General features: G+C 46.6%; 1 protein-coding gene across 4 annotated transcripts; it reads right to left on the bottom strand.

The window, feature by feature from the left end:
* Nucleotides 1-30,933: 30,933 nt before the first annotated feature.
* On the bottom strand, nucleotides 30,934-66,847 carry LOC132388505 (NACHT, LRR and PYD domains-containing protein 3-like). 4 transcript variants are annotated; one of them, XM_059960872.1, is made up of 11 exons: nucleotides 66,782-66,804; nucleotides 65,978-66,045; nucleotides 53,693-53,861; nucleotides 50,115-50,206; nucleotides 48,351-48,517; nucleotides 45,551-45,722; nucleotides 45,387-45,452; nucleotides 39,392-41,147; nucleotides 32,160-32,330; nucleotides 31,837-32,004; nucleotides 30,934-31,673 (listed from the first exon to the last, which is right to left on the bottom strand). In XM_059960872.1, exons 4-11 carry the CDS (start codon nucleotides 50,122-50,124, stop codon nucleotides 31,586-31,588), a joined length of 2,598 nt encoding a protein of 865 aa, XP_059816855.1. In that variant the 5' UTR covers nucleotides 50,125-50,206; nucleotides 53,693-53,861; nucleotides 65,978-66,045; nucleotides 66,782-66,804; the 3' UTR covers nucleotides 30,934-31,585. The 4 variants fall into 4 exon arrangements, with proteins under 4 accessions (XP_059816855.1, XP_059816856.1, XP_059816857.1 ...); XM_059960873.1 differs by lacking the exon at nucleotides 65,978-66,045 and having other exon boundaries at nucleotides 66,782-66,847; XM_059960874.1 differs by lacking the exon at nucleotides 65,978-66,045 and having other exon boundaries at nucleotides 53,693-53,857; nucleotides 66,782-66,847.
* Between the last annotated feature and the right edge of the window lie 5,242 nt (nucleotides 66,848-72,089).

Genomic DNA, 72,089 nt, shown 5'->3' with positions numbered 1-72,089 from the left:
TTTCCCACCACTTGGTGCATCCATGGATACGCATCTGGAGCCGGGGAGTGGTGAGTTCGTTGCCACGGGCCGTTGTGGAGGCCGGTGTGTTTATAGTTCAGTCAGTGGAAAATGGATTCCTGCGTGTCCAGGGCGTCAACGGACAGAGGAGCCGGCAGGACTCTGGGGCTGAGAGGGAAAGTGGATCAGTCATGATGAAAAGGCAAAGCAGACTCGTTGAGCCAAATGGATTAATTCTGTCCCGCTGTTTTATTGTCCTATGGATGCTGAGCCCCCACTCTGATGTGTTTTCTTCAGTCAAAATTCAGTCAGGACCACTGTGGTACATGACAATCTCTGAGTGTGTGTGTGTGTGTGTGTGTGTGTGTGTGTGTGTGTGTGTGTGTGTGTGTGTGTGTGTGTGTGTGAGTGTGCGTGTGTGCGCGCGCGCGTGTGTGTGTGTGTGTGTGTGTGTGTGTGTGAGTGTGCGTGTGTGCGCGTGTGTGTGTGTGTGTGTGTGTGTGTTTGTTTGTGAGAGAGAGATAGAGAGAGTAGGTCGGAGAGAGAGTGAGTAGGTCAGAGAAAGTGTGAGACAGGCAGAGAGAGAAATGGGTCAGTGTATGTCAGACGGCGATGGGATTGTGTGTGTGCGAATGAGAGTATGCGGACAAATTGTACGTAAGAGAGGTATGGGACTTGGACAGGATGAAGGCGGGCTAAACTCAGATTGTGAGCCGCACAAATGGGAGGTATGCTTACAAATATTTTGACTTTCTCCCTTTCCCAGTGTAGAGAGTCTTCCTGCTTCAAAACATCCACCATTGTTCTTGTCCCTAAAAAGACCAAGGTAAAATGTTTGAACTACGGCGTCCTGTCGCACTCAGCTCAATAATAAGCAAGTTCTTTGAGATGTTGTTCATCGACTACATCAGCAGCATGATCCCACCCACACTGGACACCCTACAATCAACCTACAGGCACAACCGATCAAAATCTGATACAGCTCTACCCACCGTCATTACACATCTGGAGAAAAGAAATGCTTATGTAAGAATGTTGTTCTTGGGTTACAGTTCGGCAATCAACACCATAATTCCCTCCAGGCTTGACGAGATGCTCAGTGACCTCCGCCTTCACCCTGCCTTGTGTCAGATGGCCGGCAGGTGGTAAGAGTGGGCTCTTTCACGTCTGCCCCTCTGACCCTCAGCATGAGCCCCTCAGGGCTGTGTACTAAGCCCCTTCCTTCATTCTCTGTACACCCATGACATGTCGCCACTAACAGCTCCCATCTGCTAATTAAATTTGCTGACGATAGTACAATGTTTGTCCTTGTCACAGATCATAATGAGGCAGCCTACAGAGAAGTCTTCACCCTGACACAGTGGTGTCAAGTAAACAACTACTCCCTCAATGTCGCAAAAACAAAGGAGATGGTTGTGGACTACTGGAGCAACCAATGCCTCTGGGTTTGAGAAGGTAAACAACTTTCAGCTTCTAGGCATCCACATCACAGAAGATCTCACATGATCAGTATAGACCGGCTGTGGAGTGAGAAAGGTACGACAGCGCCTCTTTCACCTCAGACGGTTGATAAACGTTGTCACGGCTCTCCAAATCCTGAGGACGTTTTACAAGGTCACAATTGAAAGAATCCTGACTGGCTGCAGCACTACCTGGTATGGGATCTGTACCTCCCTCAATCACAGGACTCTGTAGACAGTGGTGCGGACAGCCCAGCACATCTGTAGATGTGAACTTCCCACTATTCAGGACATTTACAGAGATAAATGTGTAAAAATAGCCCGAAGGATCATTGGGGACCCGATTCACCCCAACCACACACTGTTCCATTTGCCACCGTCCGGGAAACGGTACCGCAGCCAGGACCAACAGGCCAGGGACAGCTTCTTCCACCAGGCCATCAGACTGATCAATTCCGAATCAGAATCAGGTTCATTATCACTGGCATGTGTTGTGAAATTTGATAACTTTGCAGCAGCAGTTCAATGCAATACATAATATAAAAGATGAAACAAATAATAAAATAATAATAATAATACATAAGTAATTCAATTACAGTATACGTTGATTGGATAGAATAAAAGTCTTGCAAAAAGCAGATATAATATATATTTAGAAAGTGAGGTAGTGTTCAAGTCTTCAATATCCATTTAAGAATCCGATGGCAGAGGGGTAGAAGCTGTTTCTGAATCGCTGAGTGTGGGCCTTCAGGCTTCTGTACCTCCTACCTGATGGTGACAATGTGAAAAGGGCATGCCTTGGGTGCTGGAGGCTTCTGAGACACCGCTCCTTGAAGAATTCCTGGGTACTTGGTAGGCTAGTACCCAAGATCGAGCCGACTAAATTTACAGCTTCTGCAGCTTCTTTCGGTCCTGTGCAGTAAAGGACGTTAACTCTGAACTGATTTTGTTCTGGGACAATCTGAACAGAGCAATTCAATGTGGACACAAGGAACTTCAGGTAATACACTGGTAAATCTGAGAGCATTCACAGACAAGTAGATATTTGTTATGCAAAGGACGTTAACTTTGAACTGATTTTGCTCTGGGACAATATAAACAGAGCAATTAAATGTGGACACAAGGAACCTCAGGTTAAGACCATTCGCGGATGAGTAGCTGCTTGTTGTGCAAAATGCCAAACCTACGAAAGAAGCAATTTACAATGTCATAAAGCTCCGACTACCCCGCGTCATCAATGGTTTGGATGAGTCCGAGTTGAAAGACTGAAATACACAAGGCCAGGTTGGGCAGAGACATGAAACAATGTTGGTTGTATCCCTGTACAATGACTAGTAAGAAAGTGACCCAGGTGTGTCAGGTGACTTTGAGCCAATGGGATGGAGATCCATCAGTTTAATTGAAAAGGAAGATGGCAAGAGTAGGGCTGATAAGTCTCCAGAAACCGGAGACCAACCATCGCGATAAGGAAGACCCCACGGACGGGTGGAGATCAGGACCACGAGGAACGCCTGGTCAGCGCAGGCGCCTTTTCCGTGTGATAGTTTCTCTCTTCATAGACTGTTCATGGAGGGTCAGGGATTCCGGCAGGGTGCACACAGGGAGATAGCTTGTGAAGCCCGTGATTTTTAGTAGAAGCAATAGAAGTTACGTGTCGGCAAATACAGATTCTCTGTGCCTCACTGATCGTTATTACAAGGGAATATTCTTGTAACAACACCGATCACGTGGAGAGCTGGAAAGATAATTCTGAAAGTACAGTTGTGTGTGTGTGTGTGTGTGTGTGTGTGTGTGTGTGTGTGTGTGTGTGTGTGACTGTGTGTGTAGAGAATTAATATGTTTCTGTTCAAGGCTGTGTGTATATTTGTGTGAACGAGTGTGTCCATGTGTACCTCTCTTAATTTGTATGAATGGGGGAGGGAGATACACCAGCAGCCATTCCACGTCATAAACACAAGGATCCACACACCTGACTGTCCGTTTTGGTTGATTGTCTCTGCCTGCTCCTGTCCGGCTCAACTCGTGTCCGTAAACTGTGAACACGAGAAAATCTGCAGATGCCGGAATTTCAAGCAAGACACACAAAATACTGGTGGAACGCAGCAGGCCAGGCAGCATCTATCGGGAGTAAAGTCGACGTTTCGAGCCGAGATCCTTTGCCAGGACTAACTGAACGAAAAGATAGTAAGAGTTTTGAAAGAGGAGGTGGAGGGGGAAATCGGAAATGATAGGAGAAGACGGGGGGTGGGTGGGGATGAAGCTAAGAGTTGGAAAGGTGATTTGCAAAAGGACTCCAGAGCTGGAGAAGGGAAAGTGTCACGGGACGGGAGGCCTCGGGTGAAGGAAAGGTGGTGGGTAGCACCAGATGGAGATGGGAACAAGCAAAGTGTGATTCTGAGAGGGGCAGAGAGAGATAAAAAAGGAGGGGTGAGGTAATAAATAAATAATTAAGGGATGGTGTAAGAAGGGGAGGAGGTGCTTCAATGCAGGATAGAGAAATCAATGTTCATGCCATCAGGTTGGAAGCTACTCAGCCGGTATATAAGGTGTTTTTCCTCCAAACTGAGTGTGGCTTCATCTTGACAGTAGAGGAGGCCATGGATAGACATATCAGAATGGGAATTGGGAGTTGAATTAAAACGTGAGACCACTGAGAGATGCTGTTTTTTTTTCTGGCTGACAGAGCGAATGTGTTCAGCGAAACGGTCTCCCAATCTGCGTCGGGTCTCACGAATATATAAAAGGAAGCACCGAGAGCACCGGACGCAGTATACCACACAGGCCGACTCACAGGTGAAATGTCGCCCACCTGGTATGTGAACTGCGACTTCATTTTATCTCCCTCGGTCCAGTGCAATCCCGTTCACATCTATGACTCTTCACATGGTGTTGATTTCTTGAACAAATTAAAATCCCTGGACACGTCGCTTCGCTGGGCATGACACCCCAGTACCGAAACACTTCAACTACCACTCTTACCAACCAAGGTTTTAACGAGCTCCGCTTCCTTCCTGACAATAGACTCAACCGGTTCCCCACCAGCTCCCGTTATTCAGTCACAGAACACGACAATAAAGAAACAGACGCTTTTGCTCCTTTCCTTCGTACCAAGCCCCATGACAGCACTTGGGTCATACCCCAACAAGACCCCTCTTAAACATGTGTTTATCCAGACTTCTCTTCAATACAGTGAAACCCACATCCAACACTTCCACAGAGCTCTCGGCGCGCTCTCGCGCCGCCTTCAGAGTGTCCAATTTCCCCGCAGGTTGAAATGATACGCTTTTACACTAAACATGTAACCTTCTGTTCGCATCTCACCCACCCTCAGCAGAAACAAAAAGCCTGCCAAGATTTACCCTCTCAAAAGCACTCAGATTAGGTGATACTGTACAATTTCGCAAGTTCCAATCGCATAACCTATTTCAATAATATTCTGCCTGACGAGTGTTCCCTTTACAGCAGATATTTACAGTGGCAGAACGCTGTAAATATTGTGACTCCTTTTATGGTTCTGACGCTTATATTGGTTCCACCCGATTCGCACAGATAGTCAAAAAGCTTCTGAGAAGAGAGAACCCGGACGCCGATGGTGAATATTGTGAGAGTTAACACGTGGACGGGCAGGGATGGTGGGGAGACGGATCAACCGTTGGGAGATGGGATCAGTTCAGTCTGGCGTTATGGTTCACCTAGGCACCTTGGGCCGAAGGGCCTGTTCCTGTGTTTATCTTTCTCAGTTCTATGCAGCGGTCAGACAAATAGAAGGGAGCAAGACATCCTTTCTCAGAGCAAACATTTCTCTCAATAGTGATGAGAGTAGACATGTTTCAAACCCAGAACAAACTTTGGTATACTTCACCCGAACGCAGACAAGCTGAGCACGGTTTCTGGTAATCGGCAGTGAGATCTGAGCACGGCTACTGGTGATCGGGAGTGATATCTGAAGATGGTAACTAGTAATCGGGTGTGAGATCTGAGACTGGTTACTGGTAATCGGGAGTGAGATCTGAGCACGATTAATGGTAATCGGGAGTGAGATCTGAGCACGGCTACTGGTAATCGGGAGTGAGATCTGTGGATGGTTACTGGTAATCGGGGGTGAGATATGAAGATGGTTACTGGTATTCAGGTTTGAGTTCTCTGGATGGTTACTGGTAATTGGGAGTGAGATCTGTGGATAGTTACTGTAAAACTCAGTCGGTCTTCTGAACTGTCGACCAACAGTCGCACCGACGTAACATGAGTTGGAGAGATGAGACTGATGGTGTTTGGAAAATTATCCCCTTTACCGGAAGAATGCCAGTCGGTATTTGCCATGCTGAGTACCATCATAATTTCCATTGTTAGCAGCTTCACAATTAATTACCTAAATTAACCACAGTGATGCACCGCGGGGGTTACACTTGTGTGATGTAATCGGGTCGAAAATAATTAAGTCATCTTTATTTTTAAATGTGTTGAACTCGGTCCCTGGGGAGTCGCAAAATGGTATTAAAACCCCAGCCATGTGCTGCCGCAGCACCTCATTCCGGGAGACCGCCTGTGGTACACGGGGACAAACCAGCGGCCAGAGAGGATGTCTGCATTGTTTGATCGGTACTTGCTTGTGTATAAAGTATTGAACGTGTTCATTGCCGTCATCGGAGTTCCTGGTGAGTGAGCGGAGTACATAATGTTTGTTTGTTCTGTCTGTTAACTGGTGTGAACCTGTTTACGGGACTTTAACGGGCTTCCCACTTGTGGATCGTTGCAGAACCTTCGGTCAGTGATATGGAGTCTGCCAAATCAACATTCTGATTTTTCATATTTAATGATAAACGAAAGTAAACCTCGATATCTCCGCTAACTCACGTGATCAACTCGAATGTTGTTCTTGCATGTGATGGAATTTTATGCAGAGTGGAGTCAGAGCAGGCGACAGGCAGCTCTCCGGGAATGTGTGACAGGGAGAGTTATACCTTGCGGTGTTGAGTGTTTCCGAGTTGCTAAGCAAATTGAATCCTTGACCCTTCAATGAGACCCTGTCCATCGCTGTCCCAGGGCTGGGAGCCGGTAAATCTCCGGGAAGGTGTGACAAGGAAGTTTTGGTGACACCCTGTACAGAATTGCTGGGAACAGGTAGGTCCCCGGGAAGGATGTGACAGGGATTTTTTTAAACTCCATGTCGTCCAGTGTTGACACAGTGCTGGGAATAGGGGGCTCCCGAGGAGGATGTGTTGTGGAGGGCTTTAATTGCACCTTTTCCAGACCGGTCCCAGTATTTTCGCCAGACGGCTCTACGGAAAGCAGTGACTGGGCGAAGTGTGGTCAAAGTTTGCCCTGAGCTGTACCAGTGCTGGGGATAGGCCGCTCTCAGCGAAGGCGTGACGGGAAGATTTTGAGTGGAAGCGCCTTCCATAGTTGCCCCGGGCTTGGGTCCGGCAGCTCCCCAGAGAGATGTGACTGGGAGTGGTTACCTAGTCCCGTGTTTCACGTTTCCCCTGGAGCCTGTCACATTCCGAACCAGTGTCTGCTGGTCAGTAGTTGGGTCTGAGCATATGACTATGTGTCCACGGATCTGCTGACCTGTGTTAACGAATTGAACTGCGTAGTGGAACTAATCCATTAATGGGGCCACAGCGCATCTAATCACTAATCTGTTACGACAACCACTTTGAACCATACCGGTGTTTCCTCCAGATATTTGAGGATTTGCTTGCATCTCGATACTTTCCGACCCGGTACAACGCTGAGATTCCAGAGGCCTGGTTAGTCACGGCCAAATTAGTTAAAAAGGTCGCATCATCGACTGGAATCGGGGTTAGTTCCGATCGGTGTTGTTCACGAGGATTACCGCACATCGTCTGATCTCCACTCTGAAGATAATGCGACCCGTGTAGTTTGTTAGACAAGCTGCCTTCCGCCGATTCTGGCACTCCTGATCTTTGGCTGAAACCGATCTCACGTTCATCCCAAAACAATATGTTCAATAATGACCAACGTATGTTCTTCTCTCTCCCCATCCCCTCCCTCTCCCCACTCTCTCCCTCTCTACCTCTCTCTCCGCTCCTCTCTCTCGCTCTCTCCCACTCTCTGCAGTGAACTTAGTGGCGATTATGATCCTGTCCCGGGGAAAGTGCGGCCTCTCTACCTGCACAAATAGATACCTGGTGGCCATGGCAGCGGCGGATCTACTGACCGTTGTAATCGAGGTCATTTTTCGTCAAATCGTATATAATTACCTTCCGTGGACTTTTCTGAGCATTACCCCTGTGTGCAGCGTTATCGAAGTACTGAGGCACACAGCCACGTACTGTTCTGTCTGGTTCACCGTCACCTTCACTTTTGATCGATTTGTCGCCATCTGCTGTCAGAAGCTGAAAACAAAATATTGCACCGGGAAAACTGCGGCTGTGGTTCTCACAACAACCGGCGTGCTGTCCTTTCTGAAAAACGTTCCCCGCTACTTCCTTTGGGAACCCAGAGAGATAATCAACAATGTACCGTGGTTCTGTGAACTCATGGAGTATACTTTTACCTACCCCTGGTGGGTAGGATACGATTGGCTCTGTACGATTTTAAATCCGTTCATCCCTTTCGTTGTGATTCTGCTGCTCAACGCTCTGACGGTCAGGCATATTGTTGTGGCCAGTCGGGTCCGTAGGGGGCTGAAGGGTCAGAGCAACGGGGAGAACAGCAGGGACCCGGAGATGGAGAGCCGGAGGAGGTCTGTGGTTTTACTCTTCACCCTCTCCGGCAGCTTCATCCTCCTGTGGATAACATGGGTATTAAATTTCATGTATTATGAGATCAAAGGATTAGGATTCAACTTCAATGAAGCCGATTGGATCTTTCACCACGTTGCAGCTTGCCTGAAGAATTTCAGCTGTTGCACAAATACATTTATTTATGCGGTGACTCAGTCGAAATTCAGAGAGCAGGTGATCAGCGCGGTGAAATATCCGTTCACCTTGGTGTGTCAGTTGACTAATAAAGCCACTCTCTGAGAGTTACCGCTCGGCGGCCACAGCGTCTGTAGCCCGGGTATTCCTGACATTCACCGCTTGATTTCACAACCGTTATTCCCGGGTGGATTGTCTGGGATCAGCGCACAGTCACTGTAAACTCGTAGGATTTTGGTGAATAACACGTTGCCGAGTCGTTTCTAGTGTTCGGAAAAGCCGCAGACTTTTACTTCCATTACGAAGAAACCGAAAACCATTGTGGTAATTCCGGTTCAGCAGGGGACCAGGCACTTTTCCTCACCGTGTTGTCCTGAACCAACGGAAGTGGTGATTTCCATTGAACTTTACAGCACAGAAACAGCCTCTTCGGCCCTTCTTGGCTATGCTGAACCATTTTTCTGCCTAGTCCCATTGACCTACACCTGGCTCTTATCCCTCCAAACCCATCTCATCCAAGTTTTTCTTAAATGTCAAAAGTGATCCCGCATTCACCTCATATTTATTGGCTTATTCAAAACGTCTCTTAAAAACCTCTAATACAGTTGCCTCTGCCGCCATACCGGGCAGCGTATTCTGAGTAAAAAAGCTTTAACCCTCACATCGCCTTTGAACCTATCCCCTCTCACCTTCCCGGCATGCTCTCTGGTATCAAAGAGTTCTACCCTGGGATAAAGATCCGCCTTTCTGCTCCATCTTTGCATCCCGTAATCTTATAAACTTCTATCAGGGCTCGCTGCTCCAAAGGAAACAACATGTTTGACCAACTTCCAAAGATAGCACACGTCCTCTAAACCAGGCGGCATGCTGGCAAACCTCGTCCGCTCCGTCGGCAAAGCCTCAGCGTCGTTTCTATGGTGGGCTGAGCAAAAGGTCTGCAATCATCCCCCATAATCTTAATCGTGCATGATCTCACTACTGTTTTCACCCACTTTGTCCAGGTGTCTGTCGCACAAGCAAGTAGAGACGCAACAAGTCTCTAACACCTTCCCCGTCTGTTTTGGCTCCATCCGTAGCTGACTATTGTGATCGCTACGATTCTCGTCCTTTGCATTCACTTTCATCTGCATGTGACTCTCGAATCTCCGGGGAATGTCCTTTAACCCGTGAGCCCGGAAAAGATCAAGCCTTCTTTAGCTCTAATTTCTCCCTTAATTGTTTCATGCATTCCCTATACGTCTAAAGCAGAGATGTCGAACTCAATTGCACATGGGGCCAAAACTCAAAGCACACTTTAGGTCGCGGGCCGAACAGGATAAACATTTATTGAACACACTAAAACTAAACATTTTTGGACATAAATATGAATAAAAACAGACAGGAATATTATTCCAGAAAATATAAACTAAAACTTTAAATAATTTAAATATTTTGCTCTCCATAAAAATATCTCCTGTCAGTATTATACAAGTTAGAAATATAAGCATGCTGCAAAAAACCCTGAAAATATAAATAAAATGTGTTCTTTTCAGCAAAAGTTAAAACAACAACAAATCAAAACACTCAATTTCTTTGCTCTTATGCCGTTTTGTCATAGCTGGATGCTTGGCATCTTTTCTTGGCAGTAGGTTCGTTTCGGTTTGGTGTGAGGCTCTGTGTTGTGGAGATTCTCAGGATGGACTGCAGGTGTTCATCAGTGAGACGACTCCTGTGTGATGTTTTGCTAATCTCGATCACTGAGAAAAGCTTCTCACACAGAATAGCGTTGTATACAGCAACAGACGCTTGACGCGGGAATGTTCCCGGGTAGCCTAGCGGCAGCTTTTGCCCTGCATTATGGGGTCTGTAGTTTGTGTGTTATCAGCGCTTCATATCGCTGGGCCATTAATAATTAAAATAGTAGATCTATCTAAAATGATCTCGCGGGCCGGATATGGCTCGCGGGCCTTGTGTTTGACACCTATGTTCTAAAGTGACTCATTTGCTCACAACTGGCCATGCTTCCCCTTACTTCTTCTTAACCAGGGCCTTACCATCCCTGGAAAATCAGAATTCGTCAAACCCTTTTATTCTAACAGGAACATAACGTACTTTGTACTTTGATTGTTTCACTCTTGAAGTTTTCCCGAGTAAACATCCAAACACAATCCACAAACACGAGGAAATCTGCAGATGCTGGAAATTCAAGCAGCACACACAAAAAAAGCTGTTGGAACACAGCAGGCCAGACAGCATCTATAAGGACAAGTACTGTAGACGTTTCGGGCCGAGACCCTTTGACAGGACCAACTGAAAGAAAAGATAGTAAGAGATTTGAAAGAAGTAGGGGGAGGGGGAAATCCGAAATGATAGGAGAAATCAGGAGGGGATAGGTGAAGCTAAGAGCTCGAAAGGTGATTGTCAAAAGGGATACAGAGCTGGAGAAGGGAAAGGATCATGGACGGGAGGTCTAGAGAGAAAGAAAGAGGGAGAGGAGCACCAGAGGGAGGTGGAGAACAGGCAAAGAGTGTTTGTGAGAGGGGCAGAGAGAGAGCGAAAAAGAAAGGGGGATAAATAAATCAGGGATGGGATAAGCAGCGGAGGAGGGGCACTAACGGAAATTAGAGAAATCAATGTTCATACCCTCAGGTTGGAGGCTACCCAGACAGAATTTAACGCTAACCCAATCCACACTGGCCTGACCTCTTCTGATTTCAGTGAGGTTTTTGACAAAGTACCGCATGGAAGGCTCATCGAGAAATATTAGTTAGGGGATTGTAATTTAAAAAAAAAAACACCAGTAGGTAAATAAAACGCCATAAGGGGAAATATAAAATATGAAGGAAAGCTAACCAGCAATAACTTGGAGTACTGCGCTCAGTTCTAGTCGCATCACTAGAGGAAGGATGTAGAGGCCATAGAAAGGGTGCCGAGGAGATTCACAAGGATGTTCCCTGGGTTGTGGAGCATGCCTTATGAGAACAGGTTTAGTGAAGTTCGCCTTTTCTCCTTGGAGCGAAAGACGATGAGAGGTGACCTGATAGTGGTGCATATGATGATGAGAGGCATTGTCAGAGGCTTGTCCCCAGGGCTGAAATGGCTGCCACAAGAGGACACAGGTTTAAGGTGCTCGGGGGTAGGTACGGAGGAGATGTCAGGGGTAAGTTTTTTTACTCAGAGAGTGGTGAGTGCGTGGAATGGGTTGTTGGCAATGATGGTGCTGGAGGCGGATACGATAGGGTCTTTTAAGAAACTTTTGGATAGGTACATGGAGCTTTGGAAAATAGAGGGCTATAGGTAAGCCTAGTAATTTCTACGATAGTGACGTGTGCGGGCCCAAGGGTCTGTATTGTGCTGTAGGTTTTCTTTGTTTCTATGTTTTTTTAACAATATTGAGGAGGATACCAAAAGGTTTTTCAGATATATGTAACGCCCTCGATAAGACACAAGTTTTACTACTAATGCTGTAGGGTATTTCATTTTGTAGTTTTTGTTTGTAGAAAGGTGTGTTCAGCTGACAGTGTTTGGGTTTCAGTTAAAGATAAGGGGGCTATGATGTTCAACTTGGGAATGGTGAGTCAGCCAAACAAGATGGTGGAATGGGAGAAGCGGCGAGAGAAAGCTGGGAGGAAAACGATTTGTTAGAGACACTGGTAAAGCTAGGGGTCTTTTGGCGGGAGCTGGAGAGAGGAGGAGATTGGGAGAACCTCGTGGGAGGGTTATCTCGAAGTTTAAGATGCAAAGGATCCACAGTGAGTTGGCCATTTGCATTCAGAATTGAATCCTCGTTGAGAACAATGTATAGCAGTCGATGGAATTTATTCCAGCTGAAGTTCCAGAAGGAGAGGTGCTTCACATCGATCCGTACTGGGACGAGAGGGAACCTGTCCAGCGTGTGAAGTGCTACAGTTTGGGAGGCCAAACGCAAAGGGACAAGTTGCGCTTGAACAATGTTGTTGAGCCGATAAATTTTGGTGTCCAAGTCCATACGTCCGTCAATGTGGCTGCAAAGTTTGAATGGGTGGCAACAGAAAGCTTATGACATGCTCGCTCGCATCAGTTGAGGAACTGAGTTCAAGCGTCGCAATGTTATAAGACCATAAGAGCATAAGATATCAGAGCGGAATTTGGCCAGTTAGCTCATCGAGTTTGTTCCGCTATTTCATCGTGGCTGATCCAATTTTCCTCTCAGCCCCAATCTCCGGTCTTCTCTCCGTATCCCTTCTTGCCCTGATCAGTTGAAATCAATCAGCTTCTGCCTTAAATATACATAAAGACGGCCTGAACAGCAGTCTTAGGTAACAAATTACACAGATTCACCATTCTCTGAGGCAGGCGGTTCCTCGCCGTCTCAGTTCTAGCAGGACGCCCCTCTATGCTAAGAGTGTGCGCTTGGTTCTGAGACTCTGCCACCATTGGAAGCATCCACTCCGTCCACTCTATATAGCAGATTCACACCTCATTCTTCTCAATTCCAGTGAATTCAGGCCATCAAACCCTCTTCATACGACAAGCCATTCAATCCGGGAATAATTTAAGCGAACCTCTCTAATTTCATCATCTCATTTCTAAGATAATGAGTCTAAAACTGTTCGCAATGCTGCACGTGAGGCTTCACCTATGTTTTATTAAGAGTCAACTGTAACATTTGCAGCGCCCAATAGGTGGCTCTGTCACCTCAAAGAAAATTGATGACGCCGTTCTAGGGGACGGTCTTCGCCCTATTTACTGGGAGGAACTCAAGTGGATCACGTGATGCACCTGAGACTGACTGAGTGGTGTTTAATGCTGGTGCCTGCTCTACCAGTTGCTCAGTCTTGATACTCACACTGCCGGTTAGAATCAACTATCAGCGTCAGTCTCTTTGCTGAGCCGGTTTGTAAAGCGACTTACCCAGGGTAAAGCCCCTGGAGACATTCTGCTTGTTTTGTAGACTGACTTGCCCGATTTCTTCCTGAAGCCTTGGATCGTATGAAGCAGTTTAAGTGCAGCCTCGTGTTATATTCTCTGTGAACCCGTTGCGCGTGTATTGTAGTTTGTATCCGAACAAGTGAATGTGCGAACACCAACACTGTCACTGTCTCTGCAGTTATACTCATATACTCATCTTGACATCAGTATTATCTGATTGCCTTCGTATTCAATTGACCGATATGAATGCTGACGTTGTTTTTGCTTTCTTCACCTCGGACTCCAACCGCAAATTAAGTGTTAAGACATCCTGGACAAGAACTCCCACGTCTCCATCGTCTGAAGTTTTAGGATCTTCTCTGCCTTTAGACAATAACCAATCCTTTCATTTCTTCTACCAAAGTACATGGCCACACACTTCCCGACACTGTATTCCAGCTGTCAATCCTTCGCCCATTCTCCAAATCTGAGTGAAATTCTGAACCCTTTCTGCTTCCTCCAACCTGCCCTCCGCTCCATTTGTCTTCATAACATCTGCAATGTTTTCAACAAAGCCATCAATTCCAGCATCCAAATCATTGACATATAACGTCGGAGCTGATGCACAAACGGGAAGGAGACAAAGAATTACCTATAACTTTGCTTTTCCTTAGCGTTCTCTGACTGGAGCCGCGAGGATCTGAAGCCTCAAGATCACCACCGTGACTCTGCCGACAGACGAAGGTCGAGTCTGCAGCACACTTGTAGGCGGATGCATGTTAAATGTCTACCGAGGCCGTGTCTGGAAACCGAACCCAGTCTGGTCCCCCGCTGTTGGAAAGATGCTGCTGCAGAGAAGTTTCAGAGGTTTACCAGGGTGCTGCTTGCATTAGCGGGCGTGTCTCATCAGGAGAGGGTGGACAACGTGGGTTGTGTCCTATGGGTTGGCGGAGGCTGGGTGGAGAGCTGATTGAAGCTTATCAGCGTATGAGGGGCCTAGGTAAATTAGACGGCCGGTACTGTCTCTTTCCGGTGTGGAAACTTCTGATCCCGGATGACTAAAATGATAACGGCTGATTTCAAAGTAGATGTGCGGGTGATCTTTTCTTTCACACGGGGAGCGCTTGGGTGCCGGCAACCTACAAGCTGCAATGGCGGTGGAGGCAATTATAGTAAAGGACTTCCAGATGTTCTCAGAAAGGGATATGCAGGAACAGGGCGGATATGGACACCTGCAGGCGGTAGGAATTGGTTTACTGGGGCATCTTATCACCAATTTAATTCCTGTGCTCTTCTGGTCCATGTTCCTGGTTCTGAAATATCCTGTCTTCGGTACATCCAACTGGCAGCTCGTCCCATATATGTACCACCCTCTGGGTAAAAAGGTTGCCCCTCGGGTATGCTTTAGATCTTTAAATTGGGTACAGTTAAGCTTCTCACTTTTAGCGTACGGTATCTCTTGTGGCTTTGATGCCCCAATTCCAGAGAAAATACAGCGCACATGCACCAGAACATTGTCCGTCACATTCAGGAAGGTATCACAGCCTATAAGGTTAGACAAAGCCTAACGGATTGACATTAGACTGGTCGGATGATGAGAAAGGTTATTGGGTGATTATTCTGTGAAAAGTAAAGGCAAGCACAGCATCAGTAATGTTACAGTCAGTGGGAATCAGCAGAACGCTGTGTAACAAATGCAGTTACGGAACGGAGCGGGACCTCTTCACTGAGTTACTGTGGGACAACGAAAGGACCCTCCTGGAGCGATGCTCTCCGCGGGCGAGGGGAGCGCTGACGTCACTCCCTCGGGGGGGGGGGGGGGTGTTCTGTTGTGGAATATGAATGAAGGAGCTTCATGATCCAGCTGCTCAGTCTGGTGGCACCGGAGCGGAACATCAACCCTTGTTTGTTCATTGGCTGTAAGTAACGTCATTCATTGCACAACCCGCCTACCCGTGATGGAGAATTCGTGTTTCCTATAAATTAGCAGGGTATCGTGGTCCGAGTCACACGCTGATGTGAACTGCACAACGGGAGATAATTCAAGCAATCGAACATGAGTCGACCGGCGATCCTACAGGTGAAAGACGTTTGTTACCCTGTTCCAGCGGTGTTTGGTTTACCCGGTAAGTCGTATTAATACAGTGTGTAACAGCTATCGGCCTTCGGCAGGACACTGTTATTTTTTATGAAGTATGTTCCGAAGATGCGCCGCAATGTGTCCATTATACAAGATGCTCAATAGGCGCTGTATCGTTCCGTGTCCACACGGCCGGTGAGGAGACTTTCCTCTGGACACAGGAGGCCGTCTCCTCATGTCCTGTGCAAAGGGAACGGAGGGATGCCATCGCTGAAATAGCAGTAGTGTTTCGCTCAGGAGGTAATGTATTTTTCATCGTGGCTGTCGGAGAATAAAAGTGTACTACAACACAAAAAGTGGCCATTCGGCCCGCCATGGCGACCTGAACCTCTGTTATCCTATCTACCGGCACCTGACTGATATTCCTCTACCTCCCTCTCACCTTGGCCCTTTACAAGTTTATCTTACGTGATACAATAGATCCCGCACCGTCCGCTCCGCGGGAAGCTGTTTCCACACTCGCAGCAAACTCTGAGTAAATAACCTCTCTCAGATTACCCCCGAAGTATTTCAGCTTTCACGCTAATCCTATTGTCGTTCAAAATAATTTCAAACAATCTGAGAGGAAAAGGCTGAAATACATTCACACCAATTATACCCCTAATGGATACAAAGATTGCTTATTCCCGTCTGAATCCTTGTAAATATTTTGAACTCTGTCACGAATTTTGATATACTTCCCGTACTGAGATAAGTAGAATTGTAAACAATACTACGGATTCGGCTTTAATTACGTATTGTACAAATTCAACTCAATAACTCAACCCCAGTGCTCAAAGTCCTGATTTGTGATGGCCGATGTGCAAAATGATCTCTGTGCCGCCCGGTTTACCTAGTGTTTTACTGTAAATGAATGACGGGTCTGTATTTACAGCTCCGTTTCTTTTATGCGGAGCACCTCACAGCCTACCATTCACCATGCAATGGTAACCTGGTTTATCCTCCTGCAGGGCGGCACATTACCCAGGCTCCCAGTACATTACACGTGCTGTTTCTCAGCCCGTTTCCAGCTGGTGAAGATCACACTGTGAAGTGCCTTTCCGTCCTGCCTATGCTCACTCTCAGACCACCGGACTAAACAGAAATACATCCGAACGTATTTCAGAAATAAGTTTTAAGATTCCCCTGTCTTCCTCCTTTAGTGATGTATTTATCTGTTGGTGTTTCTTTCTGTTGCAGCTAATTTGTTAACAATTATCATTCTGTCCCGGGGAAAATGCGGTCTTTCCAAATGCATCTCTTCCTACATGACGATGATGGCTGTGTCAGATCTATCGGTCATTCTCATCAATGTCCTTGTCTATGAGATTTTAATATTCCGCCTGTCCAGTTCACTTCTGCATTATACGGAAGTCCTTAAAGCCACGATCTACGTGCTGGCGGTCACTCTGGAACTATCACGGTGGTACACGGTGGCCTTCACCTGTGATCGATATGTTGCCATATGTTGTCAGAAGTTTAAAACAAAATACTGCAGAGTGAAGACAGCCAGAATCCTGGCAGCAGTAATACTGGCGGGGCTTTGCTTGGAGAATATACCCTTCTTGTTTGCATTTCAGCCTCAACGAATAATTGGAAATATTTCGTGGGGTATTCGCTCGAAATTGGACATCTTCAACTCTCCAATGTTCGTCGCGTTCAGCAGATTCAAATCCTTTCAAAACCTGTGCGCATCTGGTTTAATACATTTATGTAATGGGATGACAGGTAGGCATATCTTGGTGACCAGCCGATCCCGGAGGAGCTTCCGAACCCATAAGAGTAAGATTGAACGTGACCCGGAGATGGAAAACAGGAAAAAGAGCATCATATTACTGTTCTATGTATCGGGCAGCTTCATGCTATTTTGTCTGCCGTCGGCAGTGACCGATATGATCGCCAGCCTAACCATGTATTTTGATCGCGACTATTACTCTGCCCGATATATCGCTGCTCAAACCGGGACTCTGCTCACGATCGTGAGTTCCTGTACAAACACGTGTATTTATGCAGCGACACAAACTAAATTCAGGGCAGAGTTGAAAACGTTGATACTGTCTCGTTGGCCGCTTATCCGGAAATTGATCAAGAGAAATGTCAGATCACCTAAGGCTTTCTCCCATGAGTAGAACTCAGTTCCAGCTCGCACACGTCTTACAACAGGCAACATTTTGTAAAAGATCCGCGCTTTTAGTTCGATAATAAGATAAAGATTCTCATTTAAGACATCCCGATGCTGGTAACTGAAAGTGTCTCATTTGTATCTGATAAGAATTAGCTCAAGGTAAAAATAAAATGTATGAATGTGTGGAATGGGCCGGATGGAACACAGTATTGAATTAGACAAGCGTCATTTCAATGTTAAAGAAACCAGACTATTTGCACCCAACATTGGATCTCTGTAAAGCAGCAGAGATAACACCCTTATTCCATATTTCCAGATCTGCCAAACTGTATCATGTGAAACAGCGAAAAAGAGGGACAAAAACTTTTCAAATACCGCACAGCCGCCTCCAAAACCCTCAGCAGGAATTGAGTATAGAAAATATTCTTTCTCAATAGTTGGAAGAGGAATACAGATTTTGGAAAGAAGTTGCATAGCCTTTCAAAAGATCCTGTGTTATTTTAGCTTATTTCGTGATCGGCAGTGCTACTCAGCTGTACCAGAACCTCCTCAATTGACCAGCCACCCCTCGGCAATAGAAGGCGATCTTCTACTCCCGATCCTGTAGACATTATATTCGATGTTACCCCGCGATATGCCTGGTTACGGAAATCAGCCCTTACAGAAGTCAGAGATCAACGCCTAAATATTTGAGTACCTTCTGTGAAAACTAATAATTAAGCACACTTTTCAAACTGATTTTATTAAATCATGTACAGATGACCCACATTCGCTTTCTAATTAAATCTGAATATGGTTCATATTTCAGGGAGGCGATACTATCACAAACGCTCCACAGCACGCCCAGCAAACCCATCCCCAAAATGGCGGGATTCCGTGAAAACTGGTTTATTCAGGTTATTAACAAGCAACACGAGAAGCTGATTCTCACCTGGTCTAAAGCCGACTGAGCCAATGCAATTTCGCTTTTACCTTCCACAAGCTTCAATGTCACTCAAACCTGTCGAACTGTCTGCCTGATTTATTGACAGTGTCACGTACTCTGTGACGGGTTAAAGAACCAGCAGAAATGGAAAACACATTGGAGTATGCTATTGCTATAAACTAATAGTGTTTATTAGTAACTACGCAATACAGTACTATAAATGCAGATACATCGCACTGGTTAGCAATGATATATATACACACACACATAAGTGTGGAAATATGAACAAAACTACGCTTTTTCAAACCTAGGGGTAAATGGATACAGTCTTACGATGATGAAGAGTGTTTAGTTCAGTTCGAGGTAGTTAGTTGAGTAACGTTGGAAAGGGAGGGAGAGAGAGAGAGAGGGGGAGAGGGAGGGAGAGTTGAGAGGTGAGCTGATGCCATCGATCTTCCCGTTGTCTTCTGATATCCCCGTTGTCCTCCGAAATCCTGTTGAAGTAACCGTCTGTGACCATAACAGAATGCGACAGTTTGTCAGTGATGGAAATATCACCCAGGCAAGTGTGGACACACAAATAATTCCCCATCGGTCACACCTTTTTCACACTGCGAGAGCCACTGATCGATTTCCCCGAATCGTTCCTCACAAAACCCTGCCTTCCTGTGGGTACAACAAAGCTCGTCCAGTGTCCAACACCGTGTGTCTCCGGTGTATCAGCGGACCTGGTATTTATCCCCACAGCTTGGACACCAGCTGTCCATCAACCTGCTCCGTCCTCCTCTCTCTGTAAGAGTTTCACAAGCAGGCAAGTGTTCTTGTGGAAAGATGAAAAAGCTTGTAGAGAAACCGTAACATCAATCTTTCGAGCAGTCTCTCTCTCTCTCTCTCTCTCTCTCTCTCTCTCTCTCTCTCTCTCTCTCTCTCTCTCTCTCTCTCTCTCTCTCTCTCTCTCTCTCTCTCTCTCTCTCTCTCTCTCTCTCTCTCTCTCTCTCTCTCTCACACACACACACACACACACACACACACACATTGTCCAAAAGCCAGTCTCATTCTCCGGACATTTTAAAGTGATTGTCTCCCATTTACCTGTGTTTCAACAACAATCCTTCCCAGGCTTTCATAACACGATCTTGTGCAGAAGCCAAAGAGACATTCCAATTATGTCTGCCTCAACTACTTTTACTGTCATCTCGTTCCATGTGCCCACCACAATGAAAATTGTGTTACTCAGGAACCCCTTCAAAACTTCCCTTCTCGCATACAAATATAGCCACTGGTTCTAAGATCCACTCGGTTGGAGAAATGCTGACTATCCGCGCCATGTCGTTTATATAAATCTTTATATGTTCACCCTTCACCCTTTACCCCAGAACAGAAAAAGTTCCAGACTATCCATACCTCCCGCTGACCTCAAACTCCAAGTTCCAGTTACATCATTGTGAATCGTTTCCTTCAACAACACGTGAGCACTTCCCTCTGAAATTCACTCCTCTGCGCATGTTAACAGATGGCACTGTTTGATTCCATATGTCGCAGGGGCAGGTGTAAACGTACGATCTATTTTTCCGTATCTGTTCGGTTGATGTTATTGATAAAATGAGCTTGTTGCTGCGGATCTGAGTATTCAGGGAGATCCGCAGAATGTCCTTCCGGGTCACGCTGCATCTTCAGATTAACTACATCCCTACTCTTCCTGACATCTACACTTAAAAGGGGATTATCAGCAGGTGGGGTACGGCCAGCTCATCGTCCAGTGACATCACTTATGATCCCAACAACAATCTCTGACGTTTGTATTAATAATGTTAATAAATGGCTTCACGGCACTGAAGAGAGTAGAGAGAGTCTCTCTAATCTCTCGTTCCTACGGGGTCACACAGTCCTAAACCTCCATTGATATTATGGAGTTGTTCCGGGGCAATAGGCAAGGCAAGGGGAATAGTATCCTTGCCGAGGTTTGGACTATTTTAAATTAATCTGTGTTCATTAGTTTTGGTAGAGCCCGTGTTCTTCGTTGTTTTAATGTCATCATCATGGCTTGGCTTCGCGAACGAAGATTTCCCTCGTTTCTGCTGACGTCCTTCCGGCTGCGGCACTCCACTGCGGCCTCAGAGCTGATCGACTTGCCGCTCCGTTCCTGAAAGCTGTTGTTACCAAAATAATTTTCCTTCACAATAGGTCGTTTAATTTGTTATGTGTGAAGAGAAAACCAGATGGAGATGGGGTCCTGAGTTAACCCCCCTGTGAACTATGCTGCTAATGAGAGAGAGAGAGATAAAGTGGGGGCAGAGGCAGGTGGGAGAGAGAGACAAAGATTTATAGTCATGGCTCCATGGATGATTTAGTATTATGGCTTCTTCACTGATTATTTACGTTTGCTACAAGGACACTCTTCTTTGCTCGTTAACATTCTTGCTGAGACAGCACCGATTGGCCCAGTTTGATGGACATGGTCAGTTGATGGATGGCTGGTACCCCGGCAGGGGGGATAAAAGGCAGGTCTGCTGAGACACAAGCAGACACGCTACTGGACACTGAAAGAGCATTGTGCACCCTGAGGAAGTTGGGGGCTTGCAGGATCGATTTGGGGAAAACGATCAGAGGCTCACAGTGTGTCAAGGCAGGGCGGTGGGGGCTTGTGTGTGTGTCCAGCCTCGCCTGGGAAACAAGCTCACCACTGAAGAGCCGTCTGGCTGGGAACGGAGGGATCACAGTCGGTGACCGCAACCGCACAACAGAGCAAGAAGACAACAGAAGGTTTGCCTGCTGCAACTGCTCACCTTTCTCTCTCTCTCTCTCTCTCTCTCTCTCTCTCTCTCTCTCTCTCTCTCTCTCTCTCTCTCTCTCTCTCTCTCTCTCTCTCTCTCTCTCTCTCTCTCTCTCCCCCCCCAACGGTACCACAGCAACTACCACGACTTAAACTGAACTGAACTGAACGCTGCATCATCTTAAGATTATTCATTTACCCCTAAACTTTGATAGAGCTTGGTTTTGATATATTTCCACACTTCTCTATATATCATTGCTAACCTGTTTTATATGTATATTTGCCTTTTATTGTACGGTATTTAGTTTACTAATAAACACCTTTAGTTACAGTACCACCAGACTGCAACGTATCATTCAATTTCTGCTGGTTTGGTAACCCGCTCACAGGGTACTAACAAATTGGGGGCTTGTCCGGGATATTAATAACCTTTTGGGAAACTGTTGAACTGACTGGGGAGAATTCCCTTATCTGATTTGGTTGTGTGAAAAACCAAAAAGGAAAACAACAGTGATTGATGCTGAGGGATCTCTGTTAATTCCAGACCCTGCGGGCTTTTGAAAAGATAAATGGATGAGTTGTGGGAAGCTGTTAATGCATTGCAACTTAAGGCACAGACTGGTATGACGGTGGAACTCCGAATAATAATAGTGGAGCACCATATTCCTAAGAAGCATTTTAGTGAGAAGGAGGTAGAAATGTTTCATCTAGAGGTACTGATACGTCTGGAAGAGATGAGGCTAGAGATAATTAAGTTAAGGGCGAAAGAAGCATGGAGACAGAGGAAAGGGAAAGACGTAGACAATTCGAGAGGAAGATGTGGCAGTTTGAAGGTCCAGTGTTGGACACTGATGATTTTTATAGCCTGAAAGCACTGGTTGTAGTTGAAGAATTCAAGGAGTGCGTTACCGATGATGTAAGTGCATTCCGAGATGTAAAGGATGCCGCTACCTTGAGGGAGTCTGCTGGGTTAGCAGACGAGGTTGTTTTAACCCGCAAGGTTGAGTTTACTCCGGATGAGAGTTGCCCAGAGAGTATCTGCGAGGATCAAGAGAACTTGGAATTTGAAAGGGGGACTGGTATTGAAAGCCTAGAAGAGGCAAATGTCCCGTTTGCCTGCATTCAGGTTGTTGAAGTACCTGTGGATTCATAGGGTACTGAGCGTTATGTTGAAACTCGGGAAAGGTCTGAGGTATCTGACTTGGTTAAAAAGGGATGTAGTCCTTTTGGGTCAAATGGACGGTGCAGTGAATAAGAGGTTAACCCTGGTTCCAGTGGAAATTGAGAATTCTCAGTCATTTGTGTTAGACGGTGTTCTAAAAGTTAGTGATAAGATGAAAGCTGGTGATGTGAATTTTATGGACAATAGTGAGAAAGGGGCTGATGTTCAAGATTACAATGTAGAGAAAGAGGATTGTTTTGGTTTTGGGTTTGACAGACCACCTGTCTGGGTTACTATGGGGACGAATCGAAGTACAGGTCGAAAAAGTGGAATTGATAAACTGTTTGGGAACTTTCAGTATGTAAAACATGATCTTTCTAAGCATAATGATATTGCTGAGTGTGGTAAACATTAAATTGGCACCTGGTCAGGGTGAAGTCAATTTAACAGTTCAGCTGACGAGTAAGCGTGTGGCTGCTGAGGACCCGTCTACAGATTCTGAAGTTTATCCCGCCTGCGCAGTCACCCGAAGCATGGTGAAAAGGGCGGCTGGAAAAGGCCCTGAGGTAGCTTCAGCAGACGTGGATTTAGCTGAGACGTTTTTACCGACCCTGTATCAGAAGGGGTTGGAGGATGAGAAGAAAGTGGATAGTGGAGCTGAGTAAGGGAGAGGAGGTGGATTTACCATTAGCGGGGACGCAGCTTATAAAGGAGCAGAGACGTAATGAGGAGCTTGTGTCACTGAAGGAGACGGCTCTTTCTGAAGCGGGAACTAAGAAGGAACCAGTAGGCTACGATCTGAAGTAGGGTGTATTAATGAGAAAGTGGAGGACGACCACCGTGCCGACAGATGAGGAATGGGCGTTAGTTCTCCAGGTGGTGGTTCCAAAGATTCATCGGAACGAATATTGAACTTGGCCCACAAGGTTTGGAGGAAGGGAAACGGTACATCGGGTTAAGATGGACATGATTGAGGAGTCCCTGGGGTTTAGTCCGTTTGAGATTGTTTTCGGTCACAGGCCCAAGGGACCTCTGACCTTACTTAAAGTTAAATGCTCTAACACGCCAGTGCATGTCAATGTGATTGACTATGTTTTGAAATTCCAAAAGAGGCTTAGTAGGATATGTGACCTTGCCAAGGAAAGTCTCAGACACACCCAAATTAAAATGAAGCAGCGGTATGATAGACGAGCAAGACAACAGGTATTTCAAGTGTTCCCTCTGGATCAAGATTCCCCGACCCTGGGGAAAATCTGTTTACATTCTCCGTATCTGTGCCCCTCGTTGTTTTCACACCTCTGTAAGGTCCCCCCTACGCTCCAGGGAATGGTCCAAACCAGCCCGACCTCTCTCAGTAACTAAGTCCCTCGGGTCCCGGCGACACCCTCGGAAATCCCCGTGAGCTCCCGCCTCCGGTACACGGTGCCGTGTCCGACGATGGCGGTCATGTCAAACGCCGCCTTCACCGCCCCGTCTGCCTGTGACCCCGCTTCCAGGGAACCAGAAATCTAGGAAAATCTAGGAATCTAGGAATAATGGTGCATATTTCCCTGAAGGTGGAATCTCATGTGGATAGGGTGGTGAAGAAAGCTTTTGGTATACTGGCCTTTATAAATCAGAGCCTTGAGTATAGGAGTTGGGATGTAATGTTAAAATTGTACAAGGCATTGTTAAGGCCAAATTTGGACTATTGTGTACAGTTCTGGTCACCGAATTATAGGCAACATGTCAACAAAATAGAGAGAGTACAGAGGAGATTTAAAGAATGTTACCTGGGTTTCAGCACCTAAGTTACAGGGAAAGATTGAACAAGTTAGGTCTTTATTCTTTGGAGCGTAGAAGGTTGAGGGGGGACTTGATAGAGGTATTTAAAATTATGAGGGGTATAGATAGAGTTGAAGTGGATAGACGTTTTCCATCCAGAGTAGGGGAGATTCGAACAAGAGGGAATGAGTTGAGAGTGAAAGGGCAAAAGTTTAGGGGTAACACAAGGGAGAACATCTTCACTCAGAGAGTGGTAGCTGTGTGGAACGAGCTTCCAGTAGAAGTGGTAGAGACGGGTTCGGTTTTGTCATTTAAAGTAAAATTGGATATGCATATGGATAGGAAAGGAGTGGAGGGTTATGGGCTGAGTGCGAGTCGGTGGAACTAGGGGAGAGTAAGCGTTCGGCACGGACTAGAAGGGCCGAGGCCTGCTTCCGTGCTGTAATTGTTATATGGTTATAAACCAAAACTTGGTTCGTTCCGTTAATCGAAGGCTAAATTTCTCCGTCTCTCAACCCTCTCCCTTTTTCACCCCTCTCCGACTCTCACCCTGTCCATGTCTCACTCTCTCTGTCTCTGCCCCCCTCTGTTTTCCACCTTTCTCTGCCTTCCCTGTCCGACCTCTCTCCTGCCTCTCACCCCTCTCTCTCCCCCATCTGACTCTCATGTCTCTCCCTCTATCAACTGTCCTCTTTCCACCTTTCTCCCCCTTCCCTACCCCCATCTCTCTCCCACCCACGCCCTCTCTTCCTCACCCATTGCCCCCCTCTTCCTTCCGGTCTGGGTCTCCCCTCCTCCGCCTACCCCAATACCCACTCACTCACTGGTCTTTCTTCCCCAGCCATCTCCACCCATGCCCCTCCCTCCCTCTCTCTCTCCCCTCTCTGTCTCTCACCTCTCACTCTCACCCCAATTCGCACTCTCCCCCCATCCTCCATTCCTCTGTTTCCGTCTGGCTCTCTCCCCCCACCCCCATGCTCCCTTCGCTCTGTCCCTACGCCAAACACCGAATCTCGCAGAGGTTTGTCAGCGGGATCACGGTGATCTTGTTGGTCAACTGCCTGGTCTCGCTGGTGACGTCCGTCCTCACGGCCATTGCTAACTGCACCGCACAGCTTTCGGTGGTGAGTGAGATCTTCCTGTGCACGGGGCTGTGTGTATGTGTGTGGGTGGTGACGGATGGGGCATAGGTACAAGAGATGGGGGAGGTGAACAGCGTTGGGAGGGAGCGAGAGGGATAGAGAGACATGGGCAGGAAAGGAACAAAAGGGTGGGAGAGGATAATGTGGGGAGAGGTGTGGTGAGAGGAGGATAGGATGGATAGTGGTGGAGAGAGGTGGATGGGGTGGAGAGAGGAGGATAGGGTGGGGAGAGGGGTGGAGGGAAGAGGATAGGTTGGAGAGGGGTGGAGAGGAGGATGGGGTGGGGAGAGAGGTAGAGGGAGGAGGATAATGTGTGGAGAGAGAGAGGTGGAGCGAGAAGGATAGGGTGGAGAAGGGTGGTGAGAGGAGGATAGGGTGGGGAAGGGTGGAGAGAGGAGGATAGGGTGGGGAGGGGTGGAGAGAGGAGGATAGGGTGGGGAGAGGTGGAGAGAGGAGGATAGGGTGGGGAGAGGGGTGGAGAGAGGAGGATAGGTTGGAGAGGGGTGGAGAGGAGGATGGGGTGGGGAGAGAGGTAGAGGGAGGAGGATAATGTGTGGAGAGAGAGGTGGAGCGAGAAGGATAGGGTGGAGAAGGGTGGTGAGAGGAGGAGAGGGTGGAGAGGGGTGGAGAGAGGAGGACAGGGTGGGGAGGGGTGGAGAGAGGAGGATAGGGTGGAGAAGGGTGGTGAGAAGAAGATAGGGTGGGGAGGGGTGGAGAGAGGAGGATAGGGTGGAGAAGGGTGGTGAGAGGAGGATAGGGTGGAGAAGGGTGGTGAGAGGAGGATAGGGTGGAGAAGGGTGGTGAGAGGAGGATAGGGTGGAGAAGGGTGGTGAGAAGAAGATAGGGTGGAGAGGGGTGGAGAGAGGAGGATAGGGTGGAGAAGGGTGGAGAGAGGAGGATAGGGTGGAGAAGGGTGGTGAGAGGAGGATAGGGTGGAGAAGGGTGGTGAGAGGAGGATAGGGTGGAGAAGGGTGGTGAGAGGAGGATAGGGTGGGGAGGGGTGGAGAGAGGAGGATAGGGTGGGGAGAGGGGTGGAGAGAGGAGGATAGGGTGGAGAAGGGTGGTGAGAAGAAGATAGGGTGGGGAGGGGTGGAGAGAGGAGGATAGGGTGGAGAAGGGTGGTGAGAGGAGGATAGGATGGGGAGAGGGGTGGAGAGAAGAGGATAGGGTGGAGAAGGGTGGTGAGAGGAGGATAGGGTGGAGAAGAGTGGTGAGAAGAAGATAGGGTGGAGAGGGGTGGAGAGAGGAGGATAGGGTGGAGAGGGGTGGAGAGAGGAGGATAGGGTGGGGAGGGGTGGAGAGAGGAGGATAGGGTGGAGAAGGGTGGTGAGAAGAAGATAGGGTGGGGAGGGGTGGAGAGAGGAGGATAGGGTGGGGAGAGGAGTGGAAGGAGGATAGGGTGGTAGAGAGGTGGGGTTGAGATGGGGAGAGAAGACGGGACGTTTGGAGAGAGAGGACTGAGGGATAGAGAGGCTGAGGGAGTGGGTAGTGGGTCTCATCTCCTCTCCTTACCTTCTCTCTCCCCTCGCCTCATCTCCTCAATCTGATCTGTCCCTCCCCAAACCTGCAGAAAATGGTGGTGATCCACGCAAACCAGCCAGCACCGCCAGACCTCGCCTCCATCTTCTCCGGCAAAACGGCGTCCACTCAAACCTTTGACGGGCCCCAGTGACGACACGTTCCCCTACTCTACGGGATAGACTGAAGGATTCGGGCCGAGAGAACTGAGAGCCCGAAAGAAAAAAATCAAGGCGGGATTTTGGGGACGGAGGAGGGAGGAGGGTAACGCTGCTAGTTATATTTCTCCCCGTGGGAACCCCCCAGTTCCAGTTCCCAAGTTATGAGTCGCCCTGTCCCACCCTCTGCTCCCGTCACTCCTGAAACTCTCTGCTCTGTGTTCCCTCGCTCTTCCCTCTATCATCGCCAATCTCACTCTGGCAGGCGGCCATTTTGTGATGGTTACCATTGACAACCGCTCTCTCCGGATTATAGAGTGGTGCAAACCCTTTTCCTCACCATCCACTCACTTCCCTCCCTGTTTATCCAATCGCAACTCCTCATCCCTCCTCTCCTTCCCCAAGGTGCTCGCTCTCATATCTTTCAATTTAACCTTCTGCCGATAGCCATATTGTGACAGGGTCTGACCATCCCTCCCAACTCCACCACGAAGTGTCACTTCCTCACACTCACCATCTTGTCACCCTACTTCCCATTCCATCACTCGCAAACTCCTTCCCTCCCTCCCCTCGCTCTCCTCTCCCCGCCATCTCGATGCTCTGCATCGTATGCTGGTTGGCGGGCATTTTGCGATGCCAATCTTCACCTCTCCTCATCGCCCTCTCTCTCTGTCTATGTTACCCAGTGAGTCACTCCCCTACTCACCCCATCAGCCCTGACACCCTCCCCTCTCTGACCCCTTGCCCTTTCTCCCGCCATCCACCACATTCTGGGTGGAGGAGATGTCTGATGGGAAATTTTGCTCCCACACCCGATTCCTTCCCTCCGTCGTTGAGTGAGTCACTCCCCTCTTCCTCTGTTGCGACACTCAACTCTCCGCTCCATCAGCCCTGACCGCGTCCCCGACCCCCGCTCCCCCTTTCTCCCGCCCACACCCCACTTTTTTGCAGTTCATCTTATTTCCGAAGGAAATGTCACCACCCATCCTTCCTCCACTATTGAAAACGTCACTCCCCCACACCCCCCATCCTGTCCAATCAGACCATACCCTCCCGTTCCATTACATCCTCTCCCTTCCCATCCCATTACATCCCCTCCCTCCCCGTTCCATCACTTCCCTGCCTCCCGGTCCCATCACTCCCGCTTCCTTCCTGTCGTTTTACTGCTCCTCACCCCGTCTTTATCTTCTCCATGTCGGCCACCAATTTGTCACAGGAACTTCCCCCCTCCCCTTTTCGTTTATTCAGTCAGTGACTTCGCCACGCTCACAGCCTCATCAATCCACTCCTCATCCCATCACCTCTTCCTCCCAAATCCCTCACCCTCCTCCCCAAAACCCACATGTATATGGCTATGTGGGAATATCTGAGACACATACATTAGTTTATTCAATGACAACATTATTAGAATTAAAACTATATAAAATACGCAAGACGATATAAAGAACAAATTAAAATACTGTTATTACAATCAATAGCACACTAGATCCCGGGATTGTATCCATGGGCACGTCATGTTATTTCGCCATATATTCTGTGTGCGACAGTGGGCATTGTAAGTCAGTGTCTCACTCCATCCCTGGCGGCCACATTAACCAAGGATTCGCCATTTTAAATCAGCGCGTCCCTCCCTTTCTTGTGCTCACTTCTACCAAAGCCGTCACTCCCTCCCCAGCAGCCATTTCAAGTGAACCGTCGGACATCCCGCATCTCCCGGAAGTTCCGGGAATCGCCCGCATATTGATAGCAGCTCCCTGACGCCCGCATATTATATACAATATCCCGGAAATCGATTTTTGAGAGAGAGAGAGAGAGAGAGAGAGAGAGAGAGAGAGAGAGAGAGAGAGTCAGAGAGTCAGAGAGTGAGAGTGAGAATGAGAGCGAGAGAGTGAGTGAGAGAGAGAGAGAGAGTGAGAGAGGGAGTGAGACAGAGAGAGAGAGCGAGAGAGAGAGAGAGAGCGAGAGAGAGAGAGAGAGAGAGAGAGAGAGAGAGAGAGAGAGAGAGAGAGAGAGAGAGAGAGAGAGCACCATCACAGAGTGTCAAAAAATACAAAACGTACTGCAGCAATGACTTTTCTATTGCCCGTGGGGGGTTAAATCACTGTTGAGGTGAGTTTAACGGGTGTCATTCGTTCATTAGCACAGCTAACGCTATTTAAACTAGCTGGCTGGCCGCTAAGGAGCTACTCTACTGCAGACATCCCACCTCTCCCGGGAGTTCCGGGAGTCTCCCGCAAATTGATGGTGCCTACTTCCCTGAAATGAGATTTTGCAGGGTGGGATTAATTGAGTGATGGAATGGTGCAGACGGAGCTTCACTGTGTGTTTGGCATTGCGAGTGTGTGATGGGACGGTGTGGAGGGAGATTCACTCTGTGTCTGGTCCCGGGTGTGTGTAATCAAATGGTGTGGAATGAGTTTGATTCTGTGCCTGATCCGGGGACTGTGAGGTAGGGTGGTGTGAGCGAGATTCTCTCAACATCAGACCCTGTGACTGTCTGATGAGACTCTGTGAAGGGAGCTCCATTAGACGGTCAAACCTAGTGAGTGTGTGACGTGACGTTGTGGAGGGGATTACACTCTATGTCTGACACAGTAATTTACTGATGGAACGGTATGGAGGGAGATTAATTCTGTGTCTAACCCCGGGTGTGTGTGATGGGACGGTGTAAAGAGAGATTCACTCTGTGTCTGACGCCGGGAGTGTGTGATGGGACAGTGTGGAGGGAGATTCACTCTGTGTCTGACCCCGGGAGTGTGTGATGGGACAGTGTGGAGGGAGATTCACTTTATGTCTAACCCCAAGAGTGTGTGATGGGCCGGATTGGATGGAGATTCACTCTGTGCCTCACACCGGGATTGTGTGATGGGACGGTGTGGAGAGAGATTCACTCTGTGTCTGACCCGGGAGTGTGTTATGGGACGGTGTGGAGGGAGATTCACTCTGTGTCTAACCCCGGGTGTGTGTGATGGGACGGTGTAAAGAGAGATTCACTCTGTGTCTGACCCCGGGAGTGTGTGATGGGACAGTGTGGAGGGAGATTCACTCTGTGTCTGACCCCGGGAGTGTGTGATGGGACGGTGTGGAGGGAGATTCACCCTGTGTCTGACCCCGGGAGTGTGTGATGGGACGGTGTGGGGGGAGATTCACTCTGTGTCTGACCCCGGGAGTGTGTGATGTGACCGTGCGGAGGGAGATTCACTCTGTGTCTGACCCCGGGAGTGTGTGATGGGACGGTGTGGAGGGAGATTCACTCTGTGTCTGAACCCGGGAGTGTGTGATGGGACGGTGTGGAGGGAGATTCACTCTGTGTCTAACCCCGGGTGTGTGTGATGGGACGGTGTAGAGAGAGATTCACTCTGTGTCTGACGCCGGGAGTGTGTGATGGGACAGTGTGGAGGGAGATTCACTCTGTGTCTGACGCCGGGAGTGTGTGATGGGACAGTGTGGAGGGAGATTCACTCTGTGTCTGACCCCAAGAGTGTGTGATGGGCCGGATTGGATGGAGATTCACTCTGTGCCTGACCCCGGGATTGTGTGATGGGACGGTGTGGAGAGAGATTCACTCTGTGCCTGACCCGGGAGTGTGTGATGGGACGGTGTCGAGGGAGATTCACTGTGTCTGACCCCGGGAGTGTGTGATGGGACGGTGTCGAGGGAGATTCACTGTGTCTGACCCCGGGAGTGTGTGATGGGACGGTGTGGAGGAAGCTTCACTCTGTGTCTGACCCCGGGAGTGTATAATGTCATACGGTGGAGGGAGCTTCACTCCGTGTGTAACGTCTGTATTCCATCCCTCATCCGTCTGGTACTCGGGACCTCATGGTCTCACGTGTGATATTATCGTCAATTTCAACTGTCTGCGAGAATCAGGTAGCCAGGAAAGGCCTTTGGTGGAGATGAGATTCTGGGCATCCGACCTCCCTCAGCCTGGAGCTGAGACGCTACTGTGCCAGTGTGAGGAGCTCCGACCCACTGTTGCAGTGCACAGGGTGCGGAGGCAGCAGAAACATCAAATAAAACTCGAGTCCGGCACCACGACAGGAAGTTACAACGGTTTATTGATTTCATCATGGCAAATGTAAATTAAACAATGTGTGAGCTGCTGACGTGGGGGAATAAATAAGCTGCTCCCGACTCACTCACAGTCACACACAATTAACTGACCGAGTGACAATTTAAATAATCAGTCCCGTTTCTCACCGTCACTCTGCATCGGGGAACCGATGATTATAAAATCACACTTCAGGGCCGTGTCCGGGATCGCTGCAGATCCAGGGTCACTGCCGAGCGATTTGTCAATTTAACATCATTATATCGGCCAGGCTGCCGAATGCACCGTCCTCACCAAAGGGAGCAAAAGGATTCTCTCCCGGGATCATCCCCCCCACCCCGTGACACCGGTGTCCCAGACTGAGCCCCGGACCCCGGGCTCTTCCTGTCTGGATAATTCCCCGGGGTGTCCCGTGGGAGTCTCGAACACGCACATCCGGCGGTAGTTGACCAGCCGGACAACAGGCGGAAATACGTCACTGCGGGACCGCTCCGAGCGTCACACAGCGCGAGACCCTAGCCGGTTCCGTTAAAACCGTTGGGAATCAGCCCCTGCGCGTGGCCGTTAAAGGTAACGGCGGGAGTTAAAGGGGAGGGCGGGGAGTCGGCCAAATGTCCGCATCCCGCGGATGTTCACAGATCCACTCTCAGTCCGGGGCTGGGTTCCTGCAGAGATCTCAGTTCCTTCATCCCGGTCTCACTGAACTGATTCCCCATCAGCCTGAAACAGATTGGAGAATAAAGATGAAATAAACGATTACACAACAGTGTCAGTAACAGGGGTCTGGGGTTAATGTTTCAACAACACTCACAGACAAATATCACCAGAAAACCCGCGGATCAGCTGATATTTTATCACATTGAACAATAACACAGACACTCACCTGATCCACTTCAGACTCGGGAGGGTCAGTATGAAGCGGCGGAGAGCGGGGACAGATCGGTCTGTCAGAAAGTTGTATCCCAGGTCCAGCCACGTCAGTGATGGGTTTGTACTGAGAGTGGAGGAGAGATACTCGGCACCAGAATCTGTGAGACTGACATTGACCAGCCTGGAGATGAGATAGAGTGAGGGTGAAGGACACAGAGAGACAGGAGACGGTACAAATCCCCAGTGTTTATCATTAACACAATTACTGATCACATTAATGTTCAGTGTCAGACACCAAGTGTCTGTAAACACAATCTCCCACAGTCTGGTACTTACCACAGTTTCTGTATTTTACACTCCGTGTTCCTCAGAGCCTCAGACACCAGTTTCACCCCTGTATCACCCAGTTTATTAACACTCAGGTCCAGCTCCGTCAGTGATGGGTTTGTACTGAGAGCGGAGACGAGATCCTCGGCACCAGAATCTGTGAGACCGACCTGGTTCAGCCTGGAGATGAGAGAGAGTGAGGGTGAAGGACACAGAGAGACAGGAGACGGTACAAATCCCCGGTGTTTATCAGTAACACAATTGCCGATTTTTTTCTTCAGCACGACTGCGCAAGTCGGCCAGTGAGAACAGCGAGAAGAGTTTAAAAGGAAGACAGATTTACAGAGCGAGCGTCAGAGGAGCGCGAGACAGAGTAGGAAGGCTTTGGCTCAACGGGGCTTCGGCGATAAAGGGTCGAGGCGAGGTAGGTTATCTGTTTACAATACAGACAGAGAGTATGTGTGTGAGGCTGGTTTTCTGTGCTCGGTGTCAGATGTGGGAGATCCTGGAGACTCCCGGACTCCCGGACGGCAACATCTGCACCCGGTGTGTCGAGCTGCAGCTCCTTAGGAACCGAGTTAGGGAACTGGAGATGCAGCTCGATGACCTTCGTCTGGTCAGGGAGAGCGAGGAGGTGATAGAGAGGAGTTACAGGCAGGTGGTCACACCGGGACCACGGGAGACTGAAGAAATGGGAAGACTGAAGGAGAGGGAAGGGCAAGAAGCAGGTACTAGTGAATACCCCTGTGGATGTTCCCCTTGACAATAAGTACTCCTGTTCGAGTACTGCTGGAGGGGGGGACGGCCTACGGTGGGGGGAAGTGTGTATTGGGGGTAAGCAACAGTGCCTGTATCTCTGGCAGAGAGTCTGGCCCTGTGGCTCAGAAGGGTAGGGAAAGGAAGAGAGAGGATGGCAGTAGTGATAAGGGACTCTATAATCAGGGGGTCAGACAGGCGATTCTTTGGATGCAGGAAAGAATCTTGGATTGTAGTTTGCCTCCTAGGTGCCAGGGTCTGGGAAGTTCGTGATCACGTCCAAGATATCCTGCAGTGGGAGGGAGAACAGCCAGATGTTGTGGTACATATTGGTACCAGTGACATAGGTGGGAAAAGGGAAGAGGTCCTGAAAACAGACTACAAGGAGTTAGGATGGAAGTTGAGAAGCAGGTCCTCAAAGGTAGTGATCTCAGGATTACTGCCTGTGGACCGCGATTAGATTAGGATGAGGTGGAGGATAAACGCGTGGCTGAGGGATTGGAGCAGGAGGCAGGGATTCAGATTTCTGGATCATTGGGACCTCTTTTGGAGCAGGTGTGACCTGTGCAAAAATGACGGGTTGCACTTGAATCCCAGGGGGACCAATATCCTGGCAGCAAGTTTTGCTAAGGCTGTTGCGGAGAGTTTATATAGAATTGCTGGGGGTGGGAAATGAACTGATGTGATGGAGGAGAGGAAGGTTGGCTCACAAATAGAGAGAATTTGGAGAGTGTGAAAGGGAGGATACGCAGGTGATAGAGAAGAGAGGCACTCAGTCCAATGGTTTGAGATGTGTCTATCTCAATGCAAGAAGTATGACGAATAAAACGGATGAGCTTAGAACGTGGATCAGCTCTCGGAGCTGTGATGTGGAGGTCATTACAGAGACTAGGATGGTGCAGGGGCAGGAATGGCTACATCAGCTGTCAGGCTTTAATTGTTTCAGAAAGGACAGGGAGGGAGGCAAAAGAGGTGGGGACCTGGCACTGTTGATCAGAGATAGTGTCACGGCTGCAGAAAAGGAGGACGTCATGGAGGGGTTTTCTAGGGCGTCTCTGTGGGTGGAAGTTAGGAACAGGAAGGGGTCAATAACTACTGGGTGTTTTGTATTGCGTACCCAACAGTAACAGGGATATCGAGGAGCAGATAGGGATACAGATTCTGGAAAGGAGTTTTAATAACAGGGTTGTTGAAGAGTGAGATTTTAATTTCCCAGATATTGATTGGCATTTCCCTAGAGTGAGGGGTTTAGATTGCGTGGAGTTTGTTATTGACACTATATGTAGATAAGCCTACAAGAGGAGAGGCTGTACTTGATCTGGTTTTGGGAAATGAACCTGGCTAGGTGTCAGGTCTCTTAGTGGGAGAGCATTTTGGAGATAATGATCACAGTTCTATCTCTTTTACCATAGCATTAGAGAGGGATAGAAACAGGCAAGTTAGGGAAACCTTTAATAGGAGTAAGGAGAACTATGAGGCTATCAGGCTGGAACTTGTAAGCATAAATTGGAGGAACGGGGATTGGGAAGAGAGATCCCTCGGGAGGAAGGGGTTTGGGGAAGAGAGATCCCACAGGAGGAAGGGGGATGGGAATGAGAGATCCCACAGCAGGATGGAATGGGGAAGGCAGATCCCACAGAAAGAAGGGGGATGGTGATGAGACATCCCACAGGAGGAAGGGGGATGGGGATGAGAGATCCCACAGGACGTAGGGGGATGGGGATGTGATATCCCACAGGAGGAAGGTGGACGCTGAGGAGAGATCCAACAGTTAGAAGGAAGGTGGAGTGGGAACAGACAGCCCAGAGGATGAATGGGGGATGGGGAAGGGAGATCTCACAGTTGGATTGCTACCCATTCCACGTGCTAGTGAGGCTAGAAATAGGAAGATAATGCAGCTAAATACGTGGCTGAGGGGTTGGTGCATGAGGGAGGGGTTCATGTTTCTGGACAATTGGGCTTTCTTCCAGGGGAGGTGCGACCAGTTCGAATTGGACAGTTTGCACCTGAACTGGAGGGGGACGAATATCCTTGCCGGTAGGTGAGCAAGTTCTGCTCCGGAGGTTTTAAACTAGATTGCAGGGGGGGGGGGAACCAGAGTGTTAGAGCAGATAGTGAGGTGGAGGAGGATAAGGGACATGCGAGGACTGCTTGTATAGACAGATATCAAAGGACTGTACATGATAGAAATGTTCTCAGTTGCATCTATTTCCATGCAAGGAGTATTGCAGGTAAGGCAGATGAGTTTAGATCGTGGATTGGCACGATGATATCGACATTATTGCTATTAGTAAGACTTGGTTTGCAGGAGGGGCAGGACTGGCAGCTTCATGTTCTGGGTCTCCATTGTTCCAGACGAGATAGGGGGTAGGGATGAAAGTGGGAGGAGTGGCATTACCAGTCAGGGAGAATATCACAGCTGTGCGTAGACGGGACAGCCCGGAGGGTTCGTCTACAGAGGCCATATGGGTGGAGCTGAGGAACGGGGAAAGTGTGAGCACACTAATAGGGTTGTATTATAGACCGCCCAGTAGTCAGAGAGAATCGGAGGAGCAAATCTGTAGAAAGTTAGCAGACCGATGTAAGAAACAGAAAGTTGTAGTCGTAGGGGATTTTAACTTTCCACATATTGACGGGGACGCCAACTCTGAGAAAGGGTTAGATGGCATGAAGTTTTTCAAATGTGTTTCAGGAAAGTTTTCTAAATCAATATATTGAGGTACCAAGGAGAGAGGGTGCAGTACCTGATCTCCTATTACGGAACCAGACAGGTCAGGTGACAGAAGTATGTGTTGGTGAACATTTTGGGTCCAGTGACCATAATGTAATTAGTTTCAAGATAATTATGGATAAGGATGGGACTGGTCCACCAGTTAAGTTTCTGGATTGGAGAAGGGCCAATCTTGTGCAAATGGGAGAGTATCTGGGAACAGTGGATTGGCATAATTTTTTTTCTGGCAAGGATGTGTTCAGTAAGTGGAACGCCTTCAAGGGTGAAATTTTGTGAGTGCAGAGTTTGCATGTTCCTGTCAGGATTAAAGGCAAAGTTAACAGGCATAGGGAACCTTGGTTGTCAAGGGATATTGGCGATCTGCTTAAGTAGGTGTTTAGCAGGTATAGGCAACAGGGAAGAAATGAGATACTTGAAGAGTACAGAAAATGCAAGGGAATACTAAAGAAGGAAATCAGGAAGGGAAAAAAGAAGACATGAGGTTGCTATGGCAGATAATGTGAAGGTAAACCCGAAGGGTTTCTACAAGTATATTTAGGGTAAAAGGATAGTAAAGGACAAAATTGGTCCCCTAGAAGATCAGAGTGGTCGTCTCTGTGTGGAGCCTCACGAGATGGGGGAGATCTTAAACAGTTTTTTTTTGCATCAGTGTTTACTCAGGAAACTAGCAGAGCGAATATGGAATTAAGGCAAACCAAAAGTAGTGTCATGGAACATATAGAGATTAAAGAGGAGAATAAAGTTAGATTAATCCCCCGGGCCTGACATGATATTCCCTCGGACCTTGAGAGAGACTAATGTAGAAATTGCAGGGGCCCTGGCAGAAATATTTAAAACGTCCTCAGCCATGGGTGCGGTGCCGGAGGATTGGAGGGTAGCCCATGTAGTTCCGTTGTTTGAAAAAGGCTTCAAAGTACACCAGGTAATTACAGGCCAGGGAGCCTGACATCAGTAGTAGGTAAATTATTGGAAGATGTTCTGAGAGATCGGATATACAAGGATTTGGACAACCAAGGGCTGATTAAAGATAGTCAGCATGGGTGTGTGTGTGGTAGATCGTGTTTAATGAATCCTGTAGTGTTTTTCGAGGAGGTTACCAAGAATGCATATGTAGGAAAGGCTGTGAATGTTGTCTACATGGACTTTTGTAAGGCCTTTGACAAGGTCCCACATAAGAGGCTAGTCACTAGCCTAAAGGTCACTAGTCTAAAGGTCCAGACACTAGGTATTCATGAAGAGATTGTAAACTGGATTCGAATTGGCTATGTGGGAGAAGACTGAGAGTGGTAGTGGCTGATTACTTCTCAGACTGGAGGCCTGTGACTAGTGGTGTGTCTCAGGGATCTGTGCTGGGACCACTGTTGTTTGTTGTCCATATCAATGATCTAGATGATGATGTGATAAATTGGATCAGCAGGTTTCCGGATGACACTAAGATAGAGGCGTTGTGGACAGCGAGGAAAGCTTTCAAAGCTTGCAGAGGGATATAGACCAATTGGAAAAATGGGCCAGAAAATGGCAGATGGAATTTAATGCAGACAAGTGTGAGGTGTTCCATTTTGGAAGGACAAATCAAGGTACGACATAGATGATAAACGGTAGGGCACTGAGGAGTGCGGAGGAACAAAGTGATCTGGGGGTTCAGATACATAATTCCCTGAAAGTGGCGTCACAGGTAGACAGGGTTGTAAAGAAGGCTTTTGGCATCCTGGCATTCATAAATCAAAGTACTGAGTATACGAGTTAGGATGTTATGGTGAGGTTGTATAAGACATTGGTGAGGTCAAATGTGGAGTATTGTGAGCAGTTCTGTTCACCTAACTATAGGAAGGATATCAGTAAGATTGAAAAAGTGAAAAGAAGATTAGGATGTTGCCAGGTCTTCAGGAGTTGAGTTACAAGGAAAGATTGAACAGGTTAGGACTTTATTCTTTGGAGCGCAGAAGAATACGGGGATATTTCAAGGAGGTTTACAAAACTCTGAGGGGTATAGTCAGGGTAAATGCGAATAGGCTCTTTCCGCATAGATTAGGAGAGATAAAGTACAGTAGTACGGCTTCAGGGTGAAAGGGGAAAGGTTTAGAGGGAATTTCTTCCCAAAAGGTGGTGAGAGTGTGGAACAAGCTGCCATCTGATGTAGAAAATGCGGACTCACTGTTAAGCTTTAAGAATAAATTGGATAGATGCATGGATGGGAGAGGACTGCAGGGTTATGGACTGGGCGCTGGTCAATGGGACAAGCAAAATAAAGTTTCGGTACAGAGCAGAAGGGCCGAAGGGCTTGCTTTCTGTGCTGTAGTGTTCTATGATTTAATGATTCCATGGGGAGGAGAGTTCCCACAGGCAAAAGGGGAATGGGGATGGGGGAGAGAGATCCCAAAGGAGGCAGGGGATGGGGAAGCGAGATCCCAAAGGAGTATGTGGGATTGGGAAGAGAAATCCCACAGGAGAAGGGGGATGGGGAAAAGAGATCCCACAGGAGGAAGGGGAATGGGGAAGAGATCCCTCAGGAGGAAGGGTGACGGGGAAAAGAGATCCCACAGGAGGAAGGGGAATGGGGAAGAGATCCCACAGGAGGAAGGGAGATGGGGAAGAGAGATACCACAGGTGGATGTGGGATTGGTAAGAGAGACCCCACAGGAGGAAGGGGGATGTGGAAGAGAGATCCCACAGGAGGAAGGGGGATGGGGAAGAGAGATACCACAGGAGGAAGGGGGACGGTGAAGAGAGATCCCACAGGAGGAAGGGGGATTGGGAAGAGAGATACCACAGGAGGAAAGGGGATGGGGAAGAGAGATACTACAGGAGGAAGTGGGTTGGGAAGAGAAATTCCACAGGACAACGGGGCATGCCAAAGAGAGATCCGGCAGGAAGAAGTCGATGGGGGAGATGGATCCCACAGGAGGAATGGGTATGGGGAAGACAGTTCCAACAGCAAGAAGGGATGGGAAAGAGAAATCCATAGAAGGAAGGAGGATGGGGAAGAGCGATCTCACAGGATGAAAGGGAGATGGGGAAGAGAGATCCCACGAGGAAGGGGGATGGGGAGGAGAGATCTCACCGGAAGGGGGGGGTGTGTGGAAAAGATATCCCACAGGAGGATGAGGAAAGTGTAATGAGGGATGGGGCCGAGATTCCAAAGAATGGAAGGGGGATTGGGATGAGAGGTCCCACAGGAGGATTCTTAGGGTAAACGATAATCCTACAAGACGAGAGGATGCAGCAATTTTTTGTACTTGTGTGTTGGGTCTGAACAGAGGCCCAGAGGAGATGCGTCCTCGCTCTTTGCGTATCTGGAAGTGAGCAAAGTTACACAGGGGGCAGGGCAGTGGGAGGACAATCTCACAATGGTATTTCTTTCCTTCTCACTGGGACAGTCTGCTGACGGTCTCTTGTCCCTCACTGGGAAGGGGGTGTGAATCTCTGACCCACCTGCTGCAGTCAGTGTCGGTCTGGCTGTCAGTAACAGTGAGAAGGAATATTGTCAATGGACGTGTCACAGGAGGCGAGAAACACGGCCATTCCTGTGATTTACTACCAATGGCAGTTGTTCACTGATCTGATGAAGTCTCCAACATCCCTTCACAAGGAACAACAGAAAACTCCAGTCCTTGGTGAATTACTGACCGACCCCCTGGGCATTTGTCATAATTGTTCACAATTTGATTTACTTCAGATTTACCGAAATTCCTTTGGATTGAAACAACACAATGAGACAGTATCACAGTTCAGAGTGAGAGATAAACCAAGCTACCTCAACACCTGGCACTTGTGCAGCCCGGGTCCCAGCCGCTGGAATCCTTCACACTGAATGTGGCAGTCCTGCAGGTAGAGCTGTTTTATTGTATCACAGAGTCCGATGACATGAGACAGGACCGCGCAGTCAACCGGGGTCAGTGTCATTCCACTGAATGAAAGTGTTCCCACAGATTCCAGTGCGGCCTGAGCCAGTCCACAATTCTGAGACTCAAACAGGTAGTGCAATGTGTTCAGGAGGCTCTTTTTACCAGCTTCACTCCTCGTGTTTCCACTCTGGCGTTTAACCTCCTCCTTCACCCAGTCAATCACCCGGCAGGTTGTTTGATGAGGAAATGGACCCAGAAACTCCTCCAGGCCCCGAGCTGTCATTGGGGAGGAGAGACCAGCAACAAAACGGAGAAATACATCAAATCGCCCATCTGTCGTGTTGTGGGCTCCAGTGAGGAATTTCAGGATATCCCCGGGATGTGGATTCAGGAATTGTGCGACTGCAGCTACAAACTCTTGGATGGTGAGGTGTGGGAATGTGTACACCACGCTCCGGGCAGAATCCTCTCTCTCCAAAAGCTCCATCAGGAACCCGGACAGGAACTGGGAAGGCTGCAGATTGTAGCTGATCAAATCTCCGTCTGTAAACACAATCTTCCTCTCGGACACTCCTCTGAAGGCCATCTGACCAACCCTGTGTAACACATCACGGGGGTTCTCAATCTCACGGCCGTGGTTTTTCAGGATGTTGTAAATATAGTAGGAATACAGCTGGGTGATGGTCTTGGGAACTCGCTGCGGGTCCCTGACTCTTTGTGTGAAGAAGGGGCCCAGTGCCAGAGCGAGGATCCAGCAGTAGGAGGGGTTGTAGCTCATGGTGTACAGGATCTCGTTCTCCTTCACGTGTTTGAAAACAGCTTCCGCCACCGTCTGATCTTCAAAATACCTGATGAAATATTCCTTCCGTTCCTCACCAACAAATCCCAGGATTTCAGCCCAGACACTGATCTTTGCCTTTTCCAATAAATGTAACGCAGTGGGACGGGTGGTCACCAGCACTGAACACCCTGGGAGCAGCTTGCCCTGGATTAAACTGTACAAAATGTCAGACACCTTGCACTTGGATTCAGGATCTGTGCATGTGTACTGAGTTTCTGTGTCTCTCCGACTGTCAGAAAAATTAATTTGGTCATTGAATTCATCCAATCCATCGAATACGAATAACAGTTCCTCTGTCTGTTTCCAGATCTCTCCCAGCATATTCCCAAAGTAAGGATAATGATCCAGAATCAGTTCTTTCAGGTTTATTCTGCAGTTAATGGAGTTCAAATCCCGGAATTTGAAACTAAAGACAAACTGGAATTGTTGGTATATTTTCCCCGTGGCCCAGTCATAAACAATCTTTTGTACCATTGTTGTTTTCCCGATCCCTGGGACTCCGGCCACTGCTGCAGACATCCCGGATTTGTTTCTAAGGACAAATCTTCCCAATTTTTGAACAAAGCTCTTCTTGAATAACTGATCAGTCCGGATTTTTTCCAGCTTACCACGGAGATCTTTTTCTCTCCACTCCTCGTGGTCTCTGCCTCTTGCCAGCAGCTCATGTTCCACCAGTCTCCAATCTCGAACAGTAGAAATGACCGTGAGCTCAGCGTATCGATCAACCAGCTGGAAAACCTTCACCTTCTCCCTCATCAGGATCGTGTTCACTCTCAGTTTTTCAGTCTGTGTCCGAAGAGTCTCCATGTGTTTTCTTCGAACATCTTATGATGGACAGAAATAGGTTGTCAACGCCTGATCTGATGAACATGGAGCATACAACATATGTTCTTTAAATAAAAAAAAAAAATCTTGTGAAAGACATTGTTTGGGTGAAATTCGGAGATCAGAGATTAGAGTGTCTGAAGATGAATGACGGCCCAGAAACAGTTCTGATCTGACTCTGATCCGCTGTTAAAGGCTCCACTCTCCCCTCTGTTGGTAGTTTGCAGATTCCCCGGTGTTCCAGCGAGCACCAAGTGCACACGTGATTCTGGAGAGGAGAGTGTTGTGTGGAGAGGGTGGTTTCACTGCTTTCACTGCTCAGCTTCTGCTGAACTGTGCAACACCGCAGAGGGTAAGAGTGGGGGTGAGGGGGGCATTTAATTGCTCTACTGACTTTTACTTCTCTCACAATGGAACCCATGTTCTTGACACTCCTTTAGAATTAAGCTGTCAGTACTGAGCCACAGAAAAGGAACATAATTTCAGTTTCCTTTTCCAGGCTGAGCCAGACACGCTGTGACGCACCCCGCACTGGCCTACAGTCTCTAATTCTCTGAGGAGCTAGTACATGAACCCAGGCAATTCCCCGATGATGTGTGGAAGAGCAGGAAGCTGAAGAGGATGTCAGCGGTAATAGGGAACTCTAAAGTCAGGAGGGCAGGCAGGCAATTCTGTGGACACCGATGGCACTTTGCCTCTCAGGTGCCATTGTCCGAAATGTTTCTGGACGCGTCCACAATATACTGAGAAGGGAGGTTGAGCAGAAGTCGTGGCAAACGTTGGTCAAAACGACATAGGAAGAGAAAAGGGAGGAGGTTTGGAAAACAGAACACAGGGGGTTAGGAAAAAAGCTGAGAAGCAGGAGCTCAAAAGTAGTGATCTCAGGATTGCTGCCTGTACCACCCGACAGTGGCAATAGGAATAGAATGAGGTGGCAGAGAAATGTGTGGCGGAGCATTTGGAGCAGAGGGCAGGAATTCAGATTTCTGGATAATTGGGACCACTTCCGGGGTAGGTAGGACCAGTACAAAAGGCACGGGTTGCACGTGAATCCGATGAGGACCAATATTCTTACGGGCAAATTTACTGGAGCTGTTGGAAGTGTTTTAAACTAAAATGGCAGGGGGACTGGAACTAGGACGATAAAGCTGTGGATGAACCAGCAGTTTTTACAAGTAGATGATGGGTTTAACATGAAGGTAAGGAAGGACAAGCCAATGACTGGGTTCAAATACAAACAGGGCAAAGTGTTAAATTGTACTGCATAGACAACATTCAAAAGGGTGGAGATGCAGGACTAAACGCATTGTATTTAAATACGCGCAGCATTCAGAATAAGGTGGACGAACTTTTGGCGCAATTGGAGTTTGGTCGGTATGATGTAGTGGGCATCACTGAGTCGTGGCTGAAAGAAGACCATAGCTGTGTGCTTAACTTTAAAAGATTTACATCTTATCGAACGGACAGGCAGGAAGCCATAGGCGTTGGTGATGTGGCTGTGCTGGTTTGAGGTGGAATCACATCTGTAGATAGAGGTGACATAGGCTTAGAGAATGATGAAGCTTTGTGGGTGGAGATAGGAAACTGTAAGAGTTAAAAAAAAACTTTATAGGGACCCTATATTGGCCTGAAAATAGCGAATGTGTGGGGTTGAGATTGCAAAGGGAATTGGAAAAGGCGTGTGTTAAAGCCAATGACGCAGTTGTAATGAAGGACTTCAATGTGCACGGGGAATAAGAAAATCAAACAAACGTCAGGAGTCCGATCGCAAGAGAGGGAATTTATTGAATTCCCACGAGATTGCTTTTTAGAGCAGCTGGTGCTTGAGACGACTCAGTGAAAGGCTATCTTTGATTGGGTGTTGTGTAATAGCCCGGATCTTATGAGGGAGCTTAATGAAAAAGGACCATTAAGAGGTAGTGATCATAATATGAGTGAATTCATAATTCAGTTTGAGAGGGAGAGGCATAATTTACAGTATCAGTATTGCAATGGAATAAAGCCAATTACAGAGGCACGAGAGAGTAGCTTTCCCAGGTAGATTGGAGAAAGATACGAACGGAGATGGCTGAAGCTTCTGGGAATAGGTCTCAAGTTGCAGGATGGATACGGCCCATGGAGGAAGAAGTTCTCAAGTGACACGTGTAGGCAACCATGGGTGACAATGGAAGTTAAGGATTGCATAAAAGCCAGGGAAAGGGCATACAAGATAACAATAGTCAACTAAAAAAACTATAAGTAGGGAAAAGATGAAATATGAGGGCAGAAAACCCATTAATATAAAACAGGATAATAAACAGTTTTTTTCAGTTATATAAAGATTAAAAGGGAGGTGAGAGTCCATGCTGGAACATTGGATAATGTGCACTCTGCATATATCTTCACTGTTCCAGACGCTAGCAGTCTGCGAGTGACAGGCAGTAGGAGTGACTGCCATTGCTATCACAAAGGAAAAACATCTCGGCATACTGCAGCTCACCTGGGCCAGATGGACTGCATCCCAGAGATCTGAGAGAGGTTGCTGAAGAGATGACGGATGGATTGGTCATGATCTTTGAAGAATGACTTTATTCGGGCATGGTCCCGGAGGACTGGAAGATAGCAATTGTCACTCTACTCTTTAAGAAGGGAGGAAGGCAAAAGAAGGAACATTATAGGCCAATTAGCCAATCCTCAGCGACTGGGAAAGAGTTGGAGTCTCTTATTAAGGTTGAGATTTCGAGGTGCTTGGAGACTAATGACAATAGAAGTTAGCATGGTTTCTGTCAGAATTCATCATGCAGTAAGAAGCAGGGTGACAAAAGAGTCAGTGGATGCCATTTACTTGGATTTTCAGAAGGCATTTGATAAGCTGCCGCACAGGAGTCTCCTTAACCAGATAAAAATCTATGACATCACAGGAAAGATACTGTTATGTGCAGTGGAATTGCTGACAGGCAGCAGACAGCGAGTGGGAATAAAAGGGGCCTTTTCTGATTGGCTGCCAGTGACTGGTGGTGTTCCGCAGGGATCAGTATTGGGACCACTGACTTTCAGATTTCTAGTCAGTGATTTAGATGATGGAATGAATGGATTTGTGGCAAAATTTGCGGATGATACAAAGATAGCTGGAGGAGTCGGTAGTGCGATTGCAGCAGGACTGAGGCAATTTGGAAAAATGGGCAAAATGGTGGCAGATGGAATACAGTGTTGGAAATGCATGATAATGCATTTTGGTGAAAGGAGCGGACTATTATCTAAATGGGCAGAAGGTCCAAGAATCAGAGGTGTAGAGCGACTTCAGAGGGACCTCGAAGCCTCGAGCAAAACTCACAGAAGATTAAAGGTCAAGTCTGTGGTAAAGGCGGCAAAAAAGAGAATCGAATATAAATGCTGAGCCTTTACAAGACTGTATAGTCAGGCTGCACTACAGGAGTGTTGTCAACAGCTTTTCAGTACCTCGGAAAAGATGTGTGGTCATTAGAGAGAGTCCCGAGGAGATTCAAAAGGATGATTCCAGGAATGAAGGGGTTAACAAATGATGCATGTTTTGGCAACTTTGGGCCTGTACTCACTGGAATTTTAAGGAATGCAAAGGAATCTCTTTTAAACCTGCAGAATGTTGAAAGGATCAGATAGGGTAGATGTGGAAAGGATGTTTCCTGTGGTAGGTGCATCCAGAACTAAGGGCCAGGGCCTCAAAATTGAGGGGCGATCCTTTACAACAGGTAAGGAGGACTCTTTGAGCCAGAGAATAATGTCTGTCTGTAAGGCTCTGCCTCAGACTGCAGTGGAGGCCGAACCATGGATGTAATGAAGGCAGAAGTTCCTGATCGGTCAGGGCATCAAAGGATATGGCGAGAAGGCAGGTGAATGGTGTTGCGTGGAATCCGGGATCAGCCATGATGGAATGGCGGAGCAGACTGAATGGCTGAATGGCCGAATTCTGCTCCCATGTCATGTTCGTATGGAGGAATAACAACAAATCTCTGCTCCACTTTGGATCGGTGGTGTGAGATTTCCCTTGCTGGAGTTGGATGTTCTAATTGGAATGGTTTGGCTTCAGTTTTGTCAAATCTCCAGATATTCGGCCCTACAGAAAAGGTGTTGTGACAAATGCAAATTGCTTCGTGTCCTCCAGCCACAGCAACAAAAACCTGTCTCCCAGACTCTGACAGTCTCTAAACAGGCCTCTAAAGAGACGTATTCAGACTCTCAGTGTGAAATACAGACTTTGAGATTTCCGTTCCATCACTTACCTTCCAGATGCTTGGGCATTTCAGACAAACCCCGCTCAGTGTCCATGTAGGCGAACTGGCCGTCACCTGTTCAAACAGATTAACCTGCATGAAGTCTGTTCTGTGTAATACTGTAAATTCATCAGCATTTACATCTGTAACACGCAGTGTATTGTTCACCATACCTCGCTCCCGTATTTCATTCAATATTCTACTCAGCTTCGGTAAGTGGTGATGTAGTTTCACAAAGGATTCCCACATCACCATCCGGGCCCCGGAGCCCTTCTCCATCACCAGATCCAGGAGGAGTTTGGAAGCGCCCGCTCGGTTTCCCTTCTCCGCGAGCTCAGTCACGCTCTGCAATGAACAATGGGGAATATATTGAGGAGCAGAGGGATGGGTACAAATCAACCCTGAACATGGACTGACCCAGCACATTCTGCTCGTCACAGATCACTGACAGCCATTGAATTGTTCGTAGTAGGAAAAAGAATTTAAAAGAAGTTAGCATGGCCAGTGATGACTTTCAGAACGCCACAGATTGCGGGGTACTTATCCACTTGGCAAGGATTAAACGGAGCTGTCATAGTGTGAGTGAGCCAGAGATAAAGTAGGTTATTGAGGCTTTGTGTCAGAGAGGGTTCAGTGAGGAGAGGCGGAGGCTTTAGGTAGATCTTGGGTAATATTTCCTTTATCTTTTCACAGTTAGAGCAGTGGGAGAGCCAGGCAGGATAGTGGGATGCGGTTCCTACAGGATGCGGCAAGACAGGGAGACATTGAGTGTCCCCGATAACTACACCTTCAGGAATTTCATCCAGCTGCAGCTTAATACAGAATGTGCTGAGGAATCGGAGCTGGAGCTGGGTGAACTCAGGATCATTCCGGAGGCTGAGAGATTGACTGACAGGCTATACAGGGAGGGAGCTATACGCAAGGGGCAGGACGCAGGGAACTGGGTGACTGTCAGGAGAGGGACGGGAACAGGCAGCCACTACAGGAAACTCCTTGTAACAGGGATACGGCTTTCTGTTTCGGGGTATGGCCTCGCAGATGAAAGCCACAGTGATTATGCCTCTGGCTCTGAGTTCGGCTTTGTGACTCGGAAGGGATGAGAAGTGCTGAGCTGCACTGACAGGGGGAGTTCAATGGTGAGGAGAACAGACTGGAGATTCTATTTACGAGAACAGGATTTTTGGATGGTGTCTTGCCAAGGTCAGTGATACCTCGTATCGACTCCGAAACTTTCTTAAGGGCAGCATGAGCAGGTCTTGGTCCACGTTGGTACCAATGACAAGAGTAGGAAGTGTGATGAGATTCTGCAAAGTGATACAGATCCAAAATTTCTTGGAAGTGTTGTCGAAGGTAGATGGCGTTGTAAAGCTTTTTGGACATGGGGCTTCATAAATCAAAATATTGAATACAGACTTTGGGATATTATGTCGAAGTTGATGTTGCAGAGGCTAATTTGAAGCAATGTGTACACCTACCTCCGGGAAGTATATCAATAAGATTGAACGAATGCAGAATAAAATACAGATTGTTAGCAGGAGTTGAGGATCTGAGATATAGAGGAAGTGTGAATAGGCTAGGACATTATTCCATAGAGTGTCGGAGGACTATGAGAGATGTGAAAGAGATATACACGTTTATAAAAGGTATACAGAGAGTTATTGCGAAAATGCATTTATTACTGAGGTTGAGTGAGACTGGAATTAGAGATCATTCGGTAATGATGACAGTTGAATGGTAATATGAGGGGGAACTTGTTCACTCAGAGGTTGCTGAAGAGCGCGCAACGTGCTGCCATCTTAATTGTCGATGTACATTCGAGTTGATTATTTAAGATCAGTTTGGATAAGTTCATCCAATGGGGGAGTTTTGGATGTCTCCAGCCCGGGTTCAGATCAATGGGACTATGCAGCTAATAGGTCGGTGTGGACTAGATGGTCAGAAGAGCCTGTTGCTGTAAAATAGGGTTTGATGACTGACTAGGTGAAACTATGGCCGGGTCACTGTTGATTTTCACCAGGGTAATCCCTGGTGAACAGCAGCAGCTTCACCCTTCACTGCCAGGCTCCATGAGGGGTCCAGTGCCGGCCAACAGCTGGAAACTGGCGGTGAGGAGCAGCCAGCAAACTCAGGACTATTGTGCATGTGTGACAGACCAAAGCCGACAGGTGGTATTGTTGAGTAAGAAGTTTTGACTGAAATTGTCGGCTGCCTCACGTGGAATGTCGTGTTCAGTATGGTGTCTGGCTCTTCAATAATATTCATTCTGGGTGGTAATAGGTGAACGCACTCCAGTAGCACGAGGACCATTAAAAAGCTGTTTCTTTGTAATTCTATGTTAGCTGTAGATGTTTGGAATATTTTCAGTGGCACTAATGTTGCACTTCCCATGTTAACAGTATATGCTGTGGTAATTACAAACTCAAATTGGAAGTCACAAGGAACAGAATGTAACAGAAACATGAGGCATGTTGGGATATTGATCAAAAAAAGGGTCAGCAGTTCAAATGAGAGACGATAGTCAGTGTTGCCTGAGTTGAAAATGGGGTTGAAGGTAGACTGAGAATGAGCTGACAAATAAGTCACTATATATTTGATTAGTGGGAATCCCGTGGGTCATCAAGAGAACACAGATTGGTGAATGGCAATTGAGGTCGAACATTGGGAACATGATGAGATGTCAGACTGAGTGGTGTAAAGTGGTTCTCTGTCCACTTGCAATGTCCGTCAAGTATCACATCACTAAATGCATTGTCTGTATCCTAATCTTCCCATAAATGAATGTGATCAGAAAACTGGAGAGAGGCTTGTATTGGTTAATAAAGGTTCAGGGTTTCTGCAGAAGAAAACTCTTTTCTTGATGTTCACCACATGCATTACAGGATTTTCATAGCCCGGAGGCACCGTTACAGTGGTTCTGTCGGTCTGTGACAGATTCAGTAGAATCTACACTCAGTCTATGTTCCTCCCACTTACGTGATACTCTCGCCCGGTGAAGTGATCCTCGCCCATTAACATGAAGCTGACTCCCTCCACACCCTCCTCAATCGCCTGCTCCAGACGCTCCATGTAGAATCTCGTCAACCGGAACAGTTGGTGATCCTCACAATTTGACAGCAAGGCGTAGATGGCGGAGTTCAGATCTGTAGTCGGTCATAGAACATAAAATAGTAGATGTACCATGCGTATGCGGACACGATGCCATTTTAAACCAATCCCATTTTCAGGAACACGGTCAATGTCCCCCGTTCCCAGCCTACTCATGAGTTCAAATGCCTCTCAGACGCTGCTGAGTATCTGTTTCCAGTCCCTCCCTCGGCAGCTCATTCCAGACACCGATCACTCTCTGTGGAAAACCTGCATCGTAAATCCCCTTTAAACTTTACCATCTAAACAGACCTGTTACCTCAGGTTTTTGTGGTGAAACTCGTCTGCACCCTCTACAGACCCTCCACATCATTCTCGATTTGTGCACAATACTGAAATTGTCTCTTAACCAACGCGTATCCAGTTACAGTCTAACCTTAACAAATACCTCAACTCATCGTTAGCACACTACCAATTGTGTTGCCACCTTCAGGGAGCTGGGCACATCCATCACAAGACCCGACAGTACATCAATCTTATTATCAATCCCAACATTCACCGTGCACATTGCGCGCGAATTTGACCTCTCAAAATGCAACTTCTCACATTTGCCTGAATTATTTGTACTTGGTGACTCTCTGTTCCTATTTCTAACTGGATGCCGAACACTTTGACAACAGTCCCAAATTTATTCAACTCCTCCAACTCTGTAAATCAACGAATAAGTCCACCCAGTATATCATATGATTAACCTGTTTGATTCACACACACGACGCATGGTGAAACAATGATCCTTGCAGACACTACTGGTCAAGGACCTTCAGCCAGAACAACGCTCCTCTCGTGCTGACTCCATTTTATGTACCCAAGGCGACTTTGAAATCAACTTACAGATCCTCAGCACGAAACGCGAAGGTTATTTTTTTCACTATAGGTGCTTCCTGACCTGCTGAGTTCCTCCAGCATTTTGTACGGTGCCCTCTCCACTTATTATTTTGTTTTACTTTAATCCTATTCGCCAAGGACATTTCATTGCTTCAGTAGCATCCCCCCCCCCCCACCCCAGATTCCCTGTGTACAATTTCTCTTGTTCACTGTCTCCTGCACCCAGCCCGTCCTCCCTCAATATAACGTTCTTTAACTCGGCCACAGAAAACAAACACCGGGAACTCCCCTCACCTCCATTGTGCAACAACCCGTTAATCTGGGGAGAATTCACCATTGCCCTTCCAAACAGAAAACAACATCTGTTTCTCTCACTGGCTATCGGAGGCATTTCCCACATCAGAGTGTACCAAATGCTGACAGAAATTCTATCTGTTCCCTCGACTGTTACATTGCCCGCTGTTGTATTCCTATCTGAGTGTTACCCACTCCCACCTTATTCAGGGGCTCCTTCTCCTTTCACTCAGGTGAAGATTTGTGTGGTGAGGGGAGCGATTCGATCATTCCCCTCGTTAGGTCCTTGCGCTGGAGCTGGTGAATTGTTCCAATGCTCATGGACTCTTTACCAGTTGGAACAATGACTCCGTTTGATGGTACCTTCTCTCTGCCCCTTTATCTCCCAAGTTTATCCCTCTGAATTATTGACGATTTGATTACACGTATACCATGATGACAGAGTTTTAATGAGAAAGAGCCCAGTGAACATACCCGTGTCCATTCTGACTCTGACTGACGTTGGTTGATTATCGTCTGTTTGTCTGACGTCCGGGTGGAAGCACGCCCCACCTGCTGGCAATGACCTGAATTACACAAATAAAAAAGTATGATTCAGTTACTCTGTCCTTCAAATATAAAACACTTATGTAAGGTCACTGCTCATCTCCGACATTCCATGGAGTAAATGGAAATCGGTACAAAGACCTCCAACTAAACACAAAGTTCAAAAAGATAGCAAGGAAATATAAGGAAACTTACTTAAAGGAGCAATGCACTGAAGCTGAAGAAGCCAACAGAATTGTAAAAAACAGACATCTGTTGCAGAAGATTAGAGAAATCAAAGGAACATTTCATGTAAAATGTCATAGGAAATGACAAAGAAGGGAAGGACCTTACAGAAGCAAAGGACATCAAAGGGAGTTGCCAGGAACACTCAGAAGAATTGCAGAAAGATCCAACAGCGAAGACATTAGCAATGACTCCCTCAGCGATCTAGAGCCAGACATTCTGGAAAGTGAAGTCGAATGGGTGATAGAAAACATTGCCAATAATAAGGCTGCAGGATGTGATAGGATTTCAGTAAAATTGTTGAAAATTCTAAAAGGTGATGCTGTAAAAGTGTTGCATGCAATTTTCCAGCAGATCTGGAAAAATATAAACAACAATGACTTTTAGGCTGGATTAAGATCCGTTTTTATCCCAATACCCAAGAACGGAAATGTAAAGTATTGTTCAAATTACCGATTTTTTTTCACGTGCTAGAAAGGTAAAGCTAAAGATTGTGCAAGCAAGACCCGAGCAATATATGGAACACGAACTGCCAGATAGAAGCTGCTTTTAGAAGAGACAGAGGCACCAGAGACCAAATTGCTAACCTACGCTGGATAATGGAGAAATCGCGAGAATTTCAGAAAAGTATTTATCTATGTTTTATTGACTACTCGAAAACCTTCAGCAGTGCGGTCCATAATAAACTATGGCAAATCCTTAAAGAAATGGGAATACCGTTACATCTGTTCTGCCTTATGAGAAACGTGTACAAAGATCAAGAAGCAACAGTTAGAACGACACAGAACAACAAACTGGTTCAAGATTTGGAAAGGAGTATGAGCAGGCTGCATATTGTCACCCTGCTTATTTAATCTATATGCTGAGCATATGAGGAATGCTGGTCGAGAGGACTCAAAATGTTGCAGTGAAAATTTCCAGACAGAATATTAACAACCTCAGATATGCAGGTGATTCTATTCTAATGGCTGAAAGTGAGGAGGATCTGAAGAAGCTTCTAATGAAAATGAAAGAAGAATGTTGAAAGCTGGCTTCTTGCTCAATATTAAGAAAACCAGCCAGTCCTATTAACTTTGTGGTAATAAATGGAAAGGAAGTGGAAGCAGAGACGGATTTTTTCTTCCGTGGTTCAAAGATTTCTATAGATGGTAAATGTAATAGCCTTTTCAAATTTATTGGGTAGGAGAGCTATTTTGTTGCATTGGAAGGATCCTAATTCACCTACTGCTTTTTTCTGGCTCTCCTCCATTATGCTTTGTTTAAACTTGGAGAAAATTAGAAGTCGGACGTTCGATACATCTTTCAAATTTGAACAAAGCTGGCCACCTTTTATTCAATATTTTCATAAGATCTAAGTTCTTTACTTTTCTTTTTTTTTTGTTGTTTTCTTTCTTTTCTTTCTCTCTCCGTGAAGTTTCAGATTTGACCAGAAGGACGTTTTCCTCTTTTTTTGTAATCTTGTCCTCAAATGGACTGACCAGTCCCCCCCCTTTTTTTTTGTTTTAGGTTAGTTTAGTGTTTTTTTCTCTCCTATAAATAGAACATTTCCAGTCTTTTTTTGTATGAATTGTCAAGAGGAGTTGTGGTTCTCTGTTTATATATAATAGCCTAATATTATATTACACATGATTTTGACAGTGTATATCATTTTCTATTTTGTACATTTATTCTATTAGGTATTTGATATAACTTCACCGCTGATTTGTATCTATTCATATAAATTTTTTAATCAATAAAGAAAGATTGAAAATGATGGTAAATGCAGCGTATTAAATGGCAGTTGCTTCTGGGGAGGGCAGTAATTTCAAATTTAGATAAAATACTGAAGTGCAGAGACATAACATAAGGACTGTAGAGTCAAGTATATAGTATTTCCAGTTGTGGTGTAAGGCTGTGAGAGCTGGACTATTAGTAAGGCTGAATACAAAATAATCAACGCCTCTGAACTTGGATGTTGGGGGAAAGTGTTCGTTGGACAGCAAGAAGATCGAACAAGTCAATACTTGGAGAAATACGCCAGACTTCTCACTAGGAAGCTTGAAAAGCTCAATTATTTTGACCACATCATGAGGGGGCAGGATTCTTTGGAGACGACTCTCATGTTCGGTAAAACAGAAGGCAAAAGAAGGAGAGGATGACAGAAGCTACAATGGATAGATAATATTATTCAGGAAATGCCTATGCCCTTGGGGTATCTTAGAGAGGCAGTTTCGAGTAAGGAGGCTGTTGTATTTGGCTGTGTTCATGTGTTTCATGTATGTTTTGAATGACTATTAAACTTGAACATAAATTGGACAATGATTGTATCATAAACAATAAAAAAAGAATGAATTTACATGTTTTCAGTCAATAACAGACTTGAAAATGTTGCATTTTGTCCCTACTGCAGACAGGGAGCAATCATACTCCAAGCATCTGACCACACAACACCCACTGGGACAGCCTGCTGGTCCAAGGTGGGTCTATTTACTCTGCTGTTTAAACCCAGACACCTCAAACAAAAGGCAGCCACCGGTTCCCTCCAGCCCACCGTGTCAGATAGTAAGATCGTGACTTGCTGTCAAAATCACTCCGTCTCCGCACTTGCAGGCAACACTTTATCGGTGTCCACTAAAAATATGCTGAAGCCTTCTCCATCCTTGCTCATTCTGAGGAGATAAACCCCCTGAACTCCCACTTCAATCCATTGCCCTGACAGCTCCGCCAACTCCTTGCTAAGGAAACTCCTTAATAACGAAACCCATATCTCCATTGGTTGGTATACTAAATTGGTATTTGGTGTCTCCAATGAGAGACAAGTAAATGTCACGTCACTTCACGAGAGATACCGGGCACGCGCAGCATGCTTAAATCTTCTCAACGTCAGACCGAGGGTGACGAATTTCCGCGAGAGGGCGCGCGTGGGCAGTGGGCGGGGCGGTGAGCTGTCGAGTGCGGTAGATGGGGAGACTGTCGAGTCAGTAACAGGGAGCGGGGAGCGCGTCCCTCGGTCCCGTACAATGCGGACCAGCTCACCGAGTGTGTCATGGTCGATCCGCAACCTGCTGGGATACAACATTAACACACAAATCTCGATGTATGTACTTAATCAATGTATGGTTTCTTTTCACATGCATAATATAATTATTATGCAGAACTTATCCTGACAGCACTTCAGTAGATCTGGAATGATTGCAACTGGCACTTCTACATTTATTCAGTCTCACTCCAGCTATTTCCTATCTTCCTTGGTACAGAAATGTAATGTCTCAAGGAGCAGTGTTTGGGTAAATGAGACTCACCGAACTTTCTCCTGACTGAATTAATGGAAACTCCGAGTCAGAAGGGTTCTGTCGAATTGATGATCTCCGTTCTCGGGCTGGTTCACTTGTTGCTGTTCCCTTGTTTTCAGTTGTGGTTTGCATCCAGTTGTGGGCGTCTCTTCCAATAAATCTCTCACCACAGGTCTAACTTCAACGAAAGAAGTAATGAATTATGTTACTAAAACAAACGAGAACAAAGCGTTAACCTGACATTTAAATTTTGAACGCATATGTCATGATCCGAGTGAAGAAATCAGTAACTGTCCCTCAAACTTTACAAAACCTGATATGGGATACAAAGGAACACAGACAAAATGCTGGAGGAACTCATCAGGCCAGGCAGCATCTGGATGTCAACGTTCCTCTCTTCCAGCTGCTTAGTTCCTCCAGCGTTTTGTGGCTGTTGCTTGGATTTCCAGCATCTGAAGATTTTCTCTTGCTCGTGATGGAATACAAGGAAGTCATCATTCAGTCATAGTATAAGATACAAGTCATAATTTATAACAGGAGAATTATGTGATAAAGTCATTCTAGTCTGCTCTATAATCAATCATGGAGGATTACTTTACAACACCGTATTCTTGCTTCCTGCTATAATTCTCAACCTATTTGTCAATCCAGAACATGAATATACCCAAAGATAGCCTCCACCACTGTTTGTGGTGATAAATTCCACAGATCAAACAACCTTTGGCTGAAGTAATGTCTCTCATCTCAGTTTGAAAGTGAAGTTTCTTTATCCTGAGGCAGCACTCTCAGATCCCAGACTCTCCGTCTAATCCAGACATACTCTCCATTCCCAATGTATCCAGGCTTGTTGTTATTCAGTTGGTGTAAATAATCACTGCCGCCCCAACTTCACCCCACCTGCAACAACCCTAGATTTTACGGGGGCGGGGGTTGATTTATTTTTCAGCTGGTCTGGCACACCATTGTGGACGAAGGGCCTGTTCCTGTGATGTACTGTTCCATGTTCTGTTCCATCTCCAGCATCTTGAGTTTCTGTTTGACTCCCACTGGCAGATAGACAGGTGAGAATGAGGGGGAACTTCAAAACGTGAATTGATTTCTGAAACCCCGGTCTATGTCTACTGGTGCAAATTTAATCACAGCCTCTCTCTGTGAGGGATGGAATGGGAACTCATTCTCTGCTTTGCTTCCAAAGAGACTTCAGAACCAAACATCTGAGCACAGAACAGAAATACTCGCTCAACTTCTCATAAACCCTGACAACTTGATTCCCTGATTCACTTTATCTGATTTAGACATGGGTGGTGTCCCAGGATCCAACCTCAGAGGGTCACAGCCCGCACATCTTTTCCACATCTCTCACTGGGTGTTCCCGCATCTCACACTGAGAGATTCACGCTACCAATATCCAGCCACCTGAGACGTCTGCTTCATTGCGGAAGGAGGAACATCCAGCCGCATCTGAAAAAGCACCAACGTGGACCGAAGCCCAAACACTGCCAGTCCCATATTCCTGGAAACCACATCCCAAGATTGTACCTGAAGCACCAACTCTCCCAGGGCTCTTTGCTGCTGGTAATATGCGGCAGCGTCTCAGCTAATCCCAGTTCATAAAACTTACACTCCCACACCAACCCGTGACAGAACTGGAGCCTGATGATCCTTTTTCTAGACGGGGATTTGCTCTAAAACATGGGCCTTGGACCACAAAGAGGGTGCTGATACATTTTAGCTTGTTCCCACAGTTTCATTGAACACAGTTGTTCATTATTTTATTGAGTGCGGAGTAGCCCAGGTCAATTAGTAGCCATTTTCCCCGTCGGGTAACAGGAAGAAAATGTTTTAAATATGAAATTGAAAATATAGCACTGGAAACTCAGTGCAGGAGATTTCATTTTGTTCTTTTGATGCAGAAACGATTGACTGACTGCAAGATGTGTGACACCCAGAACAGAATTGCATAGATGCAATCCCTACAATCATCTTCATTCCATCCCGAACAGTAAATAGACAATAGACAATGGGGCAGAAGTAGACCAATCGGTTCTTTGAGCCTACACCGCCATTTAGAGATCATGGCTGATCATTAACTATCAATACCCGGTACCTGCCTTGTCCCCATAACCCTTGATTCCCCTATCTATATGATACCTATCTAGCTCCTTCTTGAAAGCATCCAGAGAATTGGCCTCCACTACCTTCCGAGGCAGTGCATTCCAGACCCCCACAACTCTCTGGGAGAAGAAGTTTTTCCTTATAGTTAAGGAACGAATTTCCTAAATGACCTACCCCTTATGCTCAAACCATGCCTTCTTGTACTGTACTCTCCCAGCATCTGGAACATATTTCCTGCCTCTATCTTGTCCAATCCCTTAATAATCTTATTTGTTGCAATCAAATCCCCTCTAAATCTCAGTAATTCCAGCGTATACAAGCCCAGTCTCTCTAACCTCCCTGCGTAAGACAGTCCGGACATCCCAGGAATTAACCTTGTGAATCTACACTGCCTTCCTCCAGAGCCAGGATGTCCTTCCTTAACCCTGGAGACCAAAACTGTACACAATACTCCAGGTGTGGTCTCACCAGGGCCCTGTACAAATGCAAAAGGACATCCTTGCTCTTGTACTCATTCCCCTTTGTAATAAAGGCCAACATTCCATTAGCCTTCTTCACTGCCTGCTGCACTTGCTCATTCACCTTCAGTGACTGATGAACAACGACTCCTAGATCTTCTTGTATTTCTCCCTGACCTAACTCTACATAGTTCAGATAATAATCTGCCTTCCTGTTCTTACTCCCAAAGTGGATAACCTCACACTTATTCACATTAAACGTCATCTGTCAAGTATATGCCCACACACCCAGACTATCCAAGTCATCCTGAATTCTCCTAACATCCTCATCACATGTCACACTGCCACCCAGCTTAGTATCATTAGCAAATGCTGAAAGCATCCTCGTATCTGAGGCCACTGTCTCTCCGCTGAGAGTCAGCAACCAGAGAGTGATAAACATGTTCAACACTCTCTGCAGCTCTGGTGAGCTGTTGCCCTGGTGACGGAGGAAGTGGCACGCAAAGATAACCGAGCGTGGAAATTACAAACTCGGCGTGACATGTTCTCGGTTTCATTGCAACAAAATTAAACTGAACATTCAGCCATTTTGTAATGGTGATACTAAAATTTCACTGGTTGTTTTTACCCCTTCGAGGTGCATTCCGTAAATTTCATGGTAGTTCCAGCTCTACAGAGCTCTCAGCAGTGCTGACGCTGGTCCAAAATAAAAAGCAGTGCTGGATACGATCTATAAGTTAAATGTAATATAAGTTAGATATGGCCCTTGTGGCTGAAAGGATCAGGGAGTATGCAGGGAAAGCAGGTACAGGGTTCTGAGTTGGATGATCAGCCATGATCATACTGAATGGCGGTGCAGGCTCGAAGGGCCGAATGGCCTACTCCTGCACCTATTTTCTATGTTTCTATGACCTGTCTGCAATAAATGTCGATTATGTGTAGAAGTTTCAATTGAGATTCACAGAGCCCTTACAGCACAGACACAGGACTGTTAAAGTCCATCCAGTCCGTGCCATGTCTGGTGTGGTTCCATCCCCCTGCACCCAGACCACAGCCTCTATACCTCCCTCATCCATGTACCTCCCCAAACATCTCTGAAATACCACAATCAGACCTTCATCTCTTACATCTGCTGGGAACTTGTTCCGCATTCGCACCACCCACTGAGTGAAGTAGTTCTCCCTCATATTACACTTAAATGTGTCACTTTTTGCCCTAAATCCATGATTTTACCTTGGGGTGGGGGGGGGGGGGGAAATGACTAACTGCATTCACGCTATTTATACCATCATAGATTTCTATATCCCTAGCAGGGCTTCCCCACCTAGGGTCCTGCACCTTTCCTTTAATTGTAGTGGCAAATGGCATAAAATAAATTGTAATCCTGCTAGGATACCCCATCATTCCCCTGTATTCCAGGTAATCGAGCTCTAACCTGTTCAACCTATCAATATAATTATTTCCTGAAACAATAGCAATGTCCGCGTAATTTTCCCTACACTCTTTCACGTTTATCGACATCTTTCCTCCAAGTAGCTGGCCAGAACTGCACTCAATTCTGTTTTTTTTTGGATTCTCGGTGTCTTTTACAACTTTAGCATTAATATCCCAGCCCCTCTTCGTAATAGCCTGTTATAATGGTCAATATGTCCTAAACTCTCTTTACAACTCTGGTACTACCTTAAAGGAATTGTGGATCTGTAACACCCACGGCAGGACGATCGGGCTCAAAACAGTTATTTACACCAAGCAGTAAGCCTGATCAACACCTCTACTCACTAACCCACCCTTCACACCCCACCCACTACCAGTTTAACATTTCCTGACAGTTCTAGGCACTCCTCTGTCTAAAGTGACTTTATGGACAGATAGTCAACATCATTCTCCGTAGGTCCAGGCTTTCCTGTGCCAAATGTCACTTTACGGACATAGAATCAATATCAGTCTCATATGTCCAGACACTCCTGTGTCTATTGTCACTTCATGGACTCAGAATTAATGTTAGTCTCATATGGCCAGACACTCCTGTGCCTTTCGTCACTCTACAGACATAGAATCAATATCAGTCTCATATGTCCAGACACTCTTGTGCCTAACGTCACTTCATGGACACAGAATCAATGTCAGTCTCAAATGGCCAGACAATCCTGTGCCTATCGTCACTTTATGGACATACGATCAATCTCACAGACCGGAGAATTGTGCAATATTGCAAAGGGAGAACGGCTGAATCAAAAAATGAAATGAAGTTGAAGGCCATATTAACAACAGCAAAGAAATGCACTAGAAAATTTAAGGAAGTTACTGGAATTAAGAAAACCTCCTCTGCATGATGAATAGGATCAGCAGACGGATCCATCCAAACAGATCCCGATAAAGTATGTGAGAGGTGGATTCAGTATATAGAGCAGCTTTTTGAGATAATAGAGGGGAACCCCCATGTATGAAACACTCTCATTCTGGCCCATCTATTACCAAAGAAGAAATAACTAAAGCAATGAAAACAATGAAACAAGGTAAAGCCACCGGACCTGATGGAATTTTAGTGGAAATGAAACAAGCCCCAGAAGATCTGGGCATGGATATTCATTTTGAAGAGTTTAATGACATATATGAGTCTGATGTATTGCCTGACGATCTCTTGAAATCAGTATTTATAATTCTGCCTAAAATTACTGGAACTATCGAGAGCGAAAGTTATAGAACAATCAGTCTTCTGAGTCGCGGAACAAGGATTTTGTTGAGATTTGTTCTGAGTCAAATCAAAAACAAGTTATGGCCAGTTCATATTCTGAACTGTAATATGAGTTTATGGTGGATAGAAGAACGAGGAACGTAATTTTCATACTACGAATGCTTTCAGAAAGGGCAATTGAATATCAAAACGGTATCTTTTTATGTTTTGTTGATTTCACTAAAGCTTTCGACAAAGTGCAACATGAAAAATTATTTCAAATTCGGAATTAACTAAATATTGACGGAAGGGATATATAACTGCTTCAAAATTTATATTGGAATCAAACAGTGGCGGTAAAAATGATGATAATATAAGCAGATGGACTAAAATTCAAAGGGGAGTTAGACAGAGATGCGTTGCCTCACCTGAATTATTTAATATCTATGCTGAAATGATTCTCAGAGAAACAGACGACCTGGATGGGATAAAAATTGGAGGTGTTTACATCAACCATATAAGATATGCAGACGATACCACCTGAGAGCAAGTGCTGCAGAAGACCTACAAGTCCTCCTGGACAAAGTAGTACAAACAAGTGCAGATTTTGGACTAACCATCAACGGTAAAAAAACAAATATATGGTAATATAAAAGGGGCAGTCTACTCCCAACTGCCAATGGTCCATCGGTAACCAAGAGTTTGAACAAAAGACCAGCTTTAATTAAGTTGGCAGCTTTACATCACAAGATGCTGGAAGGAAAGTAGAAATAAAAACAAGAATTGCCATTGCCAAAACCAACTTCCAAAAAATGAAACCTGTTTTTCCCAACAGACACATTTCTATGACAACAAGGCTTAGGCTACTGAAATGCTACATCTGGTCTATCTTGCTGTGTGCTTCCGAAACTTGGACTGTAAGATCAGAACTCCAAAGAAACTTAGAAGCAACAGAAATGTGTTTTTTTTTAGAATGCTGAAAACATCATATAGAGATAGGTAACTAATGAGACAGTGCTCAAACGTACCCATACGAAAAGGTATTTAATGAGAACATTAAATGTGAGGAAACTTAAATTCTTGGGCCATGTCATCAGAAAGGGAGAAATAGAATACCTTCCATTACAAGGCAGTATACCTGGGAAACGCGGAAGAGGAAGACAAAGAAGAAAATATATGGACACTGTGAAAGAACTAACAGATCTAAGTGTGCGACGGATCATTGACGCTGTGAGGAGTCATTGGATGTGGACACCCATGATCGCCCAAGCGTGTGTAACGCGCAAGTCGCATGCAGAAGAAAAATCAATGTCAGTCTCACATGTCCAGACACTCCTGTGATTAACGTCACCTTATAGACGTACAATAAATCTTTTTAAACTATCATACTTCATGTATTGTGTTTTGTTTATTTTTTCAGAGTGACAATCATTTTGTTCTCCTTTACACTTGTGTACTGTAATGACATCAAACAATTTTGAACCCTGAAACCTGGGTAAAATATCACGACCAACCACATATCTACACTCCCACTTGATTTCATGAACTCCTACAATGTCACCCTCATTCTCCTCTGTACTAAAGATCCAGCTCGGCCAAATTCTTCCTATGACTCGGCCCTCTAGTCCAGACAACATCTTCAGCAATCTGTTCTGCACCCTCTCCAGCTTGATAATATATGTACTACAGTAAGGTGAACACAACGGTACATAATACTCTGTGTAGCCATGTACATTCATATACAAATCAATGTCATGAATAGTAAATTACAGAGGTGTCGACACAGACACACATGTCCCACTCGTCACAGGCCTCCATTCGCTAAAACCATCTTCAATCATCTCCCCCTGCTTCTTGTTGTGAGCCCGGTGTGAATCCACCTCGCCAGCTCCCCTTGACTCCCACGTGACCGAATATTCCGGATCAGCTGCCATGCGGGATCTTGTTACAGACTCTACCAAATTTCAGATGAACAACATCACTGCCCAACTTCACCCAACTGCCCAGTTAACTCTTAAATAATGTCCAAAATACTTGACGGAGATGATGTCCTATTGGACAATGTAGATGGTCATTTCCCCAATAACCAATGCCCAACCGCCCGGGATTTCAGCCTCACTGCAGACTGAGAAAATTCCGATCCCAGCTGTCGAATTACCAACCTGGACTGAAGCCCGTATACTGCCGGTTCCATATCCTCAGAGTCACCGGCCCAATATCATCACCCATACAAAGACGCTTTGGTACCGGTGATTTGCCGAGGTGTTCCTGCCATTTCCGATTCACAGACTAAGGTGGAATTGGAACCGAATGACCCTCTGCCGGGGCCGGTGCACAGGTTGGTTCCCCGGTCTGTATAGAGGATGCGGATACACTTCAGCCTGACCCCAGCAGCTAAACCGAGCACATTTGATGACAACCTTCCTGCTGTGTGGGATCTTGCCCAGCACAGCTGGCTGCCATGTTTCCTGCGTGTAGCAGGAACAAAATGTAAAATTATGAAGTAGGAAATGCTGGGAACTCGGTGCATCAGACTACATCTCTGAATGGAGAAAAGGTGAAAGACCCAGTTCCAAAACTGAGACTGTACAAGATGCTGCAGGTCTGCTGAGCGTTTCCTATATTTTCTCCTGACTTTAAATTTCCTGCAACTGTAGTATTTCTGCCTCTTAATTTTAATGCACTGATAGTAACTGATTGCTACCCTAGCCTGAAAATACCACCCCACCCCAAAAGGTTTGCTAGTTCTCAGTTATTTCAGACCCTGGTGTAAAACATCCCATACAGTCAATGCTCACAGCATCTTTTCCTCCCACTATCATTCTGTTACATTTGCTCCCGAGGTCTCTCTCTCTACGCTGAAAGGCGGTGACCACAGAGCGATAAAAAGTGCAACACTTGCTGCAGCTCTGACGGGCTGTTACCCTGGAAACAGAGGAAGTGGCTCACCGAAAATAACCGAAAAAGGAAATAACAAACTCAACATCAGATGCTATGAGCTCCATTATGACAAAGACAGCTATTTTGTAAAAGTGAAACTAAATTTGAAATGGCTGTTTTTACCCTGCTACATGTTGTGTTCAATTATACCTCTGATATTTCTAGCTATCGAAAAACTAATTTTGGAAAAGATGCAAAAGAAAACTTCACAATGAAGGCAACGTTTGAAAGAAGGATTGTTGAAATATATCGTTGCAGCATTGGGGTTCAGACTGGACAGAGGTTGAACAAGATGGTTGAGATATATCATTGAGGTGGTGGGATACAGACTGGACAGAGGTTGAACAAGATGGTTGATATATATCATTGAGTTGATGGGATACAGACGGGACAGAGATTGAACATGATGGTTGATATATATCATTGTGGTGGTGTGATGCAGACTGGACAGAGGTTGAACAAGATGGTTGATATATATCATTGAGTTGATGGGATAGAGACTGGACAGAGGATGAACAAGATGGTTGAGATATATCATTGAGGTGGTGGGATACAGACTGGACAGAGGTTGAACAAGATGGTTGATATATATCATTGAGGTGGTGGGATAGAGACTGGACAGAGGATGAACAAGATGGTTGAGATATATCATTGAGGTGGTGGGATACAGACTGGACAGAGGTTGAACAAGATGGTTGATATATATCATTGAGGTGGTGGGATACAGGCTGGACAGAGGTTGAACAAGATGGTTGAGATATATCATTGAGGTGGTGGGATACAGGCTGGACAGAGGTTGAACAATGTGGTTGATATATATCATTGAGGTGGTGGGATACAGGCTGGACAGAGGTTGAACAAGATGGGCAGGGGATGGGCAGATGGAGCCAGATGGGAGAAGGGGATGAAGGGCAATCTCTGATGGTCCTGAAATAATAGTACGGGTTAGTAGATAACAGATACCAATATAACAAAACCAGAACAAACAATAAGAATTTTGGTATGTGCCCTTTTCTACTCTACACACTTTATCAAAGCACCGCAGGAAGTATCCCATCCCGATACTTCACATCTTCATACGGCTACTGCTCTTCCTTTAACTGAATGAAATAGCGGAGAACTGTGGACACAGCTGAGCACATCATAGAAACCAACCTCCCCTCCATGGACTCTGTCCATACTTCTCACTGACTCAGTAAAGCAAACAACACAATGAAAGATCCCCACACCGCTGGATATTCTCACTTCTCACCCTCCCATCGGGCCGACGATAAAATAAAACAGAGACATGCCACCAGACTCAAGGACGGTGTCCATTCCGCTGTTAGAAGCGAACAGCGTGATGAGTGGACTCCTGACCTCACAGTCTAAATCGAAGTGACCTTGCACCACATATCTACCTGCACTGCACGTTCTCTGTAACTAGAATGATTTGTTACACATGTCACCTGCCAGCCTTTTCCTTCGCACCCTTCCCCACCTTCTTGATAGGGCCCCTGCCCCTCCTTCTTCAGTCCTGACAAAGGGTCTCGGCCCGAATTTGTTGACTGTTCATTTCCACGGATGCCAGCCGACTTACTGAGTTCCTCCAGCCTTGACCCCAGAATCTGCAGAGTATTTTGTGTTTATGATGATGGTTCCTCTCCTATCTCAGCCACAGGTTTTTCCTCGATTCATTCGTTCTGCTGATCTCTGTTTCCCTTCAGGAAACAGGCTGGTAAATCTCTAAAATAAGCATTCTCTAACCTCTTTGTTAATCCTCTATAGAATTAAATTTCATCTTCTGCTGCCCCGTGTTGCCCAAACCACTCATGTTCCACCCCCGTTACTATTTCCAACTTCCCACCTCCCCCCTTTTTGTAATGGGGAGGCTAAAATTCCAGTGGCAGTTTTAACCCTGTCTCGAGGTGCATGCAGTAAATATATTGGTAATTCCATCTCTACAGAGCTTCCAGCAGTGCAGAAGCTGATCCAGAATCAAAACACTTTGTTGGATGTGGCCTGTCTGTTCTAAATATCAGCTGTGGGGTATTTACAAAGGGCATCACACAATGCATTGTGGTGATAACCATGAAGTTCCCTTCTTGGGTAAGTGGTTAAAATTTTCATCATATATGTCTGCAAATATCTTCTAACTGCGATCAACCACCGACATTGATACAGGAGGAATTCAGATCCTGCTACTGGACAAAATGATGAAAGCGTAGTTCCCCAGATACAATGGAATGGATTGAGAATGTGACAGATTCTAGACACCCCCCCCCCCCCACTGTTGAAAACATCTTGTCCCCATCAACTCGATCCTAACCTTAGGGGTTCATTGAAGTTCCGGTTCCCAGAGTCACCATCCTTCCATTGAGAATAGGGCCAGAGACACCAAATGCTCCTCGTACATAAAGCTTTTCATTCCAGAATCACTCTTGAGAACTTTGTAAACAACAACTGTAATGAGCACATTCTCACAAATGACAGGCAATGTGGTAGTAGGATAAATTATTGAGAAAACCTGTTACCTCCTCCCCGCCCCGCTAACATTTAAAAAAATATCTTCTGACGTTCAGCGTGCTCAACTATGCATGAAACCGTAAGAGATGGGAGAGATCTTCAATGACATCTCTGCGCCTGTGTTTACTTGGGAGACAGATAGAGACGATAGAAATGAGGAAAGCCAGTCAAGCCATGGATTGTGTACGGTTATACAGCAGGGGTTTGCTGCCTTGAGGAGAATTAGGATGGATAAATCCCCAGGGCCTGACAAGGTCTCCCTCGGACCCTGTGACAGGCTGGTGCAGGAGGACTGGCAGACACGGATGTTGCTGTCATTTAAGGAACTGAGTTACAGGGGCAGGTTGAACAGATTAGAAATTGCTCACCTGGCGCACATGAGAATCAGGAGAGATGCTCGCAGGGGTTCCCAGCCTTTTTTATGCTATGCGTCAACGGTGGGGCCTACGGACACCAAGTTGGGATGCCCTGCTGGAGCATACAAAACCCATGATGCTATAAATCGGCTGAATGCATGTAGGCTATTGCCCTTCGGGATGGGTGAGGGCGTGGATTTGGGCCGAAATTTTAAATATTTAAGGGAATTTGAGGGGGAGCTTCACTGAGAGGCCGTGATCACGGAGCGATAAAGATCTGCAACAGTCCTTGCAGCTCTGGTGGCTTGTTACCCTGGAAACGGAGGAAGTGGCTCACTAAATTTAACCGAAAAGGGAAATAACAAACTCAGCATCAGATGCTGTGTGTTTCATCATAACAAAGATTAACACTGCAGCCATCTTGTAACGGTGAAACAAAAATCGTAATGGCTGCTTTTACCCTGCCACGTGTTGTATTCAGTTTAACCTCTGGTAGTTCTAGCTAACGAAAGAAAAAAGAAACCCTAGAATAGGTGCAAGACAAAACTTCACAATTAAGACAATGTTTAGTAGCGAGATTGCTGATATATATCTTTGAGGTGGTGGGACGCAGGCTGGACAGATGTTGAACAAGATGGGCAGGGAATAAACAGATAAAACCGGGAGGGAGAAGAAATCAAGGCAATGCCTGATTTTCCTCCAGCAATACACAGATACTGAAATAATGTATACACACTGCTAGATAACAGATTTCAATAAAACAAAACCAGAACGATCAATAAAAATTGTGGTTATATGTCCTTTTCCACTCTACAAGCTTTATCAATGCTCCACATAAAGTATCCTATCCAGATGCTTCATATTTTCATACGGCCATTGCACTTCGTTTAAATGAATGAAATTACAGAGAGCAGTGGGCACAGCTGAACACATCATATAAACCAACCTCCCCTCCATAGACTCTGTCTATATATACTGCTGCTTCAGTAAAGCAGCCAACATAATGGAAAATCCCCTTCAATTCTCAGTCTCCGATTGGGTCGAGAATAAAATTAAACAGAATCTTAACACCAGGCTCAAGGACAGTTTCCGTTCTGCTGTTATAAGCGAGATGAATGTTCCCCAGTGTGATGAGATGGACTGCTGACCTTACAGTCTAACTAGATGTGACTTTGCACCACATATCTACCTATACTGTACTTTCTCTGTGACCATAATGATTTGTTACTCTCTGTTATTATTTTACCTTTTATCTGCTCGATGTAATTTTGTAATGCGTCATCTATGTGGATGATGGCAAAGACAGGATTTTCACTGTACCTCGGTTCATATGAAAAAAAAAACCAGATTACCCATTTTAATCATGTGGGATTATTAGACAGCCTGGGTTGCTCCTTTGGAAATTCCGGAGGGAGTGTACACATTTCTAGGAAACCCAGATAAATGAAAAAGACTTAATTCTCGCATTAATAGGGTCACATAACGGGAAACATTGTCTGGATGTCGGCAAGTCACAGCAATGGAGAGAAGACGGAACGAAATTTCCCAATTCCCCGAGAGGACGTGAGAGATCTGGATGTCACTGTCCTGTCTGAACGGGGAAAGATGGAACTACTCATACACGTGGAGCAGTGCCCCGAGGGTGCGATTACTCTGTCTGCAAGAACACAAAAAGGCCGAATGGCCGCTTCCAGTGTGCTGTAAAACCATTATCGACTCCAGGTATGGATCCAGGTGAAGTTTGGATCGGCTACCGGGCCGGATGATGGAGGTAACGTTCCCCAGGTACAAGTGAACGGATGGGATCAGTCCCGGCAACACCACCTCATCCCGCTCCTGGGACCCGAGCAACAGAGGCGGAGCAGCGGCTCATCTTTCCGGCGGTTCGGTGTGAAGGTCCCACAACCCGGACCAACCCCGGCAGGTTGTGTCCAGGAAGTGGGACGAGGCCGCCTGTTCGGGGAAGTTAACGGGACTCACTGAACAACATCAGGTCTCCCCCCAGAAGTTGTCGGTCCCGTTCCCTCTCAGGACCGGCCTCAATACTCACCGATGGGAACTTGATCAATTTGTCCCGCAGACAGTGATCCGACCCCCGGCTCGACTCCGACTATCCGTTTCAACACCGGAAGGAAAGAAAACCAGCGCCCATCCGGGGACTGTGAGAGCGGGGGCGGGGCCTCGGAAAGCCGCAGATGCTGCAGATCTGCGTTTGAAATGGGAGCGAGAAGTGGATCACGTGACGGGCGGAGGTTCTCCCACCTGAACCGGTGTCACACGCTGCCCGACCTACCTGCCGGATTTTACACATCATTTCATATTTAGAGCAACTACATTTATAGTTTTTTCCCTCAGTGCCTTCGCCGTCCCCTCAGCTCCAGCTTCCGGTTCTCAGGGTTACGGGTTCGATTCCCATCCCGGTCCGATACACAATTCAAACCCAAACCGGAATTGTACTGTTTTCATGCAAAACAGTTCTATACTTACAAACACAAATTCCAATTAACATTCCTACAGGACTTCGCTGTACTGGAACACTGAAATATCAAGTGAGAAACAGGAAGACGTGGCCATTCAGCCCTCTAACCAATAATAAGATGACGGCTGCTCTCTGATCTCAGCCAAATCTTCCTGCCTGATCACCATTTCCTCGATCCCTTCGGTCTCCACACATCTGCCGGCCCCTGTTTTATGTGAAGACGATCACTGATCTTCATCGTCCTCCTGGTATCAGTCTGGTGAATCTCTAAACCATGCACTCCATAACCTTTTTGTTAATCCTTCATGGAATTATATTCCATTTCCGCAGCCCCGTGTTGCCCACCACTCACCTCCCACCCTCTGTCACTATTTTCACGTTCCCACCTCCAACTCACCTGGATCCACCTCTCACTCCCCATCTCTTGCACCATCCCCACCCCTCACCTCTTTTCTCTGACTATTTCCCGTCCACTCTCAGTCCAGAGGGAGGGTCCCGGCCTGAAATGTTGACGGTCCATTTCCCTCCACATATGCAGCCCTACCCACTGAGTTCCTCCGGCAGTTTGTTATTTGGTCTGTATAACCCGTGTTAGTATGGGGAGCGGGATTTTATACCATTTTCCAGTTACAACCTCAACAAAGCTCAAATAATTGTTACGGTATTTATCATACTTAAACAGTAGAAAGCTTGCAAATGCTGGAAATCCAAAGCAACTCACACAAAATGCTGGAGGAACTCAGCACAACAGGCAGTATCCATGGAGAAGAGTAAACAGTCCACATTTTGGACCACGAGCCTTTTTCATTACTGAGGGGTGGGGGTGGAGAAGTGATCTGAATATGAAGGTCGGGGAAGGGAAAGAGGCGAACTGGAAGCTGATAGGTGAAGTCAAGTCATGAGCAGGTCAAGGGCTGGAGATGAAAGAATCGGAGCGTCATCAATAGGACAAAGGGAAAGAGGGGACCCAGGGTGAAGTGATAGGCTGGTGAGCGGTAATGAAATTTCAGAGTGGGGAATAGAGACGTAGGTGGGGGGATTTGTTTAGTGGAAGGAAAATTCAATATTCATAAATCAGGTTGGAGGGTACCCAGATGGAATATAAGTCGATGCTCCTCCACTCTCTGTGTGGTCTCATCTTGGCACAAGAGGAGGCCATTGATCGAGACGTCGGAATGGAAATCAGAATTGAAATGTTTGGCCACTGCGGAGTCCCCCTTGTGGCAGATGATACAGAGATGCTCGACATAACGGTCTCCCAATTTATGGCGAGTCTCACCAAAGTAAAGGAGGGGGCATCGGGAGCACCGGACACAATAGATGAGCCCAGCCGATTCCCATGTGAAGTGTTGCCTCACCTGGAAGGACTGTTTTGTGTCTTATTGGAGGTGAGAGAGGGGGTGTACGGGTAGGTGTAGCCCTTAGGACGTATGCAGGGATAAGTATCTGGAGGAAGATTAGTGAGGAGGGATGAATGAACAAAGGGATTGTGGAGGGAGTGATCCCGGTTGACCCCTCTTTGTGACATCCTAAACAGATTTGCATAAATGCCATCCTTACATTCATTAGTTATTTCTCTATTGCAATATAAACATCATATATTCCATACAGTGGATGCTCAACACATCCGGGCCTCCACACCGGCTCCTGAGGCCACTGAGGGGCGGTGACCAGACAGCGATAAAAATGTTCAACACTCTGCAGCTCTGTTGGGCTGTTACCCTGGTGATGGAGGAAGTGGCTCAGCAGAACTAACTGAAAATAGGAAACAAGGAACAACCTCGCATACTGAGTTTCATTGTGACAAAGATGAATGCTGAGCTCTCAGTCATTTGATAATTGGGAAACTAAAATTCTAATGGTTGTTTTAACCCTGCCTCGAGGTGCCTCCATTAAATCTGTTGGTAGTTTCATCTCTACAGAACTTACAGCAAAGCAGAAGCTGTTCCAAACTCAAAACACATTGTTGGATGCGGCCTGTCTGTTCCAAATGTGAACTATAGGATATTTACAAAGGACATCACACAATGCATTGTGGTGATAACCATTAAAGGGCCATATTTGTTCAATTAAGTAGTTAAAATACCATTATATTCTTGTGCATGCAATTAACCTATAACTACGATCAACACTAGGCATTGATACAAGTGATATTCAGATCCTGGTACTGGACAGAAGTATGGAAATAATGTCCCTGTATATAACTGAATACATTGAGATTGTGATCTCAGATACTAGACTCCCCTCCTGTTTAAAACATCTTGTCCTATCACTCTATCCAGTACTCAGGATTTCATTGACATTTCTGTTCCCAGAGTCACCACCCCTCCTTTGAGAACAGACACAGAGACACAAAATGCCCTTCATACATAAAACTTTTCATTCCATAACCACTCTTGTGAAATTTGTTAACAACAACTGTAATAAGCACATTTCCACGAATTGGTGGCAGGATAATTTATTGAGAGGAACTGTGCTTTCCTTACTGCCCTGTTAACTTTCACAAGATATCTCCAGGTGTTCAATGTGCCTATCTATGCATGGAGCCGAAAGAGATGGGACAGATTTTAAGCAAATTCTCTGTGCCTGTGTTTACTTGGGAGACAGGAAGAGACTGTAGAAATGACGGAAGCCAGTAGAGTCATGGATTGTGCATGGATTACACAACAGGTGCTTGCTCTCTTGAGGTAAATTAGGATGGATAAACCCCAGGAACAGGGTAGAGACTGCAGGAGCCCTGCCGGACGGGGATGTTGCTGGTATTTAAGGAGTAGCGTTACAGGGGTCGGTTGAACAGGTTAGAAATTGATTCCCTGAAACACAGAAGAATGAGGGGAGATACTAGCAGGGGTTCCCAATTTCTTTTATTTGTCATGGACACCTACCATTAACTGGAGGGTTTGTGGGCCCCAGGTTGGGAACCCCGGCTAGAGGTAAAGACAACCATGATGGTAGAAATAGGGTGAATGCAGGTCGGGTTTTGCCCCCCATGTTCATGGGTTTGGGGCAAAAAGTGAAATATTAAAGGGGAATCTGAGTGGGAACTATCTCACTCAGAGGGCGACACGAATGCGGATGCAGGTTTCAAATGCAAATATGAGAAGTTTGTATGGGTGCATGGATAAGGGAGGTGTTCAGGGATATGGTCCGGGTGCATGTGGATGGGTCCAGGCAGAGGAACGCACAGTCTAGATGGGCCGAAAGCCCTGTTTCGGTGCTGTGAGATGGCGAATTTAAATTGAATGTCCTACACAAGTCTATTTACCAGGATACTAAATCATTCCAACTTAATGTTCGAAAATCCTGCAAGCTCAAGGAACACCCTACAGATAAAGAATATCAGTGGAGAGGAACAAAGTTAATGCTCCAACCCCCTGTGTCGGAATGGCTTCAAACATTTTCTGTTTCAATGGCTTCAAACTTGGCAGACGACAGTGAGTGGGAATTTCCAAACACGGAGAGAATACTGAACCCAGGGTAGATAAACAACAATGCAAACACTGAACAGTTCGTTCCAGACACTCACTCGTTCTGTGTCTTGAGATTACCTCTCAGGTCTCTCTGGTCTCTCCGCTCCATTGTATCTGTGCCCTTCGGCTTCGGACCCCGCAACCCTGGGAAACAATCCTTGGTGTATTTGACTGGACATCAAAGGCAATACAGACTATGTTAGGAAAAAAAGCTTTGACACTACCAGTGATCGCACCTCCCCCGCCCCCCGTGCTTCGAGGCACCCAACACAAACGGGCCACGAAAGCTACCCGCTCCTACGTTTGAATAGATTGCAATAGGTACACTTAATATCAAAGAAGTGTACACAATATACATCCAGAAATTATCTTTCTTCGCAAACATCCATGAAAACAGAGGAGTGCCCTGAAGAATGAATGTCAGTTATATGTTAGAACCCCAAATCCCACCCCCCAAGCTCCCCTCCCATGTATAAGCAGCAGCAAAGCAACAACCACTTCTCCCCCCCCGAGCAAAAAAAGCATCGGCAACCCCCATCGAACAATCAAGCGCGCAGCAAAGCATCAATAGAGACAGAGACTTGCAGAACCCCAAAGACTACTCGATCACCTGATCATTCGAAATACCACAGTGTGTGTGTGTGTGTTTGTGTGTCTCTCACCCTCTCTCTCACCCTCGCTCTCACACTCTCTTCTCCTCTCTTCCCCTCTCTCCGCCTCACTCCCTTTCTCTCTCTCCCTCTCTCTCTCTCTCGCACCCTGTCTTTCTTCCTCTCTCTCACCTCTGTCTCACTCTGACTCTCTCTCTCTCCCTCCTTCTCTCGCTCTCCCTCCCCCTCTCTCCGTCCCCCTCTCTTTCTCCCCCTCTCTCTCCCACCTCTCCCCCCTCCGAATAGGGGAAAAAAGGTGTCATAATTTCACAGGTGAGCAGCCACTCACTGTAACAACAATGAAAGGACTCTGCCGAGATCCAACCCCTGCGAGGCTGCCAGGGCAGGAACATCCCAGGCCGAGTGCTCCGGCAGTGTGGGCACCAGCTCACTGATGACGTCACGGCCCTCGTCAACACTTCACTCATCCAGGCTTCACATCGGCCAGCATCATCCCTGCAACAAAGAACTATACACCTTCAGAATGAAACGACTACCGCCGGGTGGAACTGCCGCCAATCATCACAAAGAGGGTGAAACGGCTGGTAGTGGCACATATCAATAACTCCAACCCTGCCACACTGATTCCTCAGGAATATTCATACTGACCGAAATGCTCTGCGGCAAATTCCAACTCTACCATCTAAATAGCCCCCTGTGCAACTGGGTGTTGGACGACTGAACCAACCGGCTTCAGAAAGTCAGGATGTACAACCGCTCCTCACTCCCAGTCATCCTCAACACGGGCTGTGTGCTGAG

Source organism: Hypanus sabinus, unplaced genomic scaffold, assembly GCF_030144855.1.
Source record: "Hypanus sabinus isolate sHypSab1 unplaced genomic scaffold, sHypSab1.hap1 scaffold_336, whole genome shotgun sequence".
Taxonomy (NCBI): domain Eukaryota; kingdom Metazoa; phylum Chordata; class Chondrichthyes; order Myliobatiformes; family Dasyatidae; genus Hypanus; species Hypanus sabinus.
Note: the sequence above shows the minus strand (reverse complement) of the source record. Positions and strands in the feature narration are given on the sequence as shown.

What these genes read in the sequence shown, in the direction of transcription:
- LOC132388505 (XM_059960873.1), bottom strand. An exon ending in GAATGAAATACGGGAGCGAG is followed by an intron (nt 45,453 to 45,550) that starts GTATGGTGAACA and finishes CTGTTTGAACAG; the next exon opens with GTGACGGCCAGTTCGCCTAC. An exon ending in CCGAGTCTGAAGTGGATCAG is followed by an intron (nt 31,674 to 31,836) that starts GTGAGTGTCTGT and finishes AATCTGTTTCAG; the next exon opens with GCTGATGGGGAATCAGTTCA.